The sequence below is a fragment of the Lactuca virosa genome, chromosome 1 (assembly GCF_052849685.1).
Source record: "Lactuca virosa cultivar CGN04683 chromosome 1, Lactuca_virosa_CGN04683_v6, whole genome shotgun sequence".
In the NCBI taxonomy this organism is placed as follows: domain Eukaryota; kingdom Viridiplantae; phylum Streptophyta; class Magnoliopsida; order Asterales; family Asteraceae; genus Lactuca; species Lactuca virosa.
The window spans coordinates 88,830,996-88,903,084 of NC_136426.1; the positions used below are offsets into that span (position 1 = coordinate 88,830,996).

Genomic DNA, 72,089 nt, shown 5'->3' on the forward strand with positions numbered 1-72,089 from the left:
AAAACTATTTTAAGCGTATGGCTTTAAGTTATTTACGTTTTATTGTGGTTAATTCCTTTGGATTGATGTTTTGATTTGTTTTTTATCTAGCTATTTACGTTTTATTTTATCTATAATCTTGAATTTTTACTTGGTTCATGTTGGCCATTTTGATTATGTTAGTTCTCTTATAGTTATTTGATTAATGGTAGTAACAAACAAAGAGTTGGTTCTATGTTGGACTTAATCCCATTTTAAACTTGATAGCATATGTTACCAAACTTTCAAGTTTATGAGAAGATCTTGTAAAGAACTTTATGCTACTTTTCTATTGAGAAATTTAATATCTCTTACATTTTTATCCTACACATCTTCCTACCAAATTAAATAGTGATATGTGTAACATTTAATCATTATTTAATGAAATTTAATGACATTTTAATATACTAATATGACACATGTAATCATTTAATTGAGTAGAAGATTTTTAGGAACAAAAGTTGGAGGATATTTAATTTCTCTAAAAGTTTGTTTAGGTTAACTTAGTAAAGTTAGGTTTAGTTAAAGAGATTATTTAAATTAAATAAATTGACAAGTAACTCTACAACGTATTAGTGTTGCTTAGTAATAACTTACATCATTAAATGATTCATAACATTAATTCATAATTAACCTACATTATATATGGATACACATTAAATCATAATCGTTTCCAATTTGATTTTTAAAACCTATTTTTTATTGCATGTTTTATTTTGGGTTAATGTCATAAAAACCTTCAAGTTTTCAGGATTTTGTCGGTTTTGCCCAAAGTTGAATTTTATGTCCGTTTTTACCCTTACATTTTTCAAAAAAATGTTCGATTTTACCCTTTTATCGGTGATAACAGGTTACCATTATATTAAATTCGCAAAAAAACCATTAAGTTTATAGTTTTTTTACGTTTTTACCCTTAAGTTTATAATTTTTTTATACTTTTACCCTATGTATTTTTTTTTCATATTATACGTATTCATGCAGAAAAATCATATTTATATACGATAAAAAAATTAATTAAATATTATATTTATATTTTTTTAATGTTATTTCTTTATGTGTCTGTATATATATATATATATATATATATATATATATATATATATATATATATAGGTATTTTTTCTGGATGAACCATTTAAAATGTAAAAAAAACAAATTAATATGTTTTTATAACTAAAAATACGTATTTTTATGTATTTAAAAATATACATATAAATAAAATAACTTGTTCAATCATAAACGTGTGTGTGTATATATGTATATTTCTAAAAATACATATATATATATATATATATATATATATATATATATATATATATATTATTTATTTATATATAAATACAATATTTAATTAAACATTGTTTCGTATATAAATACGATTTGCATGAATACATATATTATGAAAAAAAATACTTAGGGTAAAAGTGTAAAAAAATTATAAACTTAAGGGTTTTTTTGCAAATTTAATATAATTGTAACCTGGAAAACCTGTTATCACCGGTAAAATGGTAAAATCGAACATTTTGTGGTAAATGTGAGGGTAAAAACGGACATAAAGTTCAATTTTGGGCAAAACCGACAAAACCTTGAAATTTTGATGGTTTTTATGACATTAACCTTTTTATTTTTAGTGTTTTGAATACATCCCCTTCTTTATTTATTATTGTTTGTTTATCACTATAAAAAAATATTATATCTTTCACATAAAGAGATATTAAATAGTTGATAAGTATTCCTATGCATTCCATCTTTCTCGTTATATTCTCTTTTGATATACAGTAGTTGTGACACCAATGTATTACATGAGTTAATTTGAAAAAAAAAGTTAAATATAAAGGTCAAGATATTTAATAACTTTGAATTTATATAATGATTTATTATAATGGAAATGTTTTTTATCTTTTAAATTTAAACAAATAATTTAAACAAAGAAAAGAAACTGATGAGCTTTAATTTTGGGAATTTGAAATTAAAAGGTAAGTTTATTAATGAAATTAATAACCATTTATTACTACATTTATTGCAATTATTATATTAAAATATTGGAATTTAATAAAATAGAAAAACTCATAAAATGACGTTTGGGAAAAAAAATTCAAAATAACCACAAAATGACATTTGATAAATTGAATAAAAGTGTGACAAATGACAAAAAAAACTTTAATTTATTAGAAAGGATGACTTAGTAAAGTTAGGTTTAGTTAAAGAGATCATTTAAATTAAATAAATTGACAAGTAACTCTACAATGTATTAGTGTTGCTTAGTAATAACTTACATCATTAAATGATTCATAACATGAATTCATAATTAACCTACATTATATATGGATACACATTAAATCATAATCGTTTCCAAATTGATTTTTGAAACCTATTTTTTATTGCATGTTTTATTTTTAGTTTTTTGAATACATCTCCTTTCTTTATTTATTATTGTTTGTTTATCATTATAACAAAAATTATATCTTTTACTTAAAGAGGTATTAAATAGTTGATAAGTATTCCTATATATGTGGGGAAAAAAATCAAAATAACCACAAAATAACATTTGATAAATTGAATGAGAGTGTGACAAGTAGCAAAAAAAACCTTCATTTATTAGAGAGGATGAAAGTATTTTTAGTTTCTTAGTTTCTCATGATACCCTTCTTCATTTGTTGGTTTGAATACCTAACAAATCATATATTGCATTTCTATAGTCGATGTTACCCTTTGGGCAGGGCCGGCCCAATACATGGGCGAGTTGGGCTGTAGCCCAGGGCAGCAAAGAAAAAGGGGCATAAATTTGATCCGATAATTAATATTGTATATACAATTTGGCCCAAAGTTTAGTCCTAGTTCAATTCAAAGGCGTTTGGGGGCGTCATCTTGAGCGTGCAAGCATCTTCTTGAGAAGCCAATTGTCATCTAGAAAAAAGCATTGTCCAGATCGAGGAGCAGAATCTTTAATCGACTCAAGAACTGATCCTTCTCGTTAAACCTAGTAGCTACTACATATAATTTCTTTATTTCTCATTCGATTTCTTTATTTTGATTCTTTACTTTCTCATTGTTTACTTCACATAACCACAATCCTGGTAATATGATTTATGAAGCATAGAGTCACCGAAAATACGAAGAACTATGAGGTTTTTGATTTCTAAACTGGGTTGAGTTCGATTTCTGAATTCTCATATCTCTTGTTCTGTTTTCTTTTCTAATGCCAACTCCTGAAACCTACTACACCCAATTTCTCTACTTCTCCTTCTAATTTTTGACTAAATGTCTCTACTACTCATTCTAATTTCTGACTGGTTTCTAATTTTGATTATTTTTTTTCTAATTTCTGAAGCACAGACCACAAAAATATGAAAAAGCTTGAGGTTTTCGATTCTAAATTGGGGTTGGGTGAGTTGGATTTCCGAATTCTGGTATATCATATTCAGTTATTTTTCTCATTCCAATATATGATATGTTTTAAATGGTTTTGGTTGGTTGTTTGAGGAGTTAGACTGTTTGCTGGTTGTTGGAGGATGATTACAGTAGAAAGAGTGAAAATCGATTACATTTTTGTTGCTTTAGGTTTGATTTTGACTTTTTGTGGTAGCTTCAGATTAAATTTCTAGTCTTCTAGAGTTTATTTCTAAACTTTTGTTTTCTAATCAGATGTGAAACAAAAGGCATATAATTTTCTATTGAACTTATGTTTAGGACTTTCTATAGGAAACAAAAGATCTAATTGTATAAATTGATTTCATTGTTCCTAGTAGAAATTAGTTTTAAAAGTAGATGCCTATTTCTGATTCTATTATGAGGTTATAATAGAAAAGAAGTTGTTCAAATAGAAGCTCTTAAAATTGTATCTACAAAGTACCATGATATAAGAAAGATCGAATGGATCAACAATTTTTAGCATCCAAATTTTATAAAATATTGATTATTATAAAATAAAAGATGTTTTTGCTTCAAAAAATGCATGAAGATATCGTTTTAGGTGATTTTTGTTGGTTTTTTCTGTATTATTTGTTTGATTATAAAATTTACTGCATTTAAGATTTAATAATTTTTTATATAAACGTTTTCTTTATCGTACGACATATACAAAAGGGCATAAAATTTTAACTAAAGTAATCATCATTTAGAACATCTATTATACATTTTATAAGAAGTAAAAAATAAGATCAATATTTAATAAAATTCAATATTGGTATATTTTTTTAAACTATAATAAGACTTTGTAATTTTTAAATTTGTGGAAAGTGATATATTCTTTTTTATATTTATAATAAATCAAGTTAATAAATTATATAATAAGAGTATAAAAAAATATTTGAAAAGGTATAAAAATAAATTTTTGATATAAGTATTTGAAAAACTGAAAAGGTGTTAAAGGATATCAAACTACCGATTATCTCTACAAGACCCGATAGTGACTTATGAATCGTTAATAACGAATGAGTTATGTCCACCAATGATTTTATATACAAGACAAGTATATTCCCAATACTAATAAGCTACAAGAAATATGAGACAATTTTTCTCTTGGACTCAACTAATGAACTTTTCTTTTGTCAACTTGATGAAATGCAACTTGAAGCTTCTTTTTCAGTTTAGAAACTCTGGTTTTGAACGCATCTTTCCACTTCAACTCCAAAAGGACATATGCATATGTTAAGCTGAATACCACTAGCACGGAAACTAGTTCAAGATGAGCCTTTATCGTCACGAAAAGTTGTGAAACATATGAAGAGTAGTCGTATGCATCGCTCACAAGAATTGAGAATAATGTGATGAAGAAAGTACACAAGATAGCTATCAGGATTATGAAGATAATAATTATAAGAACAAATGAAATGAATGAGCCATGAAGAAGAGCAACAAGGAATAAGTCCAGATTTGGAACCATTTTAATCTTAAGGGTCTAGGAAGTTTGGTGGGTGGATTGTAATTAAGAAGAATCACAAAGGAGGATGTTTGTAAACTTTATTATATGCTTTATGGATAAAGAACGGGGAACATGGAAGTAGAAGAGGGAAAAGAATAAAGTAATCCTCACTTATTCCACAATGCAAATCACACATATGGTATCATGTGTGTATATATACATACATACATATTTACATATGTACATATGTACGAATTCATGCATGCATGCATGTACACGTAGCCACGAGCACAAGAACAAATATTAAACAAATTTTCGTATGGAAAACCCTTACAATTCTAAAAGTAAAGAAACTGCCCAACACAAAAACTTTACTATCAACAATTCAATAATAGACTCTAACAAATACCCAATTATGGGATATCCTTTTCCCTTAAACAACAAACAAAACCATAAACTTTAGAGAATTAACAAGTTGGAATTAAAAAAATCATCAGAAACATATGTTACAATTTCTTGGGGAATAATTTTTTTATTTGATTTTGGTGTTAGATTAGTTTTAGATATAGCTGGTAACTGTAAAAAGAGAAATTTACAAATATAGCATGTTACCTTAATTATTTTACACTAAATAACCAAAAATTAACTTTTAGCAAAAATAGCTACCGAAACCGCAAATGCGGCTAACTCGCCTTCGGTTTCGTTACTCATTTGCGTTTTCGTCCTAATCTATAAAAAAATATTTTTTCCCACGAAATCGCAGATAACTTATGTCATTTTAGTTTTCCTCTCGTCTCGTCTTCGATTTCGTAAGTTCTTTGTTTCTGGGATGCCGAAGAACGAAACCGCAGATGGGCATATCCCATATGCGATTGCTTCACCTTGACTTCAGTTTCGTAATTTTTTTTTTACTGCGGTTTCTGACATATTTGACTACGATTTCGTACATATTCTTACTTATACATATATAAAGAGAATATTTTTTTTAGAAAATAAATTATAGTGTTATTTTTTTCTGTCATCTATCAAAGTATGAGTTTCATTGAATATTTCGTTTTGGTTATCATTGACGTGAGATGACAATTAGTTGGTTCCCAACTATCGTATGTATGGCCATCGGGTTATATTCCAAGAATATTCAATTACGGTGCGACATTTTATGAGACCACCAAATTTGGTGATTTTATGTATTTGATGAAGACTCGTTTGGAAGATAAATTAAAGGTTAGTCTTTTTTACCAACATATTGAGAAGCAATATTATTGTGCTACAATTGATGATGTTTATATTAGATAGTTGATCAAGGTAATCAATGCGGTTGGAGGTAAAACTATGTATGTGTATGTGGTGGTTGATGAATGTAATGGTGCTAACAAAGTCGGCGATAGAGGAAAAACATCTAGAGCAAACGTATCCAGCGAAAAAGGGAGCAATAACCAAATGGGTACTTTTTGTTGGGTTTTATTAGCATCAATACACTTAATAATGGTAGTAGAAACAAACAAAAATTTACCTCAGTGTTCATGCACCCTAAGATCTCGATTTTACTTGTTATAGCAATGAACTTTAAAACAAACTGAAAGGAAGATTACAAACCTCTTGTTTTTTCTTCTATTGAGACCTTGTGAATGCAAAACTTCCAGTGGATGATAGACCTAAAGTAGAACCCTCTAATGTAGTCAGACCCAAACACCAAAAGCTAATAAGGAAAAAAAAACCCTTGGAAGGTTTAATCAAAAATCACTAACCCTAGGAGAGAGGTTAAGATTTTCGACTTCTAGGACGAAAATATAAGAGGGAATCAGCAGCTAGGGTTTGACCCCTACCAGTCTATAAATCCTTAAAAAATTCAAACTCTTCAGGATAATCCTTATTTGATTCAAAACTTGTTTTTATCCCTATCCAGGGCTTCTCAAAACCATCTATATCAAGTCCCAAGGAGATTCTTGAATATTCAATTTAATCTCTTGAAATTAATTAATATTCAAGCTTTTTAATTAATTACCAAAATAATTTCCAAATAATTTATTAATTACTTAATAAATTAATAAGTTGTTTTTCTCCATTTCCTTATTGCTATTTAGGTTATGTGGCAACCCAAAAGTATCATGCTATTATTAGAAATATTATCAAAACAGTTAATGACCTTATACACTATTTCCAAAAGTCTTCCACTTGGACAAGTCGTTAACATTTAGGATCAAATATTTCACGAACAATTAGTAGAGAGTAATCATCTAATGACACCGTCAAACTCTTATCAGGATCAAAATTTAGCCCTTAGACAAGTGATCAACTATTCATTTGTTCTAGATATATCTATGAACATGATACATGAACACCGATTAACGATTTCTAAAAATTACATCTAACTTCTAAATCGAACACATCATTTTGGTCAGGGCTCAGTCCTTGACTTTAGATGTCAGCAACAAATCATCGAGGGGACCATAGATTCCACTTCTCAATTACGAGAAGGAACAAATAAACTTTGACTACATAGTTTTTGTCTATTCGTCTAATCATACATGAACATACCCTTTATGACTACAAGTTACGAATGGCGTTGGAGCAGCCCAATGCACAACAGATTTTGAAAACAAAACCCGATATGCATATTGGTTTGAAGAATAAAAGATATTGTCATCTTAGAATTTACTTGCGACTAGATCCACGAAGTAATCTCTAAGTTAGTCAAACAAACGTATGGACACAAACGGATAAACGAACGAGTTTTCTTGTTCATGTTCATTCGTTTAAAAAATTACCTTGTTCATGTTCGTGAACATGCTAAAAGAACATAAACAAACGAGCATAAATGAACAAAGATATACAAAAACAATTAAACATATATGAACATAATCGATAATATAATATAGTAATGTAATAAATAACAATTAAACATATATGACCATAAATAAACTTAAATGAACGAACGTAAACGAACTACCTAAATGAACGTTCATGAACACAAATGAACGAACGAGACCATTGTTCATATTCGTCCGTTTAACTAAATGAATGAGAATTTGTGTTCATGGCCGTTCATTTATTGAATAAATGAACATAAACGAACTTCCCGTCGAATGGTGATTACCTATCAATGAGGGGGTGAGGGAAAAATGACATGACAACAAAAACTAAGGGATGGTGAGAGGGTATACACACCAACCTTATGCTTGTGTTTGATACACTACAACTTGTGAGATCCTAAAATGGGGCCTATGAGTTTTTCCTTTTTATAAGAAATTAAAATTTTTGGAAATAAATTAAATTAAAAATAAATAAAAATTTACATAATAATGAATTGATTAATAAATAGTTATTGTAACGACGTAAATTTTAAAACAATTTTCCATTTTCAAACATAATAAAACTCATATAATATTCTCAAAATCTCATGAATCAGTGTCATCACAATAAAACATATCCCAGAATCTCAAATACATAATCCTCTGTCAGTGTGTACAAATCATGCCGGCGCCTTCCCGCGATCCTCGCTAGTACCTGAAACACATATCACATAACACGGTAAGCATAAATGCTTAGTGAGTTCCCCGAAATACCACATACAGCACATACACCACTCGAGGCTATAACTCGGTATGACCCTCTGGTCAATGTGTCTCAGCGGGACCCTCCAGTCCCGTAGCTCGTTGGACCTTCCAGTCTAGTCTAGCTCGTTGGACCCTCTGGTCCGGTCTAAATCGTAGGACCCTCCGGTCCGGTCTATATAACACATAACATACATATATCACAATGCACATAAACTCAAACATACACATAACACATAAGACCCTCCGGTCTGCATATATAGTTACCACTCTAGGTAATGTATAGTGAGAAGACTCACCTCGGGTAATCTCGGAAAGTCTCGAACTCGAAATACTGATCTAGCCTCCGCCTAATCACATAACGTAAATTACCTCTAATTAACAACGATTCTCAAGGGCTAGACTAATCCCTTCCTATAATCTCCCAGAAGGGGAAAAGACCATTTTACCCCTCCAATGGTCTAAATGTCTAATTGTTGACCAAACCCTAAAAGTCAACGAAAGTCAACAGAGGGCAGTACGCGGGGCGTACCAACTCTGTACGCGGGGCGTACCCCGGCTATCCAGAATCGAGGGTCTCAACCCTTACGCTGCGCGTTCTGAGATTTTTGCCTAGCGTAAGTCTCAGTTTCATGCTCTTAATGTTTTTGGTCTGAATCGCTTAAGACACATGCTCATATTCTAGATCTAGTCCTTCTAATGCCTCTTAACCCATAAAGTCGAAACCTTTAAGCCTTTTCATGGCTGTAAAGGCCACCAATCACTCCAAACTCTTATCTTCTTTCCTCATTAAGCCCTAATCTTATGCATGACTCAATATTAACGATCAAGATTGGATTTTTATGGATCTACAACACTTTTTATACTGGAATGGGGCAGATCAAGGATTATGGAGACCATTTACTCATAAAGTCTCCATCTTTGGGACAAAAACCCTAAAAATGGTCCATAAAGCACAAATCCAAAAAGGTTAAGAAAACTTTGAGCTTTTTACCTCCAAATGATGCTCCTGTTGGGTTTTGAGCATTCTAACACTCCTATGGTGTACATGCAACCCTATAAACCTTGGATCTATGTTTTCTCTATTATACATGCAAATATTAACTATTCCAAGGTTTCATCCTAACTAGCATATTATGAAGCACCTATACTACAAAGTTCTAGTTAGATGACATACCTTTTGATGTAGCTTGATGTCTTCAAGCTTTAAGAGCTTAGCCCCAATAGTGTGGAAGCCTCAAATGGAATCACAAATCACCAAAACACCTTGGAAGAACTTGAGAGAATATGTATGCACACTAAAATCGGCCCACTCTTATTTTCACACACTTGTGCCAATTTTGTGAGCCAAGGACCCCTTTATATATTATGGAGGATTAGGGTTACATCCATGTAAACCCTAATACCCATGACGTGTCATTTACATAGGATCCATGGGTTAAAAGCTCCATGGACCATCCATGAAAGCTTAGCCCAACCTAAATGAACTTGGCCCATTCCATATATATAAGAGTCCATATTTAATTAGTTCTTTTTGATCACTTAATTAATTCTAAATTAATTCTTGATCAATACTAATTAAATAATATGATTCCATATTAATATATTAGAAATTATAATATATTAATATAAATCATAAATATACTATTCTCAAAAGACTATCCATATAAATTGTGTCGGTGAAGTGCAACCCAAATGGACCATGCCGGGTCGGGTCAAGTACATACCAAATATAGTTATGGACTTAGACATTAATCCAACAGTCTCCCACTTGGATAAGTCTAAAACTATTATTGAGTATGACTTCAAAACCTAACTGGCAATCGTAGCTCTTAAAGCCGCTGTCGAACTCTGAACTTGTCAATGACTTGTCCATTAGATAAGGGATCATATATTCCTCCATTCTAGATATCATATGGACTGAGACATGGATTATAATCATTCTATCTGTCCATTTGTTGTTTCCCGATTTCCGATTTATGACGACCGACTAATTGAACAAATCAAATTAGTCCAGGCCCGGCCGAGCACTTACATTTGTCATCACCAAATCATCGAGGGGCCCACATATATCTCTTTTATCCCGAAGGTAAAAGGAATGGATAAACTTCGACTCATATGGCTTGTTCTACTACTTGTTGAATCATACACAAAGGCACGTTTTATAACATCGAGTTACCAATGCGTTTTCGTGCAATCAATGTATAACCAACTCATAGTAACAACTCATATCTCTAGGTTTGAAGAATATAAGATATTATCGTCTCATAATCACTCGTGATAAAATCCATGATGTGATTCCAATGAGTGTGGGTTGAATCCAATACTCAGAACTTATGAGCACTCATGAGTGTTGTAGCACCACCTTGTCCCACATCTTAGACCTCTACAAGCCCAACCCATGACAGTCTTGATTCATATCTACTTCCAACATATGACCGACTGTGGATGGTTTGAATAACTTAATCATTCGGGAAGAATGACCTTGTTATTCTGGAAGTCAAAACATGCAAAGTGAAACACAATAATAATCGAATCCAATATGGTCTCAGAACTTATGAATATAAATAAAACACTTTTTATTTATCACCATATGATTACACATTATTCATTGTATACTGTTTCAAGCTATCAACTTTATACTTGAATTAAAACAATAGTTGTCCCATGCTCCAAGCATGTACACTATGTTTTCTAAACCCTAGTCATGCCATACACCAAGTATGCATACTATGTTTGTCTATGATCTTTACTTTGTGAAATAGATCAACTGAACATAACTTCAATGATTCTCTTTTCACAGTCCCAAATCCTTACTGCAAATGCAAGAATTCCAAATTCATGCCTTTTACTGAAATCTGTTAGATTCTAAACTTATATGCATTGATCATCTTGTAATGATTATGCACAAAGTCACAAGGTATTGACAACAAACATTACAGAGCATTCCAAGGAGATCAACTCCTTGGAAACATCCTTTTTGCATTAAGTTTCCTAATCTTACACAGATTGAATAATTTCTAACTTTGAAACATTTCCATATTCCATTTTGACTATCACTTCTGAAAAAGAGTTGTCTCCTTACAGATTATGTCAATATGGTCCTTCCAGAATTAACACTATACTTCCAACTGTCCTTGAGAAACCAACCTTTGGTAAACCTTAGATTGTCCTCGACAATTACTTAATCCTTTTAGTCATATCCAGTTCTAGACCTTTTCCCTTCTTAATGCCCCAGACATTTGGAAAATTTTAGAAAGGATGAATATAGCACATGTAATCGATCCTATATCCGAAGCATATGGGACACGATTCATGATGTCTCACATAAAGACTAAACCAGTCTTTTGCTATAATATTTCCATTTCAGTTTGCCAAGTTCTCATAATTCAGATTATGAAAAGGGATGCCGTAATCATAATCGAATTTTAGAACGCAAATAATGGACCCATATATAGAATTTCCTTATGTTGAGCCATTCCAACATGAAATTCATATATATATCCTTGACTAAATACGATTTAAAACCTCAATCTAAGCTTTTAGATTTGAGATGAAGTATAATTTCCTCTCCCTTAATTATAGCAAAACAACTTTTTCCCAATTGAAACCTTTTGTTTTCTATAATTAACATTGCTAACTTGCAACCTTTATCATAATTATCATGCTTCCACTAACACGATGATTATTAGCATAACACTTATGCTCCCACTAGCTTTGACATGTACTCAGAAATCAGCTGAACTTCTAGAAAAACAATACTTTATTGACTTTCTTACCAAAGTTCAGATTTCTGATACTAGATTGCTTTGATAAAACTTTATCAAAATCATACACCTTGCCTTAGATAGCACACTTGTGTGTCTAAACAATTTTAAGAACTATGAAAAGGGATGCCGTAATCATAGTCTCAATTGTTTAGACCTTTGCCACTTCTCACAAGTCCATGTTAGTGTGTCGGTTAACCACACATGCTCCACTAACGACTTTGAGAATGCAAATATCACAATTGCTATCTAGCTAAAATCTACTTAGTGAAAGTGTTTCCTCACCATCATTTTCATGAATCGGAGAGAAACCTTATGACACTTAGATTTAATGGTGTATGTGTTCTTATCCATGTGAATTGTCAAAACCATAGTCACAAGACAAGGATAATGACAAATTCAAACTCATATGGACTGAACTTATGCAATCTTAACTTCTTGCCACCTGGCAGTACAGGGCCTGCCATTGCTTCCAAGTTGCTGTGCAACCAATTGAGAACTCTAAGAACTCATATGCAAAGCCAACTTTAATTGGAATGGACACAGAAATAGTCAACACGATAGGTTATAAACCTCAAGTCGTGTGCTAGTGAAGAACTTTAGGTTTTACTCTGGATTAGTTCTTGAGACTTTCAAGACCTTTTAAGACTCCCACTGTCCTCTTGACATATAAGACTCTCTTGTCAAATATTCAAGAGATAGTGTGGATTCTAATCAAGACAAGTACTTCACACAATTGGCCTTAGTTGGTCTTTGTTTTATCCAAAACATCACAACTTACCAATTTCAAATGTACAAGAGTAGAAACCTTTTACTCTTACATTTGACAAGTGTTTTTAAACCTTCTTTAAGACATGTCACTCAAGTTACAATCTTGGAGTATGACTCTAAGAATTGTTTTGGAATGAAATATGAATCATCTTCTTGATTTAACCACTTCAACAATTCATAACTCCTCTTCTTAGCTACCAGAATGCACTTAGAGGATGAATTGTGATAACGTCTCTTAATCATTAAGATGATTATATAACATGATACTAAAGTACTCTCCCATCTTTTCAGATTTGAGAAACTTTTATCCTTCTGCCTAATTTGATTCTTCTCATTCGTTCCGCCATACACTGAAATTTTTTCCAATGCTTCAGAATTATACTTAAGCCTGTAAGTATAACCATATTTACTAAACTTTAGTAAATCATGACGAATAGTCTTATCGATCTTTTGTGGTGGACTTCATCAGTGCACAAGAATGTGTACTCGATCCCTTAATCCGTTACTTGACACACACATCCATGTGAACAAGTAGTTAGTCTTAATTTTTCCAATGCTTGAAGGTTCTCATTCATCATGCTCTACAAATTGCATGATTCCAAGTTTTGGTCCAATTGAAACTTGGGTGATGAGAATCTTTCCTTATTTGGTAAATTTAGACACTAGCACAAATGAAAGAATCAAATCCATTTTCCAATATTGCTGTCAGTGGAATCATATAAGCAACAATTTTCCACAAATGCCATTGTAAGGATACTTCAAATAAATAAAATTAAACAATTTTCTTTTATTTTAAAACTTTGCGGAAAAACTTATCCTTACAATCCACATGGAAAATTGTTGTTATCTATTCCTTAGCAATATATCATAACTTCTTAAGCAACTGCTCAAAATTCTGATGCGATCGAAATCCACCTTCGCGATCAGAATCAGCATATACTTCCTTTAAGATTTCTCTCTATTCTTTGATTGTTAAAACATCAACATGTGACCCAGTCACATCATGTAATGAGGATCTCAGAATAGAACTTAACAGAGTTAGATAATGGGCTTTACCTGATGTAGAGTCAAACTTATTGACTTTAACATCCTTAGGTAAATTTGGCAGCTTTGCAATCAACGTCCCTTCCTTTGGCAAAATAAACATATGGACCCTTTGGTAATGAGACTATCTCAGACTTAGCCTTTCTCTTTACCATTTGGTCAACCGGGTTGACTATGGCCAATCCCTTTCCATTGGGAAGAGAATGCTTTTTCTGGATTTCCAGTGTCACCATTGTCACTGTCCATAAAGTTTTTAGGAAGTTGATCTTCTATTCAAATTTGCTTTACTATCGTTCCAAATCATTGCTGATTCAGCAGCACCAAGCAAATAGATATGATCATTAAGGTTCATGTCATAGTCTGTTTCATAGTAGTCCCAAAGGAACTCACTATGTGACTTAGAAAGTGATTGAACATCCAACTTTCTCAAGACTTTGACACCCAACTCTCCCGGATTGTCAATATGTGACTTCATCTCTAAGATGTGATCACACATAGACCTTGCTTGCCATTAGGGCTTGAGTGACCTTGAACTTGTGGGTTAGGGAGAATAATTGGAGGAGGTGGAGGAAGAGAAGTATGACTTCCATGAGCCAAACTCGGGAAGTCATATTCATTAGGAAAGCTTGGTTTGGGAAGATCATTGTTGTCTAAACCAGACATCAACAATGGGATAAATTCACGTAAAGTTGATTTAAGTCCTTAATATAACACCCAATATGATATATTAAGGCTAGGACCCAACAAACTATTTTATAACTTGGAAGAGGGATGCCGTAATCCAAGCTATAAAATATTTGAAGGTAGGTGAATGACGATTCACCAATTTCCACCAAGATAAACGAAATGTATTATTAGGTTTTAATTGGTTTTGAAACTCCTAGATTCTTTTGAGATTCATTGAACTTTTCAATGGCATGTTTCAGTCTCGAGTGTGCCCTTCAGGTTTTGTGACTGGGATGCCGAGGATCACAAAACAAGGTGTGAAGTAACCATGCAAATATACTTGGTACCCTTAATATTTACCCCTCAATCGATGTGCCGGTTAACCACACACGCTCCAACGATACTATGATAAACATTAAGTTACCCTTTGCCTACCTTGTTAAGTCCAGGTTAGTGTGTCGGTTAACCACACACGCTCCACTAACAGCTTAAACAAAGTGCAAAGTGTAATTTCATGGATTAGCACCTTATTCACATTTTCCTAAGTAACTAAGATTGGGAATTTATAAGTGTTTAGTTACTTAGTATTTATCATTATACTTATAATGAAGGGAGAATTATAGTCCTTGTCCTACCTGTTCGGCTAACGACCCTCCACCAGTCAAGGAAGCGGTGAGTGAGAGTGGACACCCATTAAACTGCCATTTTATAGGCAGTAACCTTATACCCCCTTATAGACCGGCTTCGTGAATGAGACCTACTAATGGTAAGACGACTTGCTCTTATACATATAATATATTAAACTTTTAATATTATAATAGTATAAGGGTGTATTTTAGACATTTAAAATACTTGGTGGTTTAATCTATTAATTAAACTAGACTTTTAATTTAATTAAACTCAAACCATATATTTATGGATTAATAATACTCTTTTAATTAAACACTTTAATTAACTATTAATAAAGTCCATAAGAGTTAATTTGAACTATTCAACAAAACATCATAATTCCAATTATTAAACTCAAAATTAAAACCATTTAATTAATTGTTTAAGTTATGAACCCAAGAGTTTTAGAATTCAATTCTTTTTTTCATAAAAAACTTTTCTCAAATTCCAAAACTTGAGGGCAAGTTTTGTAATTCTTGAAAACCTTTGGATTCCATAACTTATGGAATTAATGGTGTTTTATGATGAAACTTTCCATGTTCCATAACTTAAGAACAAGTTATGGAATTCTTTAAAACATTAACACCAAATTTTGTAACTCCATAAAAACTTTGAATCAAAAAAAAATTTAAAAAAAACTTTCATATCCATAACTTATGGAAGTTTCAAAAACCCTTAAGATCACAACTTTAAAAAAACTTTTGAGCTCCAAAATTTTATGACAAAATATGTAACTCCTTAAAACATTTAGATCAAACTTTTAAAACTAATAAAATAATCATATCATTTTATCTTTTACTAAATTTGACCTAATTCAACTCATATAACAAATGATTCAAATTTTACAAATAATTCGTTTTTCACAAAACAAATAATTATCTTAAAATTTGACAAACGTCATGTTTTTTTTTCCTTTTTTTTTCAACTTGAAAATAAAACATTTGCATGAATATAACAGAAAACAACCCATGGCTCTGATACCACTGTTGGGTTTTGAGCATTCTAACACTCCTATGGTGTACATGCAACCCTATAAACCTTGGATCTATGTTTTCTCTATTATACATGCAAATATTAGCTATTCCAAGGTTTCATCCTAACTAGCATATTATGAAGCACCTATACTACAAAGTTCTAGTTAGATGACATACATTTTGATGTAGCTTGATGTCTTCAAGCTTTAAGAGCTTAACCCCAATAGTGTGGAAGCCTCAAATGGAATCACAAATCACCAAAACACCTTGGAAGAACTTGAGAGAATATGTATGCACACTAAAATCGGTCCACTCTTATTTTCACACACTTGTGCCAATTTTGTGAGCCAAGGACCCCTTTATATATTATGGAGGATTAGGGTTACATCCATGTAAACCCTAATACCCATGACCTTTCATTTACATAGGATCCATGGGTTAAAAGCTCCATGGACCATCCATGAAAGCTTAGCCCAACCTAAATGAACTTGGCCCATTCCATATATATAAGAGTCCATATTTAATTAGTTCTTTTTGATCACTTAATTAATTGTAAATTAATTCTTGATCAATACTAATTAAATAATATGATTCCATATTAATATATTAGAACTTATAATATATTAATATAAATCATAAATATACTATTCTCAAAAGACTATCCATATAAATTGTGCCAGTGAAGTGCAACCCAAATGGACCATGCCGGGTCGGGTCAAGTACATACCAAATATAGTTATGGACTTAGACATTAATCCAACAACTCCAACCTCTGTAAAGCTCAAATCCAAGGCTTGCACTTCAACTCTAGCTTCTACAATGGCCCTTCTTCTCTTCAAAATCTCACAAGAACACTTTATCAAGGTCAAATACACACACACAAGTTAGGACGAAGGTTAAGCTCTTTTAGGGTTTCACTCTCTGGAAATGGTGGTTGGGATGGAGGCCATAGCATTCCTTTTATAGTGTCCAAGTCTCATTTAGGGTTTTAAGTATGGGCCCATTACGCCCAGCGTAACTAAGGTATGCGGGTAGAGTCCGCATAAAAATCACGCCCATGGGTACGCGCAGCGTACTCCTCTGTACGCCCAGCGTACCCACTTGCCACCAATTCCTATTTTGGGCTAATTTCGACAACTTGGAAAAGAAGAAGGGTTAAAGAGATATACCTGAATTTCAGGGTGTTACAGTTATTAAGACAAATTTATGAAGTTTTAATTATATAAGTGTTGAGACTTTAAATAAAATAAATGTTTGGATCTAATGAGTAGAAGATGTAAGTAGAAGGATTAGTTTTGCCAACTTATAAACTTAGTGACCTAGTGTTGACTCGTCAAGGTCCATATGACTAAAAGGAGATGGTTTGATGGTCAATGTATGGAGAACAAAAGTCCCTTAATTATAGTTAAATGGTGTAAAAATGAGAGATATTGCTAAGGAGGGGCCATTGTTGGCAACTTTCATAAATAAGAAGCTAGTTAAGGGTTGTTTCCCTCTCATTTGAAGGAGATCACAATTTTGAGAGGGATGGAGAGAACATATGGCTATTTTGATGATTGAATGAAGATCTATAATTAATTTGAAACCATCAAAGGATTTGGAAGCTAGGGTTTAAATCTAACACTTGAAGGTATCATCTCGTACTCTCATCACCTCTAGATTCAAAACTAGGGGTTAGGTTGAACCTAAAATCCAAAATTGGTGATTAATTTGATGTTAGATGCTTAATTCATGGATTAATTTGTTGTTAGAACTCTCATCCTTTTATTTGATGTTATATGTGTTGGATATAGTGTCTAAGTCCATAACTATATTTGGTATGTACTTGACCCGACCCGGCATGGTCCATTTGGGTTGCACTTCACCCGAACAATTTATGGATAATCGTTTGAGAATAGTATAAGTTATGATTTATTAATATATTATAAGTCCTAATATATTATATAAAATCATATTATTTAATTAGTATTGATCTATAATTAATTTAGAGATCAAAAGTATGACTAATTAAATATGGGCTCTTGTATTTATATAGTGTAGGCTAATGCTTATTTGGAATGGGCTAGGCTTGCATGGAAAGTCCATGGATACTCCATGGAGCTTTAACCCATGGATCTCATGGAAATGAAAAGACATGGGTATTAGGGTTTACATGAATGTAACCCTAATCCACCACACTATATAAAGGAGGCTTTGGTTCTTGAAATCATACGAGTTGTGGTGAGTAAAGTAAGAGGGCCGATTTCAAGAAGGTGATTACTATTCTCTCAAAGTTCCAAGTTTGTGGTGATTTGTGATTTCCATTTGAGGCATTCACACTATTGGTGCTAGGCTCTAAAACTCCAAGCAATCAACTACAACTACAAGGTAAGTAATTCTACTAGCTTTATTAGATTCAAGTTCCCCATGCCATGCTAGATAGGATAAGAACCTTGGAAAAATAATTATTTGCATGTATCATAGTCAAACATAGATCCAAGGTTTTTAGGGTTGCATGTACACCATAAGAGTGTTAGAATGCTCAAAAACTCATCAGTGGTATCAGAGCCTGGTTTGTTTATTTGATACTTGATGCAAAAAAAAAAACTTGAAAATCGAAGTTTTGTTCAAAAGCTCGTATCAAAATTTCAAGTTTTGTATATGTACTTACGATTCTTGAAATTTTTGATATGAACATTCATAAACATATGAGTTTAGAAGATCATAGAAATTATATGCTAATAATTGATTAGATTAATTCTTGATCTTTATGTGTTTTAATGGAGTCCATAACTAGTTCTTAAGTTATGGATAACCAAAAGTCACATTTATAGATAACCATTAAAAGAACACATAGGTTACAAAAAAATGAAGAGTCTTCATTTTTAATAACCATTAACTCATAAGTTATGAGAAATGAAAAGTTTTGAAAGTTTACAAAACTTGCCCTCAAGTTTTGGAACATGTAAAGTCATATTAAAAACTTTAGTTCCAACCCCTAGAATTTTAAAAGTTAAAATTCAACCCTTATACTTTATAATATTATAAGTTTAATAATATTTATATATGTATAAGATCAATTCGTCTTACCGCTAGTACGCCTCATTCACGAAGTCGGTCTATAAGGGGGGTATAAGGTTGTTGCCTATAAAATGGCAACTTAATGGGTGTTCACTCTCACCCACCGCTTCCTTGATCGGTGGAGGATCGTTAGCCGAACGGGTAGGAAAAGGACTTATAAATTCTCATTAAAAGTATAATGATAATACTAAAGTAACTAAACTTTATTGAATTCCCAATCTTAGTTATTTTAGGAAAATGTGAATAAGGTGCTAATCCATGAAATTACACTTTACACTTTGTTTAAGTCGTTAGTGGAGCGTGTGTGGTTAACCGGCACACTAACTTGAACTTAACAAGGTAGGTAAAGGGTGACTTAATGTTTATCATAGTATCGATGGAGCGTGTGTGGTTAACCGGCACATCGATTGAGGGGTAATACATTAAGGGTACCAAGTAATTTGCATGGTTACTTCACACCTTGTTTTGTGATCCTCGGCATCCCAGTCACAAAACTTGAAGGGCACACTCGAGATTGAAACATGCCATTGAAGAAAGTTCAATGAATCTCAAAGAATCTAGGAGTTTCTAAACCAATTAAAACCTAATTAAATATTTCGTTTTTCATGGTGGAAATTGGTGAATCTCATTCACCTACCTTCAAATATCTTATGGCTTAGATTACGGCATCCCTCTTCTAAGTTATAAAATATTGTGTTGGGTCCTAGCCTTAATATTACATTTGGGTGTTTTGTTAAGGACTATCTCTATATCTAATCTAATCTATTCCCTCTTCTTTTCAGATGTCTTCCAATAACAATGCTTCTGGCTCAAACCCTACTAGCTCCTTCTCTCTCATGAATCTTTGTGGGAGAGTCATCTTTAATGGGTCCAACTTTACAGATTGGATCAGAAACATCAGGATGGTCACTCGGTATGAGAACAAAGAATATGTTCTCGACAAGGAGCTGAAGGTACCCGAGCCAACTGCTACTCCTGAAGAGCTTGCTGAATATGAGGTACGTGAAAGAGATGCTACAAAGGTGGCATGCATCATGATGGCCACCATGACAGCCGAGCTCCAAAAGTCCTATGAGGACTATTATCCTTTTGAGATGCACCAGGACTTGATGGACCGCTACCATCAAAGTGCTCGTCAAGAGCGATATGAAATAATCTCCTCCATGATAACAACCCGAATGAAGGATGGTGAACCCATCACGGGCCACATGCAGAAAATGCAAAGGTATGTGGACCGTTTACTGAAGCTGAATGTGAACTTCCCTGAGGAGTTAGCAATAGACATCATTTTGCACTCCTTGCCATCGTGTTATGATCAATTCCGCATGACATATCACATGAACAAGGAAGAAGTCACCCTCAGCAAACTTCAAGGACTCTTGAAGACCGCCGAAAGTGGTCTAAAGGGTAAGTCGATTGTTACTACTCCTACTCCTACTCCAACTGCGGCCAATGTCTTGGCAATCGGGCATGGCAAAGGGAAGAAGAGAAAGAACCCTTCTAAGGGTACCAAGGGTAAGACCCTTGAAGGCTCCTCTTCAAGCAAAACCAAGAAAGGTTTTGTCACTCCTTCTGCTAACCCTAATGAGGCTGAATGCTTCTATTGCCATGAAAAGTCGCACTGGAAGCGAAACTGCCCAAAGTACCAGCAAGATTTGAAGGATGGGAAAGTAAAACCCAACCATGCAGGTATATACATTATATTGTCTAATAACTCACCTCATTCTAAGTCTTGGGTCCTTGATACAGGTTGTGGTATTCACATATGTTGTGATTTGCAGGGACTAAAAAGAAGTGAGAATGTGGAGCAGGGAAAGATAAACTTGATCATGGGAAACAGGAAAGCTTCACCTGTCACCAAGATAGGAGTTTATTCCTTAGTGCTAAATAGTGGGTTTACATTAGATTTGAATAAATGTTATTATTCGCCAGAAATGGCAAGAAATGTTATTTCCTTTCATGCATTGTATAAACAAGGTTTTACCTTTTATTTTGATAATAATAATGGTAGTATTGATGCTTTCTTTAATAATGTTCTTTATTTTAAAGCATTACCTTGTGATGGCGTGTATGAAACTGTATCTGTCGTAGATAATCTAGGAAATAATGTATTGTGTATTAACTCTTCCACTAGCTTAGATAAAGCATCCTTATGGCATTGTCGTCTTGGACATGTAAGCAAGAAACGCATAGGCCAACTCCAAAAGGATGGAGTTTTGGAGTCATTTGACCTAAAGTCAGATGATAGTTGTGAATCTTGTTTGCTTGGTAAAATGACAAAGTCACCTTTTACTGGCACTTGTGCTAGGGGTGAAGGTTTGTTGGACCTCATACACACGGATGTGTGTGGACCCTTCAGAACCGCCACAAGAGATGCTAATCGGTTCTATGTGACTTTTACTGATGATTTTAGTAGATATGGATATGTCTACCTAATCAAGCATAAGTCAGAAACCTTTGAGAAATTCAAAGAGTTTAAGCAAGAAGTGGAGAATCAGTTGGGCAGGAACATTAAGATGCTTCAATCTGATCGTGGTGGTAAGTATCTTAGTACTGAGTTCCTTGACTATCTTAAGGAATGTGGGATTGTCTCACAATTGACACCTCCTAGGACACCACAGTTGAATGGTGTAGCTGAGAGGCGCAATCGGACCTTGTTGGACATGGTTCGTTCCATGATGAGTCGAGCTTCGCTACTAATCTCATTTTGGGGGTATGCCTTAGAGACTGCCGCCCATATCCTTAATTTAGTCCCTACAAAGAAGGTTGCCAAAACACCTCACGAGGTATGGACTGGAAAAGTTCCCAATCTTGACCACATCAAGATTTGGGGTTGCGAGGCTTTCGTGAGACGGGAGACTCACGATAAGCTCGAACCCCGAAGCGAAAGGTGTATTTTCATCGGCTACCCACAGAAATCCTTTGGTTACATCTTCTACAGACCCAGTGATAATGTGGTCTTTGTAGCAAGAAGATGATTCTTTCGAGAGAGAGAATTCATGAGCCAAGGAGACAGTGGGAGGCAAATTGACCTTGAGGAAATTCAAGAGTCAAGTGGTGAAGGAACCTCAAACCCTAGCCCTCAACCTGAGGAGGAAACTCCTGTTGAGCCGACTGAAGAATCTATACCTCTAAGGCGTTCCACCAGAGTTAGGAATGCACCTGAGCATTATTATGGTTTTCATATTACTGCAGAAGGTGAGACACTTATCAGTGATAACACACTAGTAAATCTGGATGAGCCTAACAGCTACACGGAAGCCATGGCAGGCCCTGAGGCTGCTAAATGGAAAGAGGCTATGGATAGCGAGATACAGTCCATGTATGACAATCAAGTTTGGAACTTGGTTGACAATGTAGCTGATCGTAAGATAGTTGGGTGCAAATGGATCTTCAAGAAGAAGACCGACATGGATGGTAATGTACACACTTATAAGGCACGACTGGTTGCAAAGGGTTATTCTCAAACTCCGGGAGTTGATTATGATGAGAACTTTTCACCAGTGGCCAAGATTAAGTCTATTAGGGTTCTGTTAGCCATTGCTGCATTTCATGATTATGAAATATGGCAAATGGATGTCAAAACCGCTTTCCTTAATGGAAAGTTGGCTTAAGATGTTTACATGGTTCAGCCAGAGGGTTTTGTCAGTACAGAGTACCCCAGTAGAGTGTGTAAGCTCGAGAAATCCATTTATGGATTAAAACAGGCACCTCGCAGATGGAATCTTTGATTTGATGAGAAAATCAAAGAATTTGGCTTTTCAAGGAGTGAAGATGAATCTTGTGTCTATATCAAGGCTAGTGGGAGTATAGTCAGCTTTTTGGTACTGTATGTGGATGACATACTACTCATAGCAAATGACATCCCAACCCTGCAGGAAGTAAAGTCCTGGCTTGGGAAGTGTTTCTCTATGAAGGACCTTGGAGAAGCTGCCTATATCCTAGGGATAAGGATTTTGAGAAACAGGAGTAAAAGACTAATTGGACTTAGTCAAAGCACCTATGTGGACAAAGTGTTGAAAAGGTTCAACATGCATAACTCCAAGAAAGGAGAGTTACCCATCCAGAGTAACGCTAGATTGAGTAAGACACAAAGCCCTAGTATTGAGGCTGAGATAGCAGAAATGAGTCGAATACCTTATGCTTCAGCTGTAGGATCGATCATGTATGCTATGACGTGTACTCGACCTGATGTAGCCTTTGTTTTGAGCATGGTTAGCATGTATCAGGGGAACCCTGTCAAGGCATACTGGACTGCGGTAAAGAATATCCTCAAGTACCTACGGAGGACTAAGGACTGGGTCCTTACCCTCGGTGGCAGTGAGGACTTGAGAGTTGTAGGGTACAGTGATGCTAGCTTTCAGACTGACAGGGATAATTTCCGCTCTCAGTCGGGCTGGGTCTTTACTCTAAACGGAGGGGCAATTACTTGGAAAAGTTCCAAGCAGGAGACAGTGGCTGATTCCACTTGTGAATCAGAGTATATAGCAGCAAGCGAGGCAGCAAAGGAGGCTATATGGCTAAAGAACTTCATCGGAGACCTTGGAGTTGTACCAGCTATAAAGGAGCCAATGGAGATTTTCTGTGACAGCAATAGTGCGGTTGCCTTAGCCAAGGAACCAAGAGATCATGGGAGATCCAGACACATTGACAGAAAATATCACTTCATTAGACATCGAATAGAAGAAGGAATCCTCGTGGCAAAGAGGGTATCATCAGATGAGAACCCAGCAGATCCCCTCACGAAGGGACTGACTCGGGCTAAGCATCTCCAGCATGCTCGGAGCATAGGGCTGAAGGATGATATTAGTTTTAGTAGTTAGATAATCTTGAAATTTGTAAAATGTAATTGACATTTGATGATAAATAAAAGCTGTTATTTATGAGTAAAGTGTTTCTATCTCTTGTCAATCGTTTACTATTATTTCTTTTTGCATGTTTTGACTTCCAGAATAATTATGTTATGGTTTATATCATATTATTCAAACTCTCCACAGTCGGTCATATGTTGGAAGTAGATATGAATCAAGACTGTCATGGGTTGGCTTGTAGAGGTCTAAGATGTTAGACAAAGCGGGGCTACAGCACTCATGAGTGCTCATAAGTTCTGAGTATTGGATTCAACCCACGCTCACTTGTATCACTTCATGGAATTTATCTCGAGTGATCGTGAGACGGTAATATCATATAAGTCTTCAAACCTAGATATATGATTTGTTGCCTATGAGTTGGTTATGCATTGATTGCACGAAAACGCATTGGTAACTCGATGTTATAAACCGTGCTTTTGTGTGTAATTCAACAAGTAGTAGAGCAAACATATGAGTCGAAGTTTATCTGTTCCTTCTAGGATTAGAAGCGATATATGGGCCCCTTGATGATTTTGTTTTGACCTATGTACCGGGCCCGGTCAGAACTAAATTGATGTGTTCAGTTAAGTTCTATTTCAAACAAATCGGAAATCGGGAAACAAATGCTGGACAATAAGCAAGACCATGTTCCATGTATTTGTCCGGCTGATATCTAGAACAGAGGATTATATGATCACTTATCTAAAATGGCGCTTCATAGTTCAACAAAGTTTAAAGAGCTACGATTGCTGATCGGTTCCTGAAGTCATACTTGCAACTATAGTTATTAGACTTATCCAAGTGGGAGACTGTTGGATATAGTGTCTAAGTCCATAACTATATTTGGTATGTACTTGACCCGACCCGGCATGGTCCATTTGGGTTGCACTTCACCCGAACAATTTATGGATAATCGTTTGAGAATAGTATAAGTTATGATTTATTAATATATTATAAGTCCTAATATATTAATATAAAATCATATTATTTAATTAGTATTTATCTATAATTAATCTATAATTAATTTAGAGATCAAAAGTATGACTAATTAAATATGGGCTCTTGTATTTATATAGTGTAGGCTAATGCTTATTTGGAATGGGCTAGGCTTTCATGGAAAGTCCATGGATACTCCATGGAGCTTTAACCCATGGATCTCATGGAAATGAAAAGACATGGGTATTAGGGTTTACATGAATGTAACCCTAATCCACCACACTATATAAAGGAGGCTTTGGTTCTTGAAATCATACGAGTTGTGGTGAGTAAAGTAAGAGGGCCGATTTCAAGAAGGTGATTACTATTCTCTCAAAGTTCCAAGTTTGTGGTGATTTGTGATTTCCATTTGAGGCATTCACACTATTGGTGCTAGGCTCTAAAACTCCAAGCAATCAACTACAACTACAAGGTAAGTAATTCTACTAGCTTTATTAGATTCAAGTTCCCCATGCCATGCTAGATAGGATAAGAACCTTGGAAAAATAATTATTTGCATGTATCATAGTCAAACATAGATCCAAGGTTTCTAGGGTTGCATGTACACCATAAGAGTGTTAGAATGCTCAAAAACCCATCAATATGCTTGATTCATGGATTGATTTGTTGTTAGAACTCCCATCATTCATTGAATTAAATTCCATTTAATGAAGCTTTGGTTGAGATATAGAGCTCTAAACTCCATTAATAGAAGAAAAACTCCATGAACCATGAATTATGAGGTTTTAGATTATCAACCTTGTGATTTTAATTATTCGAATCAATCCTAACTGATTTAGAGTATTACTAGTGCTTTTGTAGTCATGGAGTGAATCAACTGATACAATCTCTAATAGATCTAGATTGTGAGATGATTTCCATGGATGAATTCCCAATTCCATTCCATGGATTCTAATGAATTAAGTTCCATGAGTTACTTGAATGTTTTGTATATGGTTTTTGATGGAATTATAGATAGATAACGAGTTTAGATGAGTCATTATTGGTGATTTGATCATTAAGAACTAATAAGACCTTAGTTGGTATTATGTTTTTCATATAAGCATCCCTAATGCTTTTGTGGCCTCTAAAGTTATTAATAATTAAGCCATTAAGATGGTGAGACTTTATTGAGAATATATAAAGTTAAGGACCTTTATTTGGTCCATTATGATGTTTAGGTGAAGTTTGATGAACATTTGAAGTCACTAGTGCAAAGTACAAATCTTATAAGAGAAAAACTGCATTTTTGGAACCTACACTAGTGTGACATCCTCTAATTTTCACAACCAATTGAAAATTTTCTTTACACTTTTAAAATCATTTATTTATATTTGCAGAAAATCCCAGTACAAAAGATCATTTTGATTACAAATGTTTGTTTCCAAAATGTTAAAACCCTAAGGATGTCATAATCAATACAGATACATAAGTTACGGCGTAAAGACTTGATGATCCTGAATACTATTGCATGCTGTCTCTTAATCACTCAACATCCTAATCAAGTTCCAATGGCTTAAGTCTTAATACATGTGATGCATTTGAACAGAGTGGGTCAGGTTGAGGAAACTTGGTGAGATACATAGGGATTTAAATCCCAGGATATTGATATGATACTATTCCTTAAATATGAGGCCTACAAACCAACCGTTACCATACAATAACAATTCCTACCGCTCCTCACAGATCCTAGACTGTCTATTTCTACCAATCCTCACATATCCTAAACCATGATTTATCAGGGAGAAGTAATCTCGCCTGATGAATTGTTAAGATTGACTACACAGCAAGGGGATTCCTTTGTCGGTATAAGTCATAAAGACATATGGGCCGTCAGAGTATTTGATGAATATGGTTTTCCAATTCATCTACGTCTGTGAGTAATGACCTCACACTAGCAATGTAATTCACAAGACCATCTAGAATGATCAAGTGCTGTCACCTACTCTGTGGGGTGACCAGACATACCGCTAACAGTTTCTTGATCAGGACCCACCATTTTTGGTCATCCCGTACAGAGCTACCGTACATCGACACTTGATAGTGTCATGGAACAGAACTTTACTTCCCGTTCCTAGGTTACACACATTCTCCTAGTGAGACAACCAAATATCAAACATAATTGAGCTAGGTATCTTCCATGAGTCTAAGTTTATCCTTATACTAGATTACAGTGTAACGACGTAAATTTTCAAACAAATTTTTCATTTTAAATCGCATATTTTTCATAACATGTTGTATAAAAATATCGTTTATTCAATTTACAAAACACAACTCCATTAATAGTCCAAGATCCTCAAAACATAACTCTTTCTCTGGTGTGTATAATTAAGCCGGTGCCGTCCCGCGATCCTGAGAAACCTGAAACACATAACACGGTAATCACAAATCTTAGTGAGTTCCCCAAAATACCACATACAACAATTCGCCACTCGAGGCTATACTCTGTATGACCCTCTGGTCACTGTGTCTCAGCGGGACTCTCCAGTCCTGTAGCTCGTTGGACCCTCTGGTCCGGTCTAGCTCGTTGGACCTCTGGTCCGGTCTGGTGGAGCCTTCTGGCCTCATATATCGTTAGACCTTCCGGTTCGGTCTAAATAACTCATAGCATAATATCACATAGACAGGATGCATAACTCAAGTAAGCACATAAGATCTTTCGGTCACACATAAATACCACTCTAGGTAACGTATAGTGAGAAGACTCACCTCGGGTAAACTCGGATGATCTCGAACTCGAAACACTGATCTAGCCTCCGCCTAATCACATACAGAAATTACCTCTAATTAACAATGGCTCTCAAAGGCTAGATTATTCCCTTCCTATGCTCTCTCATATGGGTAAAAGACCATTCTACCCTTCCTGACCTCTTTCACTAATCTTGACCAAACCCTAAGGTCAACAAAAGTCAACTCCAGATTTGACCAGACTCGTCGAGTCCAGTCAATTCATGGCAACCCCAGCAAGCTCCAACTCGACGAGCTAACCGCTAACTCGCCGGGTCACCACCTGACTCAGTTCATCGGGACAAAACCCTGGCTACTCGCCGAGTCATCGGCTCAACATGGCGAGTCTATTCAGACTCTTTTGTATTCAGACCATTTTAGTGCAAGATACTTTCCCAAACTTCATATCTATGCTCACAAGGCTCATTAATCACGTAAAGGTTCGATCTTTATGTCAATGCCTCACATCTAGCTCTATTTGATAAAATGACCTCCATAATGGTGACTTAGGCTCAATAATCTTATGTGGCTGCATAAAGCTGGGTTCTTAGGACTCTCTGGACCTCTCAAGGTCCAGATCTGATGTCTAAGCCTCAAAGGGACTTTACATAATCCATAACTCAACTTAAAAGAGGGTAAAGAAACCCTAAATTCATGAGATCTACTATTCATATGAAAACATGTATGGATTCATACCTTAAACAACAGCCTTGAATGAAATAACAGAAGATCTGAGCCCCTCAAGTCAGCTTAGCTTGAACGCTCTCCTTCTTCCTTGCAAGAATGCACCAAGATGAAGAAAATTAGCTCCCTCTTTCTCTCTATGCTCTCTGGATCGATTAGGGTCTCTCAAGGGAAAGTGTGGCCGCAAATGAAGGCCATAAGGGCCTTTAAATAGGTCACAAACCCGGACAATTAGGGTTTCTCTGCCCAGCACCTACTCGACGAGTCCCTCCTCTGACTCGTCGAGTCCACTTATTAACTCCACGCGAGCAACTCGACTCAACTCGGCGAGCTGGTCCCTCAACTCGTTGAGTCTCTCCTTCAATCTCAAGATTAACATCCATAATAATGTCCCTGAAAATCCGGATGTTACAATTATCCCCCACTTGAATTAGATTTCGCCCTCGAAATCGCTCCTCAACAACAAATATATCTAATCCACTAATCGAACGGTACCATCAAAAGGATCTCATACCATACAGCTATCTTCGTCTCTGGACACCTGAATCCAAACAGGAACTCCTCCCTGGAAAAGGACATACCCATCTGTCACTACGCTACCCCTTCTGACTCTCAAAAATCTAGAAACTCTAGTAGCCTTCCACACAGCCAGACCGCCCTCTCAAGATATCACCAAGTTATTCGCTCCTCGAATAACAAACCTCGATAACTCACTTCCCCTCTGATTCTCTAGTGGGGACCGATAAACACAAGTCCATGCCTAAAATTGGCTACCGATCACTCGTCCCAGACATGATAAATAATCCAGATCATATACCAAGGAATGAAAGGATCACGTCACACCAGGGACCCATCCACTGTACTGCAATCACAACCCTTCTGAACAACGAACCCTCAACACCCTGTCCTCAGGCACAAAAAATGATCATGCTTGTTCAGAAGCGTCCTCCGATATCTGAAAAACATAAACCTCAGCTCCCTTCTCAATATCCCTTTCAATACTGAGCACCAGGTCATCTCCTGACCCAGCAGTTGAACCTCCAAAGGTTACCCATTGCATGTACCAAAACGTCTCACTGACTTCCTTCTCAATACAACTATCTCGGCCCAGTGTGACACACAAGTCACGAAGTTCGCTTTACCTCAAGCGAATATGGAATTCGTCTCACCCTCGACCTCTGTCGCCTACTACTCATTAGTCCCATGCGTTTCGCGGTTTTCTCATACCAACGAATTGACCCACTCAGGTCTAAGACACCAGATGAAAACAATACCCCCTTCAAAATGAAATTCATCTCTGAATCTGGAATCTCATTCTGCCTGCTCAATACACCACTAGAATCGAACTCAACTCGAAAGTCTGGTCCGACACAGAATTGGAACCACTCGTCCCAACAAAACACTCAACTCGCGACCCATGACCCGCAACCCACGTGTACGTCACTTCTTCGATTCCTTCCGATTTCGGTCTCCACAACCTAACTCAGAATATACTGATTCCCGGCCATTATGGAGACCTTCGTCTCTCTCCTGGTCTAACTACCGGGTCCCCCAAGACTCAATCCAATAAGGATATTCAAGCCTAGGAACATTCCTGTGTCATGCTCTGACTAACGAATAAAACGGCTCCCTGCAGCACCACGACACTCTCTCACTGGCTAGCGAGTACTACGGCTCCCCGTAGTATCACAACTCCCTTTCACTGACTAGTGAGTATTACGGCTCCCCGCAGTATCACAACACCCTCTCTCTGACTAGTGAGTACTACGGCTCCCCGTAGTATCACAACACCCTTTCTCCGACTAGTGAGTACTACGGCTCCCCGTAATATCATAACACTCTCTCGCTGACTGGCGAATACTGCGGCTTCCCGCAGTATCACCACACTCTCTCGCACTAACTCATGGATGTTACAGCTCCCTGTATCAATGCTACTTTTAATACTATTATATGATGTTATCTATTTAATCCTAACATAAAATAGAACCATATTTGGTTCGCACATAACACAGTATATATCCTAACATATAATTCAGACAATAAGCACATAATTCACATACGACTTCCAGCAGATATTTAATATTTTAATTTAATACTCGTATTAAATCATCTTTATGAAAGGGACTATGTACTCACTTGACAAAGTTTCTGGTGATTGGTGAATTAGGTAGAGCTTCGCCTTACACTTTTTTTCCTACAAACCTAAATGTACATAACGCTAAGTCTTAGTCTAATTTCATACTTCATGGAACTAGTATCTTAAGGGTTTGGGTTTCTCAACAACCCTAAAGTCTATTTCAAGATCTAAATACAGAATAACTACGTAGGATCATATCGAAGGTAGGGTCTGTTTGGTATACAGAGTATATTGTTTGTAAAGTCTCACACACACTTTAGTTCCAACCCTTAGAGTTTTAAAAGTTAATATTCAACCCTTATACTTTATAGTATTATAAGTTAATAATATATATATATATATATATATATATATATATATATATATATATATATATATATATATATATATATATATATGTATGTATAAGAGCAAGTCAGTCTTACCATTAGTAGGCCTCATTCACGAAGTCGGTCTATAAGGGGGATATAAGGTTGTTGCCTATAAAATGACAGCTTAATGGGTGTACACTCTCACCCACCGCTTCCTTGACTGGTGGAGGGTCGTTAGCCGAACGGGTACGACAAGGATTATAATTCTCATTAAAAGTATAATGATGAATATAAAGTAACTAAACCTTTTATAAATCCCAATCTTAGTTACTTTAGGAAAAATGTGAAAATTGTGCTAACCCATGAAATTCACACTTTGTACCTTACCAAGTCGTTGGTGGAGCGTGTGTGGTTAACCGGCACACTAACTTGAACTAGTAAGGATGGCAAAGGGTGACTTAATGTTTATCATAGATCGGTGGAACGCGTGTGGTTAACCGGCACATCGATTAGGTGATAATATTAAGGGTACCAAGTGAATTTGCATGGTTATTCACACCTTGTTTTGTGATCCTCGGCATCCCAGTCACAAAACCTGAAGGGCACAATCGAGATTGAAACATGCAATTGAAAAGTTAAATGAATCTCAAAAGATCTAGGAGTTTCAAATCCAATTAAAACCTAATTTTATTTCGTTTTTCATGGTGGAAATTGGTGAATCGTCATTCACCTACCTTCAAATATTCTATAGCTTGGATTACGGCATCCCTCTTCCAAGTTATAAAATATTGTGTTGGGTCCTAGCCTTAATATTTCATATTAGGTGTTATATTAAGGACTTAAAATCAACTAACTTGAATATCTTCCATTGCAGATGTCTGGGTTAGACAACTGTGATCTTCCCAAATCTCATGGAAATCATATTTCTCTACCTCCATCTCCTCCATTCATTCTCCCTAACCCACAAGCCCGAAGACTTGAAAGGTTTAAGGTCACTCAAGCTCTACTAGAAATGAAACATAAAGATGGAAGACCTGTGTACACTCATGTCTTAAGAATGAAGTCATACATTGACAGGTTGAGAATGTTGGGTGCTCTTATTTCAAGGAAGTTTGCCGTTGACTGGGTTCTTCAGTCACTTCCTGAGTCGTATAGTGAGTTTAATAAAGACTACTATATGACAGATCACGACATGACCCTAATAGATCTTTCTTATTTACTTGTTGCTGCTGAATCAGCAATGATTTGGCACAAAAGTCAAGCAAATATGGGTGGAAGGTCTATTTCTCAAACTTCCATGGACATTGACAATGGTAACATTGGAAGTCCAGAAAAGCTTTCTCTTCCCAATGGAAAGGGATCGGCCTTGGTCAACCCGGTTGACCAAAAGGTAAAGGGAAAATCTAAGTCTGTGATAGTCCCATGTACCATACCCAAAGAGTCCATATGTTTTCATTGTCAAGAGAAGGGGCATTGGTTGCGAAACTGCCATAACTACCTGAAAGATCTAAGAGAGAAGAAAAAAAATCAAGAAGATTTGACTCTACTTCAGGTAAGTCCACTATCTACCTCTATTAAGTTCCTTATTGATGATTCTTAATACAAAATGTGACTCGGTTACATTTTGTTTTGTGTTTGGCAGGATCAAGCAAAGGGAAGGAAACTTAAAGGAAAGGTATGCTGAATCTGATCGCGAAGATGGATTTCAATCGCATGGTTTGAAGATCGGATTCTTGAGCTAGTACTTAGAGAGTTATGATAGATTGTTAGGAAATATGTAATAGCATAGTTTCCATTTAAAATTACATTGTAAGGAAAGTTTTTTTCCGCATTTATTAAAGAAATAAAATTTTTGTTTTACTTTATTTTATATCTCCTTGCAATGGCATTTATGGAAAATTGATGTTTGTATGGTTCTAACAATAATGGAAATGTGAATTTGATTCTTTCATTTGTGGTAGTGTCTAAATTTACCAAATAAGGAAAGATTCTCATCACCCAAGGTTTCAGTTGGATAGAAACTTGGAAATCATGCAAATTGTATAGTATGATGAATGAGAATTTTCATCTTTGGATAATTAAGATTAATTCCGTGTTCACATGTACATGTGAGTCAAGTGATGGACTAAGGGATCGAGTACACATTCTGGTGCACTGATCAAGTCCACCACAAAAGATCAATGAGACTATTCATCATAATTTACTAAAGCCTAGTAAATATGGTTATACTTACAAGTTTAAGTATAATTCTGAAACACTGGAAAAGTTTCGATGTATGGCAGAACGAATGAGAAGAATCAAATTAGGCAGAAAGATAAAAGTTTCTCAAATCTGAAAAGATGGGAGAGTACTTTAGTATCATGTTTTATGATCATCTTAATGATTGTGAGACCATATCACAATTCATCCTCAGGGGGCATTTTAGTGCATTCTTATGGCTAAGAAGAGGAGTCATGAATTATTGAAATGGTTAAATCAAGAAGGTGATACATACTTCGTTCCAAAACAAGTCTTAGATTCATACTCCAAGATTGTAATTTGAGTGACACATCTTAAAGAAGGTTTATAACACTTGTCAAATGTAAGAGTAAAATGTTTTCTACTCTTTTACATTTGAAATTGGTAAGTTGTGATGTTTTGGATAAAACAAAGACCAACTGAGACCAATTGTGTGAAGTGTTTATCTTGATAAGAATCCGCAATGACTCTTGAATATTTGTTTGGTTGTCAAGGAATGGTTCAAAACTTATATGTCAAGAGGACAGTGGGAGTCTTAAAGGTCTTGAAAGTTTCAAGAGCTAATCAAGGATAAAATCTATAGTTTATCGCTAGCACACGACTTGAGGTTTGTAACCTATCGTGTTGACATAATTCTTGTTTCTGTGCCTATTCAGGTAAAGTTGACTATGTATGTGAGTTCTGTGAATTCTCAATTGTGTGCATAACAACTTGGAAGTAATGGTGGGCCCATGTGCTACCAAGAGGCAAGAAATCAAGATTGAACAAGTTCAATTCATATGAGTTTGAGTTTGTCACTAACCTTGCCTTGTGATTATGGTTTTGACGAATTCACATGGATAGGAACACATACACCATAAAATCTAAGTGTCATAAGGTTTCTTTCCGATTCATGAAAATGATGGTGAGGAAACGCTTTCACTAAGTAGATTTTAAGTAGATAGCAATTATGATATTTGCATTCTCAAAGTCGTTAGTGGAGCGTGTGTGGTTAACCGGCACACTAACATGGACTTGTGAGAAATGGCAAAAAGGTCTAAACATTATGATTATGACATCCCTCTTCATAATTGTTTAGACACACATGTGAGCTATCTAAGGAAAGGTGTATGAGTCTAAGAAGCTTAGATAAAGTTTTGTCGAAGCATCTCGCATCAAGAAATCTGAACTTTGGTGATGAAAGTCAATAGAGTATTGATTTCTAGAAGTCAATTTCTGAGTATATGTCAAAGCTAGTGGGAGCATAATTGTTATGCTAAATAATTATTATGCTAGTGGGAGCATAATCAATTATGATAAGTATTGTTAATTATAGAAAACAAAGTTTTGCTTGGAAAAGGTTGTTTTGCTATAATTAAGGGAGAGGAGAGTATACTTCATTTCAATCTTTGTGGTTTAGATTGAGATTTCAATCATCTTTAGTCAAGGATATATATATATATATATATATATATATATATATATATATATGAATTTTATGTTGGAATGGTTCAACATGAGGGAACTCTATATATATTGCGTTCTCAAATTTCGATTATGATTAGGACATCCCTCTTCATAGTCGATTTTTGAAAAACCTGGCAAATAAAAAAAATATATTGTAGCAAAAGACTGATCTAGTATCATGTCTTTATGTGAGACATCATGGATCGTGTCCCATATGCTTCGGGTATAGGATCGATCACATGTGCTACAATATCTATTCGTTCTAAATTTTCAAAAATGCCTAGAGCATTAAGAGGAAAAAAGGAAGAGAACCGGATATGACTGAAATAATTAAGCAATTGTCGAGAACAATCTGAGGTTTACCTAAGATTGGTTTCTCATGGACAGTTGGAAGTATGATGCTAAATTTTGGAGAAGGCCATATTGACATATTCTGAAAAGAGGTAGCTCTTGTTCAGAAGTGATAGTCAAAATGGGAATATGGAAATGTTTTCCATATTGGGAGTTGGATTTTAAGAATCTATGAGAAAGTTAGAAACTTTTGTGCAAGAAGGATATTCAAAGGAATGTACTTTAAATGTGAGACTTCGGTTCCATGGAATTGATCTCCACTGGAATACTTTGTAATGTCTGTTGCCAGGTCTTTGTGACGTCTGTGCATAGTCATTGCAAGAGGATCAATGCATATGAGTTTAAAACCTAACATATTACAGTAAATGACAAGAATTTGATATTCTTACATTTACGGTAAGGATTTGGGATTGTAAAATGAGCATCATTGGAATAATGTTCAATTGATCTACTTCACAAAGTAAGGATCATAGACAAACATAGTTTGCATACTTGGAGTATGGCATGACTATTGTTTAGAAAAAAACATAGTGTACATGCTTGGATCATGGGACAACTATTGTTTTAATTCAAGTGTTAAGTTGATAAATCGAAACAAAATAATGTGTAATCATTATGGCGATGAATAAAAGGTGTTTTGTTCATATTCATAAGTGCTGAGACCATATTGGATTCAATTATTCTTGTGTTTCACTTTGCATGTTTTGACTTCCATAATAACTAGGTTATTCTTTCCGAATGACTAAGTTATTAAAACTTCCACAGTTGGTCATACGTCGGAAGTAGGTATGAATTAAGACTGTCATGAATTGGGCTTGTAGATGACTAAAAGTGTTTAGCCATAGCAATGGTTGCTACAACATTCATTAGTGCTCATAAGTTCTGAGTATTGGAATAAACCCACACTCACTTGCATCACTTCATGGAATTTATCTCGAGTGATCGTGAGACGGTAATATCATATAAGTCTTCAAACCTAGAGATATGACTTGTTGCCTCTGAGTTGGTTATACATTGATTGTACGTAAACGCATTGGTAACTCAATGTTATAAAACGTGCCTTTGTGTATGATTCAACAAGTAGTAGAACAAGCATATGAGTCGAAGTTTATCTGTTCCTTCTTGGATTAGAAGCGATATCTGGGCCCCTCGATGATTTTGTGTTGACCCATGTACCGGGCCTGGTCAGAACTAAGTTGATCTGTTCACTTAAGTTCTATGTCAAACAAATCGGAAATCGAGAAACAAACTGCTGGACAATAAGTAAGACATTGTTCCATGTATTTGTCCGGCTGATATCTAGAACAGAGGATTATATGATCACTTATCTAAAATGGCGCTTCATAGTTCAACAGAGTTTTGAGAGCTACGATTGTCGGTTGGTTCCTGAAGTCATATCTGTAAATATAGTTATTAGAGTTATCCAAGTGGGAGACTGTTGGATAAGGTGTCTAAGTCCATAACAATATTTGAGATGCACTTAACCCGACCCGGCATGGTCCATTTGGGTTGCACTTCACCCGAACGATTTGGATAACCTTTTGAGAATAACATGTTTATGATTTGTTAATATATTATAAGTTATAATATATTAATATGAAATCATATTATTTAATTAGTATTGATTATAAATTAATTTAGAATTAATTTGGTGATCAAAAAGGTGACTAATTAAATATGGGCTCTTGTATTTTATGTAGTGTGGGCTAATGCTTATTTGGTATGGGCTTGGCATGCATGGGAGTCCATGGATAGTCCATGGAGCTTTTAACTCATGGATCCTTGGGAAGGAAGAGTCATGGGTATTAGGGTTTACATGGTTGTAACCCTAATCCTCCACACTATATAAAGGAGTCCTTGGCGCTTGATTTGACACTAGTTGTGTGTGTACTAGAGTGGTGGCCAATTCAAGAGTGTGCATTATTCTCTCAAGAGTTTTCTAAAGTTTGTGGTGATTTATGATTTCCATTTGAGGCATCCACACTATTGGTGCTAGGCTCTGAAACTCCAAGGAATCAACCACTACTAAAAGGTATGTCATTCTACTAGTACTTTTATGATTCATGTTCCCCATGCCATGCTAGTTAGGATGTAAACCTTGGAAATTCTTATTTGCATGTATTTTAGAGAAAACATAGATCCAAGGTTTATAGGGTTGCATGTACACCATAGGAGTGTTAGAATGCTCAAAACCCAACAACAGCTCCCTGTAGTCTTACCGTGCTTTCTCTTACCACCCCACGATCTCATCCTCAAGTCGACGCCACCCTGCGTTCACTCACTCATGCTCCGCGGCCCAGCATAGATAGGTACACACACCCATCCAGGCTAAGCATCACTACTTTGAACGACCACCTCCATGACAAAACCTCTTTTTCTCGTTGCAATTCACATTCTCAGATAATCCCGTTTGATGTCAATTAGCTGAAGGCCCCCACAGGAACCATAGACACTTGATACACCACTCGTCATCTCATAACTCAAGACTCGAAATAATCCGAAATTTAGGACATCATACCCGGATGCCTCGGCACACCATCACAGAATCTCATGATGTCTTGCCCCCACCACTGATCTCCTACTTACGACATCATACTCAGTTACCGCAATGCACTCTGTCAGAATCTCACCACTGATCTTCCTCTCACACATCTTATAACTTCGAAAATCCCAACCCTCAACTTGAACACAGAGAAATCGCCGATGACTCAGAACACGTTTTCGACAATCTGAAACTCCCTCCTCTGTTGCTCAAACCTCTGCAAGAATATTCATACCGACTCTGAAGCTGGTTGCCTGATCATCTCTTACCCTTTCCAAAGAGCATAGAATAATCCATTCATCGAAAATTTCCCAACTGCCGAAGTATCCCTACGAACCAACCACCTCGAAAAATTCTTATCTACCACAAGGCCTCTGACCAACGGCCACCTGCCGTGCAGACACTCATCCTTTCTTGAACGCGTACAACATGCATTAACTCCCTCTGCAACTCACCTTGACCACCAATAACCATGGTCTCATGAATCCATAGTGCATGTCTCTATCCAGCTCCCTAACCGCTCTTGAACAAATCTCTGATCCTCTCGATAGAATACCCGGTTCTCCCCCACTCAGGGTTCGAACCATCACCAATTGGCGCACCAATAATCTATTCCACAGACTGTTTCCACCAGGAACATCACACTTACTCTTGGAAGGTACTACGCAATGCTCGATGGTCTCCCCGATAGAGACCCCGCAACTCCAAATACCCTGAATCTCAGATGAAATCCTTAGAAACTTCTCATCATGATTGCCTCTAATCATACAGAATCTCATACCATCCCATTACCGGACATCTCAACTGTCCAGTAGTAACTCTGACTATTAATCTGAAAATAATGAACTATCATACTCCTCATCCTCGACTCCTCAACCAACGTTCCATCACGTGGGTTGTAATAAGAGCGGAGACCTCATTACCACACTCGATACTCATCATAGACAAAAAGAGCCACCGCCTCAATATCCTCTTCTTGATTGTCCGACGCTGCAGCTAATACATGTCCTACTATACTCAAATAGGGTGTATCCTTTTCCTTGACCATCTCAGTCCCCACTGACAACCTGCACATGCCATATCATTACCTCGCGGCAGACATACTGCCCAAATACTCTGGTGGAAGATCGCCATCAATGCTACCCCACAGGTTTTACCCCCAAGCTCAGAAATCAAAAGTCTCAATATCTCTTCTGCTTCTCACAGGATACGGAAATAGCACAACTCTGGTCACAGAAAGTGACATCTCCTCTATCGGCCGATTGCTCAATTCAGACTGTACTCCTCCATAGATCACCATCTTCTACTCATCCCTGAGTCTTGCGACTCCAAATGGCATCTCACCAAAAATTCATCGGAAACTAACTTGATTTCCCTCTCCAGGTATGCTCCATCGAAACTTATTCAACATGGCCCTCTGGCCCCATACTCTTTCGCATCTAATCTCAGTCTGACCTACCACACCGGAATAATTGGTAACCCATAAGCACTAACCATCACGAGTCTTGGTACTCAAACCATGTCATCACCTCTCGATCATGGTACTTGAACCATGACATCACCTTTCGATCTGCTACAAATCATGGTACTCGAACCATGACATCACCTCTCGATCTGCTACAAAGCATGATGCCCGAACCATGACATCACCTCTCAAACTGCTACTTAGATCCTCCGGAATACTCCCTGCATCGAGTATGGGTCCTCTGCTTTCAGTAGTACGGGCCCATACTACCTGCCACATCTACCCATACTTTCTACACGGACCATCCCAGAGCTCCTAAGTAGCTGCTCAACCTTCTCAATAGCCAATCTCGTCGCGCGTGCTCGCTCCCCAGCTAAATGCTCTACTCTGTCAGCGCACTCATCTGACCATGGTCACTCCCTAGGCTCTTCCTAGGTTCTCACTCTTTTCCGCCATCAGCTGCTGAAGAACTCCTTATGATGCCAACCATCTACCTCCTGAATATCGTCACATTCACTTGGTAGCCGACTCCCATCATCGAGAGTTCCACAAAGCACGAAACAAGCAGCATTCGGACATCGAATAATCTCTCCCAGCACGTAAAACCACTCTAGGTTACAACTCTATTTGCTCTACTCGCCTCAACAGGTGTCACCGAATCAAGCAACTCTCCCCACACATGCATCTAACTACTCTCTCAGCAGGCTCCTCCAATGCTCATCTAGGTATCTCTCCTAGATTGCTCCTCTACTCGAAACTCTATCTCTGAAATATTCCTGCTGGATACCCTTACTCAACACATACTCGAAAGCACATCACATATAACAACAATTCCTAGGCTAAGGCATCACAAATCAAGCCACTCTTGTCCTAAAATATGAAATACCTAGCCTATCCTCTAGCATGCAGAATATCACAAAATATATCATAACACACAAATAGGGTATTTTGGGAAATCACCGTTCGGGCTCTGGCTGATTGTACACACTGCTCCTCCTCGTTTTCCCTCAGAAACTCTTGCTCGTTTTAGAAAAATTCATTTCTTTGAAATTTTTTCTCAAATCCTCAGTTTGAGTCCAGATTTACCCGAAGGTGCATCCGAATCCCTCAAACCAAGGCTCTGATACCAACTTGTAACGACGTAAATTTTCAAACAAATTTTTCATTTTAAATCGCATACTTTTCATAACATATATGTATAAAAATCTCGCTTATTCAATTTACAGAACACAACTCCATTAATAATCCAGGATCCTCAAAACATAACTCTTTCTCTGGTGTGTACAATCAAGCCGGTGCCGTCCCGCGATCCTGAGAAACCTGAAACACATAACACATAACACGGTAAGCACAACGCTTAGTGAGTTCCCCAAAATACCACATACAACAATTCGCCACTCGAGACTATACTCTGTACGACCCTCTGGTCACTGTGTCTCAGCGGGACTCTCCAGTCCCGTAGCTCGTTGGACCCTCTGGTCCGGTCTAGCTCGTTGGACCCTCTGGTCCGGTCTGGTGGAGCCTTTCGGCCTCATATATCGTTGGACCTTCCAGTCCGGTCTAAATAACTCATAGCATAATATCACATAGACAGGATGCATAACTCAAGTAAGCACATAAGACCTTCCGGTCACACATAAATACCACTCTAGGTAACGTATAGTGAGAAGACTCACCTCGGGTAAACTCGGATGATCTCGAACTCGAAACACTGATCTAGCCTCCGCCTAATCACATACAGAAATTACCTCTAATAAACAATGGCTCTCAAAGGCTAGAATATTCCCTTCCTATGCTCTCTCATATGGGTAAAAGACCATTCTACCCTTCCTAACCTCTTTCACTCATCTTGACCAAACCCTAAGGTCAACAAAAGTCAACTCCATCTTTGACCAGACTCGTCGAGTGCACTCGGGAGACTCGTCGAGTCCAGTCAATTCATGGCAACCCCAGCAAGCTCCAACTCGACGAGCTAACCTCTAACTCATCGGGTCACCACCTGACTCAGTTCATCGGAACAAAACCCTGGCTACTCGCCGAGTCAGCGGCTCAACTCGGCGAGTCTATTCATATTCTTTTGCATTCAGACCATTTTAGTGCAAGACACTTTCCCAAACTTCAGATCTATGCTCACAAGGCTCATTAATCACGTAAAGGTTCGATCTTTATGTCAATGCCTCACATCTAGCTCTATTTGATAAAATGACCTCCATAATGGTGACTTAGGCTCAATAATCTTATGTGGCTGCATAAAGCTGGGTTATTGGGACTCTCTGGACCTCTCAAGGTCCAGATCTGATGTCTAAGCCTCAAAGGGACTTTACATAATCCATAACTCAACTTAAAAGAGGGTAAAGAAACCCTAAATTCATGAGATCTACTATTCATACGAAAACAGGTATGGATTCATACCTTAAACAGCACCCTTAAATGAAATAGCAGAAGATCTGAGCCCCTCAAGTCAGCTTAGCTTGAACCCTCTCCTTCTTCCTTGCAAGAATGCACCAAGATGAAAATTAGCTCCCTCTTTCTCTCTATGCTCTCTGGATCAATTTGGGTCTCTCAAGAGAAAGTGTGGCCGCAAATGAAGGCCATAAGGGCCTTTAAATAGGTCACAAACCCGGACAATTAGGGTTTCTCTGCCCAGCACCTACTCGACGAGTCCCTCCTCTGACTCGTCGAGTCCACTTATTAACTCCACGCGAGCAACTCGACTCGACTCGGCGAGCTGGTCCCTCAACTCATTGAGTCTCTCCTTCAATCTCAAGATTAACATCCACAATAATGTCCCTGAAAATCTGGATGTTACAATTCTCCCCCACTTGAATTAGATTTCGCCCTCGAAATCGCTCCTCAACAACAAATAGATCTAATCCACTAATCGAACGGTACCATCAAAAGGATCTCATACCACACAGCTATCTTCCTCTCTAGACACCTGAATCCAAACAGGAACTCCTCCCTGGAAAAGGACAGACCCATCTGCCACTATGCTACCCCTTCTGACTCTCAAAAATCTGGAAACTCTAGTAGCCTTCCACATAGCCAGACCGCCCTCTCAAGATATCACCAAGTTATTCGCTCTTCGAATAACAAACCCCGATAACTCACTGCCCCTCTGATTCTCTAGTGGGGACCGATAAACACAAGTCCATGCCCAAAACTGGCTACCGATCACTCGTCCCAGACATGATAAACAATCCAGATCATATACCAAGGAATGAAAGGACCACGTCACACCAGGGACCCATCCACTGTACTGCAATCACAACCCTTCTGAACAACGAACCCTCAACACCCTGTCCTCAGGCACGAAAAATGATCATACTTGTTCAGATTCGTCCTCCGATATCTGACAAACATAAACCTCAGCTCCCTTCTCAATATCCCTTTCAAGACTGAGCACCAGGTCATCTCCCGACCCAGCAGTTGAACCTCCAAAGGTTACCCATTGCATGTACCAAAATGTCTCACTGACTTCCTTCTCAATACAACTATCTCGGCCCAGTGTGACACACAAGTCATGAAGTTCGCTTTACCTCAAGCGAATACGGAATTCGTCTCACCCTCGACCTCTGTCGCCTACTACTCATTAGTCCCATGCGTTTCGTGGTTTTCTCATACCAACGAATTGACCCACTCACGTCTAAGACACCAGATGAAAACAATACCCCCTTGAAAATGAAATTCATCTCTGAATCTGGAATCTCATTCTGCTTGCTCAATACACCACTAGAATCGAACTCAACTCGAGAGTCTGGTCCGACACAGAATTGGAACCACTCATCCCAACAAAACACTCAACTCGCGACCCATGACCCGCAACCCACGTGTACGTCACTTCTCTGATTCCTTCCGATTTCAGTCTCCACAACCTAACTCAGAATATACTGATTCCTGACCATTGTGGAGACCTCCGTCTCTCTCCTGGTCTGACTAACGGGTCCCCCAAGACTCAATCCAATAAGGCTACTCAAGCCTAGGAACATTCCTGTGTCATGCTCTGACTAACGAATAAAACGGCTCCCTGCAGCACCACGACACTCTCTCACTGGCTAGCGAGTACTACAGCTCCCCGCAGTATCACAACTCCCTTTCACTGACTAGTGAGTACAACGGCTCCCCGCAGTATCACAACACCCTCTCTCTGACTAGTGAGTACTACGGCTCCCCGTAGTATCACAACACCCTTTCTCTGACTAGTGAGTACTACGGCTCCCCGTAATATCACAACACTCTCTCGCTGACTGGCGAATACTGCGGCTTCCCGCAGTATCACCACACTCTCTCGCACTAACTCATGGATGTTACAGCTCCCTGTATCAATGCTACTTTTAATACTATTATATGATGTTATCTATTTAATCCTAACATAAAATAGAACCATATTTGGTTCGCACATAACACAGTATATATCCTAACATATAATTCAGACAATAAGCACATAATTCACATACGACTTCCAGCAGATATTTAATATTTTAATTTAATACTCGTATTAAATCATGTTTATGAAAGGGACTATGTACTCACTTGACAAAGTTTCTGGTGATTGGTGAATTAGGCAGAGCTTCGCCTTACACTTTTTTTCCTACAAACCTAAATGTACATAACGCTAAGTCTTAGTCTAATTTCATACTTCATGGAACTAGTATCTTAAGGGTTTGGGTTTCTCAACAACTCTAAAGTCTATTTCAAGATCTAAATACAAAATAACTAAGTAGGATCATATCGGAGGTAGGGTCTGTTTGGTATACAGAGTATACTGTTTGGAAATCCCACTTTAAACACCTCACTAAATCTAGCCTAGACATCACTCCCGTAAGTAGATGAATCAGTATAAACACATGGAATTACTGTTAATTTTTTTTATAGGTTCATAATAACGACTTATGACCATAAATATAAGTTACACTAAAAAGATAGAGTGTAGCTTAAATTACAGATGATTTCTTGGACAAAAGTCCGGATATTGCACTATCATAGCTTCTACTTGCTAGCTATTACTACTTAAGGGATCGAAGGGATTCGCCAAAGGCTAAAACTAAGGGAAACGGGCTAAAATCGAAAGCAACTCAAGAGGAATGAATAGAAGAGGTGTGAGGAATGAAATGAGGGCATTGCAGCCTATTTATGGCCATTTTTGGGGTGTACGGCGTGCAAAAGGGGTGTACGTCACGCATTTTAAGGCTACGTCTCCCATCCACTTTATGCCAGGTGTCGGCTTCTCCGTAGTCTGCGTTTCACCTTCTAGAAGTGCGTGTCGCGCACCCGACACGCACCTGGCGCGGGGAGCTAATCGCAGTTTTTGTAAATTCCATAACTTCTTCATACAGACTCCGTTTTTTATTTTCCTTTTTTTCACGTGTAGCTCTCGACGAGTACTACAACTTTCCTGTAGGCTCCATCAGCTAATTCTGACTTTACTTTTATCCCTTATTTTTATATGATTTAATGATTTTGCAAAAATCATAACTCTCTCGTACGGACTCCGATTTTGATGTCCAATTTACCAAAATTTCTATCTTAAAGAGTACTACGACTTTCATTTTGGAGACTTTATCTAAAATTCCACCATTCTCTTCGTACCTTTTAATGTCACACATTCCTTGTGCGCGGCTGACTCTTATATCTTTATAAAAATCATATCTAATTCATACGGAGTCTGATTTCTACGAAATTTATATTTTCGGGATCGGAACGACATGTACTTTCTATATATATATATATATATATATATATATATATGTTTTGACGCACTTATTTTTACGATTTAAGGACGATTCGGTTGATTTTTCCTATCTTTATTACTACGAAACTTATATTATATAGTCTACAGTGCGCACGATTATAGATTAATTTTAATAATTAATACTTGTTATGTGTAGCCCGAATTTGGGGTTGTTACAACTAGTGACACAACCATGTCAAATTTGTAGTGTAATTCGACATGGTCGTGTCAAATGTTCTGTGATGAAAACTTAAAATTTTTATTTAACTAGTATTCGACCTTCGATTGCCCCCAAATTTTATATATAAGCTTTTAGGATCGAAATAAATTATTGGAAGGTGTTAAATGTCTCAAGAACCCTCTAGGGATATTTTAGTCATTTTATAATAATTTGTTATTAATGACAAGAGGTAGTGATTACAAGGTGTGCAAAACTTAAGAACAAAATGATAGCTTGGATTTCATTAAAAGGTGAGTGGTATCAAATACAAGTTCTATAAGAAAAAAGTTTATGATGTTTTTATAAAGAATTTGAATAAAGAAGTTTTTTCCTAAGTTAGTTGCTATGTGTGTATTTGAATGCTTAACTACTTGTGCATATCATGAAATGAATTTTATAAAAAATAGTTTGATTATAAGAAAAGAGTTAAGATGTTTTGAAAAAAGTTTTGGCATGGATTTTTGTGCATTCATGTATGATTAGGAAAATGACATGTGTGTCCATCCAAAGTCCATGACAAAAGATGACATAAGATGATCAAAGATGTAGTGTGGTATTCTAGACATGCCCCCTTGTGCTAGAGGCTAGCTACCTTTAGTATGGGACCGGTGAAATGATAACTCACACATAACCATAAGAAGACTAAGATGGAAGATGAGAAGTCGTGACAGATGGTGCTTTGTGCTAACTATGTTATAGACTTTATTGCTATCAACAAGAAGACAATGAGCGGGACAAAGAGTTGAACGAGAATAGGTGTAGTTGTAACACCTCAAATTTCAAACCAAAATTTTCATTTTTAAATTACCACAATATTGTTCATAAACCAAGTCGTCAAAAACATAAGTGTCAAATACAAATCATCATCACAAAATATCAGAGTATCACAGACTGCCCCAGTAACAAATCTCCCAGCGAGTATGTACAATCAGACTTTCGCCTTCCCGCGATCCTCAAAAGTACCTGAAACACATATATCAACAATTGTAAGCACAAAGCTTAGTGAGTTCTCCAAGATACCACATACAACATAACATAAATAAACCACTATAGGTTATCAGAAACCCTGGGGACTATCAGCAATCCCAATAGGCAACGACACACCCTATGGGTTATCAGCAACCCTGGAGACTATCTGAAGTCTCAGTCACACATAAACAACATAATACAAAATAACAGTTAGACCTAGTTAGTCATCACAAATAAAATTATTCTACCACACACGTAAGAATAAGTGAGGAGACTCACCTGATACTGATGACAAATGAATCTCACACCCGAACTACCAGAACTAGACTCCGCCTAATAACACAATAATTAACCTTAATTAATAATCAAGGTTCACAATTCAACTCGTGAGTCCAAATCGCACAACTAAGCCTCTTAAGTGCAAAAAGACCATTTTGCCCCTCCCATTGTCCAAAACCCTAACTTTTGACCAAATGTCAAAAGTCAGCAAAAGTCAACTGCCTAGCACGTACGTTGGGCGTACTCCTTCTTACGCGGGGCGTACAACTCAAATCAGCGACCAATCGGGAACGGGCCTGGCTACACGGGGCGTAGCCAGGAGTACGCCTGGCGTACTCTGCCTGATCCGTACTTAACCACTTTTATATCTTAATCCGTTAAGACACATATCCCAACCTCATATCTGACCATAATGAAATGTCTTAACCCATAAAGTCACCGACTTTAAGCCTTTGCGTGGCTAGAAAGGGCCCAATACACAAAACTCTAACTTTCAGCACACTCTAAGTCACTTAACTCATGCATGGGCCAAGGGAAATGATCTAACAACCATTTTTATGAATCTACAAGACCTATAACACATGAAAGGACAGGTACGATGCTATGGACTACCTCATACTCACAAAGGTCCAAGCTTTGGGACAAAAAGCTCATAAAACCCATCTAAATAGATCTAAGAAGAACATAAGCAAGGTATGGACTTTATACCTTCAAAAGATGCATAAGGTGAAGTAGTTTATGGATCCACAAGCTTGCAAGCAACACCACCTTCTTCACTAGTCTTATTCTTCAACAAAAAGGCCACTACTAAAATCACCACCAAGCTTCAAGATCTTCACTCACAAGGAAATACACTCGAGATTAGGGTTTGGAAGGAGTGGAGGCTGATTGTGGGAGGTCCAAGGGTGAGTTAATGTCTTTAAATAGGGGTGAAACCCTAAAATTTATTGTTTAGAGGCTGGGCTAGTACGCCCGGCGTACTAGCATGGCTTCCGTGATCCGGCTTCTTACGAGTACGTTGCGTGTACCCTCACGTATGCTCATCGTACGGGCTGAAATGTGGAACTTAAACCACAAGGGACCAAATATGCAAACTTTGATTAGGTCAAGGGCTAAAATGAAAGTACCTTATAATTGGATGTTACGGTAGTTTCATATTGCATTGTATTATTTCCATTATGATGAATTTTAAATAATTATAAATGTTTTACACTTTGAAGAAGATAAGATGAATGAGTTTCAAAGATCTTAAAAGATGTTGCTTAAGTGTTTTAAAAATGAATCATGAATTTGAAAAGATTTTGGGGAAATCACCATGGGTCAAGGATTGAGTTAATCCCTTACTATAAATATGGTAAAGTCCTGATATTACTCACTAGGCATTTTCAATGAATAACCAACTATTTTTAACATGTATTTAAGTTCTAATAAGGACCGAAGGTTGGTGGAGATGAGACATTTTGAAGGCCATTATATTGTAGTGGTAGTTTGCTTATGCAATGACATTTAAATTGTTAACCCTTATTTATAACTGTTTGCAATTCTTAACCTGTTTTGAAATGTTCTTAAAAACTTTTGAGACTGAATTCTGCAAACGATGATTTTTACTTAAAATGTATTTTTTTTAATAAATTTAAACATATAAAAATTAAAAGAATGATGTTTCACAACTAGCTTATTTTTCGTTTTTTTCCATTTAAATTGTCATGTTTTACAAAGTAGCTTATAAGCTAGCTCATAAATATTTTTATAAAAAAACTATTTAAAATAGTTTTTCAATCTATTTATTAAAATATTCCAAATATACTTTTAATTATGTTTGGCACGCCACAATTAGATTATTTTTCGAACTTTTTTAAATTATTATGTTTGACAACCAAAGCATAGCTTATAAGCTAACTCATAACTAGCTTTATAAATATTACTTAGACTAGATTTTTAGCCTTTCATAAGACTTTTTAAATATTCCAAATACACATTTAATTAATTATAAAAAAAACTCATTATTTTAAATGTTCTTTTATATCAGTTATATCTTCCAAGTAACTTATCAATTAATTTTTATCAAATATTATTTAAGCTAATTATATATATATATATATATATATATATATATATATATATATATATATTAAATCCAAAGAAGCTTAGAAATAGTATTCTTTTAGGCTTTAGGATTTTGCCACAAAAGTTTGCTGAACTTGACACTTTTAGTCCCTAAAGTCAAAATTTTTACATTTTTGCCTTTTGATTAAGTTTTTATGCCTTAAGGTTTTTGCCACAAATCTTTAATGACTTTGACACTTTTAGTCCTTATATTCAAAGGTATTACATTTTGGTGTTTTTGCCACAATTCTTTAATGAATTTGACACTTTTTGTCCTTGTAGTCAAAAGTTTTACATTTTGACATAAAAAACACAAAAAAACCTCCTTTAAAATTTTGCCAACATATTTTCCTAACGTTAACAACTTTAATATTATTGTCACAACATTTTGGATTTTCTCCACCAGTGTCCCTTTTTTTCGTTGTATACTTTTGACATCTAATTTTAGGAGTTGTCGACTTTCTTCCCTATTTATGGTGATTTACAATTTCAGCACATATCTTTTAAAGTTTGCCGATTTTTTCCATATTACCCCAAAAGCGGCATAGCCGCGGGTTCTTTACTAGTTTATATATTATCAACTATAGTTTAATTTATAAATTATTTAATCTAAATGCCAATATACATTTCTATCTCTTTAACTATTCCTTTTAACCATAAGTTATAATTATCTCCTTATTTATGATACCTTAAACCATGTATGGTGGATGATCTATCATGAAAAGTGGTCGTTTATAAATTATCACTTTGTTGAAAAGATATGGAAATCAAGAGGTTGTACGTTTGTATGATTATTTCTATGTGATTCCAAAAATCTTTTTCGTATAGTTTAGAAGGAAGTTCAAAACGCTAATGTCATAATTCACTGCCACTGCAAAATGGTGATGGACACATGTGCTTCCTGCCAGCTTCCCGCAATCACCATGCACCATCCCTTTCAATTCGTCCTCTCTAGTAACACTTACACCTACTCCACTCCTTCACACACAAACACTCACTGATCACTCTACATTCTACAGCTACACCATCACCACCACCACCACCACCACCAACCAACACCACAGCTGTCATCGATCCAGCCATGAAAACTCACCAACCTAAACTTAAACCACCACCTCGACCACTCTTCTCCTGTGGCTTCTTTCGCTACTGCACTCAATCTGTAATCAGCCCCACCAATCCCACCGCACCGGTTCTCCCTCTTTCAGAACCTACACCGCCGCCGCCACCACCACCACCGCAAACCCACTCCGAGTCTTCTTCTTCGTCTAATACTTCACAAAGCTTTACTCAATGGAGATTCTCGCACACACCCATCTCAACAACCAATTTCCTAACAGATACGTCTCCTGAAACAACTCAAGTACACCACCAATCACCGCCACCCCCACCGCCGCCTCCTCCTGTTGTTATCTCCGATCTTCAGGAGCTTTTCCATGTAGCTGAGCTTCAACTCAGCACGGGTCTTGACTCCGACAGAGTCAAAGCTATTTACATGCTTCAGCATTCTTTGGTTACCCCACGCGCTGCCTCGGAAGGCGGAGAGTTGGTGTCGTGTCCACCGGCGGTAATGAGAGGAGTGTTGTGTTGTTTGAAGGATAAACAATTGGCGAAACCGGCGACGAGGGTGTTGTTAGCGCTTTGTTTAGGAGAGTGTAATAGGCATGTGGCGGTGGAGGAAGGGGCGGTGGGGAAAGTTGTGGAGGCGTTGGTGGATTTGGATGGTGGTGCGGTGGCAGAGAGGGCATTAGCAGCGTTGGAACTTCTTTGTACGGTGGCAGAGGGGGCGGCGGAGCTGAGAGCACATGCACTGGTAGGGCCGATGATGGTGGAGGTGATGAGGAGGATGGAAACCACCAGGGGTAGAGAGAATGCTATCGGGATATTGGCGGTGATATTCGGTGGCACCGGTAGTGGAGATGCTATGGGGTTTGCACCGCAGGAGGAGGTGGCGCGTGTGGTGATGCTGGCGATGCAAGGAGCTTGTAGTGCAAGAGGGAGACGAAAAGGGGCCCATCTATTGAAGATACTTCAAGAAAATGAACGGTTAGATTTGAGTCAAGAAGTGGGATGAGTGGTCCTGATTACATCTGGAATAATGAAACAAAATTAATGGTCAAAGTGAGATTTCGAGTCATGTAATTTGTTAGACCAATTATGGGAGACGACATTGTTCTTATTGTACTTTTCTTCTTTTCGAAATAAACAAATATATTAAATAATTTCAAAGTACTTGAAAGTTGAAGCCATTATTGATCTTCACTCCAAGTAGTGAATACAACCAAAATCTCTATAATGTGCACTCATACATATCTACAGGGGCAATAATCAGAAGCTACTAGAAAAACAACTATATGATAACTTAAACACTTACTAAAAAAACAGTGACCAGGTATGTACGAAAAAAAATTACATGGGCTTATGATGTGACATGTTTAGTGACACAATTTGTTAAATAGTAAAAAGATAGAGTTTTGTTTCACGTTATAAAAATGTGAAATATTAAAAGTATAATGTCCTTGTCCAATAATCAAGATGTGTAAAAGGTTGTTTCATCCTCTGATTAAATATTAAAATCATATTGTTTGATTATATATGTGTTGATTGTGTTGACCGATAAAAATGATTATTTTGCCATTTTGTTCTATTTTATGCTGATTAAAATTTATCTATATGATAAAATATTAGAATAAAATTGATGAATAGTTATACAAAATCCAAGAATTATACCATTGTAACTCTAATCCAAAATGTGTAGTTAACATTAGAATCTAAACAAGTCAATATGGAGGTAACAAAACAGAAAAAACAAAAATTGTGCATGGATACTCATTGACATTGACATTCCTCTCTTTTCATATGTTTTGGCTACCATTTGTATCAACGATTATATGTTTCCTCAATATGTAATTGGAAGAGATCGAGTAAAAGTTTCAAGTGGTATTTCATTCGTGGGATTGGAAGTTGATGGCAGATTGGAATTGATATCCCCTTTACCATTCTCATTCCCCTTTACCATTATCTCTACAAAATAATATCTTTACACACTTTCTTCAATATATTATATGTAGAGAAAGAACACCATAAATGAAAGCTTTACATGCCTTTACAACAATAAACTTTATAATTACTCATTTCTATCAATTTTCCTTCCAATTTGTTCATGTTTACTACCTTATTTTAATTTAACTTTAGATAAACCGTATTCAATTCTCCATAGACAGAGAAACATTGTATTTGATTCAAAGTTGTACATTAACAGATGATTTGATAAGAATCTAACGGTGAATTTAACTCAATATAATGGCAGGAACTTAGTATCAACACAATATACTTGATCGTTGTTGTAAGCTCTCCGTACAGTAATACTTATATAACAATAAGAGCATACAAATTATAATGGGTAGCTGTGTCACTTGAAACTATCAACAATACTTTATTAATTGAAGTTTTATCAAGTCTATCTGACGATACAATCGGCTTCTCAACTACTTCTTCTTTAGGTGGGAAAGACGGGGCCTCATCTAATGTTTGTGGTTTGTAATCTTTAAACTTTTCAATGTCACATTTATCCACAAGTATTTTGGCAATCACCTGTAGCACAAAAGGTTTCTAATCCCTTAAATATCCTGCTTACCAAGTAAATATAGATCAAAGAGATGAAGATAAACTACTAGGAGCAAAGATAATTACCTTTTCTCGGTTGCTTTAGCCTTGCATTTTCCCTAAAGAATTGATATCAAAAGCCTTGTGCTTTACCTCAATTTTATGAAATCGATTTCATGAATCAATCCATAGAATCGAATAGAGAGGAAGAGGACCGGTAGTGATGGAAGGAAAAGCGACTGATTGAAGACGATGGAGAACCTGGGCAAGTTCATTAAGTTTTTTAGTCAACATTTTTTAGCAAACCGAATCCGAGCTATGTGGACCTGTTTGGACTGAGTAAGAAGCAACAATGTATGGTATCAAACATATTTATTGGACCAAGTCAGATAAAAGATCTAACTGGACTTGTAAGAGCAAAATCAAACAGGACCTAACTGTTCTATCGTTGTAAAATTTGTTTTCATGATATAGTAGTATTAATATTGATGTTCGTTATGATGATTATAACATCAATGTCTTCTCTGACTTGTAATAACATTAAATGGTTGTTTAATATGTTTTTTTATTGGATCTGACAAGAGGTTGGGTTTGATTATGTTAGATTTTAGTTGTAATGTCCCAACAATATTAATGTAAAATTTTCATTTTTTTAATTCAACCATAAACACCATTTAATCGTTTCAATCATTCAAAAGTATATCAGAGTAAAAATAGTTATCAGGGTACAATTCCAAAATTATAAAGTGCGGAAACATGGGTGGATGCGTTGCGATCAAGTCGGGCCCTTCCCTCTCGAACCGGAAGTACCTGAAAACATTTTAAATATAACCGTAAGCACGAAGCTTAGTGAGTTCCCTCAAAATACCACATACCATACATATCAAACATACACTAGGTCATGCCTAATAGCCATCGGGCCCCGGTCGGAACAGATCTGCATGTATCATGTGATGGGCCCCGCTCGACATACATACAATACATACACATATGCAAGGTCATACAGACAACTAGCATACATATAACCATAATCCATGGGTCGACATTGGTGCTTTCGACCCGCTAAGCACTGGGAGGAAACTCACTTTAATCCGCTGATAACCAAATAACTGTCCGGGTCGCTAAACCCTAATTAAAAATAAATACAACCCTAATTAAAAATCAAGATAATACCCCACAAACGAGTCAAATATTCCAAAAATGGGCAAAAGACCATTTTGCCCCAAATAAGTCCCAAGCCAATCCACAGTTGACCTAAAGTCAACAAGTCAACGAAAGTCAAACAACTGAGTACGCCCAACGTACTCAATCTATGCCCAACGTACGCCACCTTTGGCTAGTACGCGCTGCATACGAGCTGGTTACGCCCAACGTACTCCACAGCAGCCCAATCTCACCATTAAGTGCTTAAATGGTTAAGTCACTAAGTCCACTTCTCAGATCTAATCCTAAATAATGTCTTGACACGTAAAGTTGGCAACTTTAATCCATTGCATGTCTTAATGGGACCCAATACTTGTTTTTATCCATCTAAATCCATAATATGAACACCAACTCTTGCATGGTTCATCAAAATCCTTCAAGGTGACATTTTTATGACTTAATGACCTCAACAAAGACCAAATATGAGGCTTAAAGGTTCTGGAGTAACTTATACTCACAAGAACTACAACCATGGGACCAAAACATGACAAATCATAACCCAAACTAGATCTTCAAGAGAAAGACATCAAGATCAAAACTTTATACCTCTAGAAAATAGATCAATGTGAACAAAGTCTGGATCTACAAGCTCCAAGGCAACCAACACCTCTCCAAAGAGCTCCTTCTTCTCCAAGATGCACCAAGAATACTTCAAAGCAACCAAAAAACTCAAGGATTTCACAAATGGAGGCTAGGGTTTCGTATTTAGGGTTAAAGAGGATGGAGGTTGAAGATAAAAAGGGTTCCCAAGAAGTTAAGGTGTTTAAATATGGTCCAAGACCCAAAACTAGGGTTTTGGTATGTTTGGCGTACGCCCAACATACAGATTGTACGCCCAACGTAAGTGGGTGGTCCATCACGATTATCTGTGCCTCGTACGCTCAACTTACTCCCTGTACGCCCAACGTACTCGACTTAACCCAAAATCCTTGTAACTTCAAACAGTCATAACTTCTTCGTTCCAACTCTGATTTTGATGTTCTTTATATCCACGAAAAGGTGATGAGAAGCTCTACAATCCTATCAACTCTCCTTTGCCTTAACACTTTCGGAACTTAAATCCTAAATTCATAAAAGAAATCTAAAACATCACTTTTCCCGTAGTTGTATTTGACTCGGTGAAACTTTGACTCAATCAACAACTATTAAACAACTATAAATAACTTTTCAAAATCCAAAATTTTAAGTTTATGTAGTGAATGCCATTACAAGTTTGTCCATAGGGACCTCGTGGCATACAACCGAAACGACCACCCACTCCCGTTCCTTGGTTGTTGGTGTATTGTGTCACACCCCGATCCTTGTCGGAATCGATCAAGGCGTGATATATTGTTCAAAGTCTCATGACAACTATGTTATAATATGATTAGATTCAATTAAGTACTAAGTATGCAAACAAGATCCACAACATATAAATACAAATCCAAATACGAACAATATTTATTACATCAAATTTAAATAGTCTTGTGGATTTCTAAGGCACAACCTATTTTTCATCAACTTCATTCTTCAAATCTGCATCATGGGTAAAAACAGGTCAACTACGAGAGTTGGTGAGTAATCTAATTTTAGTAGAGAAAATTGTGAAGTTGAAACATTTATAATTTGAAATTTGTTTTCTTTTGAAGTCGGCAAACAATTGTATTTGAGATAACGGTTTATAAATCAAAAATTGATTAACAAATGATAACAACAACAATAAGTCCTCACCCTATATATACATATGTATATATATATATATATATATATATATATATATATATATATATATATATATAAATATATATAGGATGGAGCATCTAATCATCATACACACTCAACCACGTGCGATCAATCACCTTAGCGTCCCAAGGCGGGGTGGTCAACCCAATAGCGCTATTATTGTCCATAACGTACCTCAAGAATACGGGCATAGTCATGGAGATTAGACTAAAAATGGTAATGCACTACAAGTACATGTAGCGTAAACAAACAATAGTTATACAATTAATGACTCACGTATAAATGTCCCAACAATGTCTCAATTGTGATAAAACAATAAAATGAAGTTGGAACATATTAGAACCACATGATACACCCCAAAAGTATTGAAAATTATAAAATATGGGGTAGATTACTCACATTAGTCCCAAAACGAAATGCGTGTGTCGTACGATAGACGGTTCGGGTCAAAATGACGTAGAACCTAATATAATTAATAGTTTTGGTTTAGGAACTGCTAAACGAGAATAGAGTACTAATACAAATAATTAGACACATATTCTTATATTAGATGAATTAACAATAATTCATTTTGATTATAATATTAAGGTATTCATTTGTTAAATGAATTTTAAATTGAATTAATTACTTTGCATAATTAATTTATATTTTCAATTTAGGCCAGATTTTAATAATTTCTTATTAAAATAATAATTTGCCCAATTATAATTATTTACAGATTTTAACAATTATTTATATGAAATAATCATTAAAATGCATTTTTACATGCTTAAATACTTAGGAAAATGGTTTTAAATAGTACACAGTATTGAAAAATTATGAAATTATTAGGAAATCATTATTTCATACAATATTAATTACTGTAAAATTTTTATATTTTTATGAACTGTTTTAGTATTTATTTAATACTTTAATGATTAAACAACAACAAAATTCGGGAAAAATAATAAATGATTCCCAAAAATTCTGTAAACTTAACCATAGTTTTATAACATGATATAGAGCCCAGTGTATAAGTTTCGGATATTTGTGACTATGAGAAGTATTTTTTATATATTTCATTATTAATTAATCAATAAAATCATAAATAATAGTAAACAGTAATATAAATGCATGAAACTTCATAAATTATGTTTAATCAATATATTGGTCATCCCAGAATTTTCTCAGAATTTATTGAATGCAAAAAGTATTTTATGTGAATTATTGCCCTACTTTATTGCAATAATTATAGTAATTCAATAAAAATAAGTTATTTTCTGAAAATTTCCAGAACTTCTTATTTTATTGATGGAATTCTGAGAAAAATCAGGTTTATGCATAAAATGAGTTTTAGATATTTTGGTGGATTTAATTTGTTTCTTGTATGAATTTGAAACTTTTAACAACATACTTTGATGAATGCTTCAAGAGGGATGAAGATTTGAGTATAATAGATTGTTCTTGGCTGGAATATGAGTATTTCTTGGATGAATTTCGAGATTGAGAGTGAGAGAAAGAATAGAGAATGTTTAAGTGGTGAAGAGAATAATGTGTTGGGAGAAAAAGGAAAGGAAAGTGGATGGGAGGTGTGAGTGGGAGACCATGGGAATAATCTTTTTGCTTTTGGTGGTCTTCATAATTTCCCACTAACACAAGCATCTTTTACATAATTAATATAAGAGTTTTATAAAATTTAATGTAAAGTTTATAAAAATAGAGTTTTATAAAATTTAATGTATTGTTTATAAAAATGGAGTTTTATAAAAGATGAGTTATTATTTGATTATAACAATCTACTTTGATTTGAAGTTTAATTATAGCATTCAAGTTTGATTCTTTTAAATTTAATTAGAGCATTATACTTTGATTTGATTTTAATATGGTATCATAATTTAATTTGATTATAGTTATAACGTTGTACTATACTATGTTGCTATTAACATCAATTTATATCGTAGTGTATGAGTTTTGATCCTATTAGCGTCAAGTAATCTTGAGTAGGGTTTGAATGAGATTGAGAGAGGTTTCGTTTGTGATCTTTTTGAGTGTCCGGCTTCGCAACGCAAGGTCCATAGACCCCGTTAAGCCATGATTTAGTGTCCTACACAATCTCGATGATTGTGCAATAGTGTTTTATCGCTTTGGTTCGTTGTTTAGCACTGTTAAGGCTAAGGAATATCAAACACATGAACTTTCCAAATGATGTTTTCTCATTAAAATAGCGAATTGTACAGTGATTACATAACGTAAACCCTAACATACAAGGGTTAATGGAGTTGACCGGTTTAACTTGTTGACTTTGTTTGACTTTGACTTGACCGAAATTTGATGGTTGTCACATCATCCCCCCGTTAGAGGGAATTTCGTCCCGAAATTTGCATTTTGACTGGGACTTCAAGAGTTTGGAAAAAGATGTGGAAAATGTTTCGTAGTACAAGAAATTGATTATGGTGAGGAACAACCCTCCTGATGTCACATGACGACCTTGGAAATTTCTTATTGTAACTTGAACTGAGTCAATTTAAAAGGAGTTTATTGTTTTGGGATGATAGAGTATTCTATGTGTGCTTTTATACTCCCTGTTTTATCCTTGGTATTACCACTATGAATATTTTATAACGTAGTTAGCGAGTTCCATCATTACGAATGTTTCAACAAATTTTGACGAAATTTGCATTATAAGTCCTACAAGTTCTTTTATAGTCGATTGACGTAAACTAGTCGTATATCATTAAGATTGCAAGGGCATTTTGGATGGGTGACCCCGCCTTAAGCCCACAACTAAACAAGGAACAGGGAATGAGGCGGAATAACACATTCTAAGTCCATAGAATCTTAATGATATATGACCATAATGTTTACACTAGCCCTCATAGATTCCAGGGGAGTAGTATTATTGGGCTAGAAGTAGGAATTGTAGTTCAAAATAAAATAGTTATAAGCCTGCTATCTTCAAACTTGGGCTTTGGCCCCTCCCGATTCCTAATCAGAATAGTCCAATACTCCCAATTCTCCAAGCGACCAAGCGGTATCAAGAAATCAAAATCGATTCATCCCCATTTTCCCAATTCGCTGCCTATCTCGCCTGCTATTCGTTTGTCGCTGTCTCGCCAAGTCAGTCGCCTGGTCTCACTCTCGCCAATCGTCATCGCCAAGTGCCCAAGTCCCCATTCACACTTCACAGAAATCAGGTATGTAATCCCGAGACCCAAATCCTGTTCAGATGTTCTTTCTTTTCTGATTGTAAGATTGTTGATTGTTGGTGTTGGCGTATTGCACTGCTGCTGCTGTTTTCTGTCAATATGTTGCCTATTTATGCGTTACTACTGTCTTACTGAGTTTCCTTTTAATTTGGCTGTCATTTGCGATTTGGCGATTTGCCAATTTGATTTATAAGTTATGAACTTATAGATTTGGTTATGCTTAACAGCTTGTCAGCTTCAAACAAAACTGAAAAGTGACAACAAAGATTGATTTGGTTATTGTTAAATGAGTTATTGGTTATTGTTCTAATTTTGAATTTGATTTTGTTTTGATTGGATCAATTGTTCCTTCATTTTGATTTTTCTAGATATAATCATGGGAAAGATGAAAACATTGAAAGAGAAATTGTTGTCTGCTTACTAATATATCATTCATAATCTGTTTTTAAAGACATTAAAGGCTGTCGGGCTGAGTTGTAATTCTTTTTCTAGGTGTTTTTGGTGTTTATTTGTTGAAAACAATCTGTTTTTTTTAATGTTAATTTCAGTTTATAATATTTTCTCCCCCCCCCCCAAGTTAATTGTTCAAGCTCCGCCACTGATAGATTTACTAGTAAAAACCCTGAGTTTTTTTTTACATAGATGATAAGACTTATTTGGGTTTTGTCGTGTTCTCAAGATTCATGGTTTATATACTTGAATCGATGCTAGTTTTAGTAATAAAAAGAAATTTAGAATTTAAACGTCGAGGTTAGAAGCTTGTACTGATATTTAAGGGGTTAAAAAATAAAGTTTTATTAGTTACCTATAGCGACACACAAGTCATAATTTGCATGTGTGAAGACTTGGAGTACTTTCTAATTGGTTCGTGTGTGAAGACTTGGAGTACTTTCTAACTGGTTCATGTGTGAAGACTTGGAGTACTTTCTAATGAAAAGTGTGCTACTGGGGAAATTTGAAACTGGTACGTAGCTTCAAAGTCAAGAATATGCAGTAGGCATGTGATGTATTAAATGCATGAGGCACATAAGTCATAATTTGCAGCAACATATACGTATATGTGTGCGAATTGAAGAAGAAGGTTACAGCTCAAAGACCATATATATTCATTTCCTCTTTATTTGTTATTAATTACTTCTCCCACTTCACTTATATAAATCATCACATTCTTACCGCAACTTTTAACTTCTACCTCACAAATGGATCCACCTGCAGATCATCAAAACCCCATATATGACCTCGATTGGTTTCCGTACTTTGATCATCAAGATCTATTCAGGTATATATAAACGTCACTCATTACCCCATCTTTCGCACAAAAAAGTGATTTTGTCTATATTGATCAAAACATGGTTTGGATTTGTAGTGATCAAAAAAAGTCTTCCATCGTGTTGGATTTGATTATCTTGAGTTTTTGGATTTTTGCAGTGGTGACAGGCTCGACCATCATGATTACGAGTTGTCGGAAAAATTGCATGAAGTGCTCGATTAGAACGTTTCCACAGTACTTAACAAAGATCAAAACATCATTTCTAGAAATGAGTTTCACGATTTGGATCCCCTTGAAGATATAAGCTTATGGGATTGTTGGGAGGATGGTAATTTACCATTGGTTAGTTTCAGTGAAGACTGTAAATCCGGTGGTGAGGCTACAGGTAGTTCTAGTGCTGCCACCACTGATCACGGTGGCCGAAAGGTGGCAAAGAGATTGAGACCATTGGAGTTTGAAGAGATAGCGAAGTACTTTGAGAGGCCGATAATCATGGCGGCAAAGGAACTAGGGATAGGGTTAACATTGTTGAAGAAAAGATGCAGAGAGCTAAACATAAACAGATGGCCTCATAGAAAACTTACGAGCCTACAATCCCTCATTCAAAATGCCAAGGTAAATTACGATAATAACCTTCTATACATTACTCATGCATGCATGCCTGCACTTGGTAACCAAAGTAGTTTTGGTATTTTCTAAAATTTTAATTATTAGTTTCTTTATAACATAAACAATGGCCCTAGGCATATTCCACATCAATTCAATTGATTTACTATGATTTCCTGATTTATATTTATATAAACTTAACTCATTGTAAATTTTGTGAACTCACACGAAAAATATATTGCATCTACCTTTTTTTTTTTAAAAAAAACTAGGAGTTGGGATTAAAGGAGGAGATAGAGACGTTAGAAGGGCACAAGAAGATGATGGAGAAATTGCCAGGTATGGAATTGACAAAAAGAACAAAGAAGCTTAGGCAAGCTTGCTTCAAAGCTATTTATAAGAAGAGAGGACTTAACAATCCTTAGTCCTTACCTTTTCTTTTAGCCATTTTGTTATAATTAGTGGATTTTAATCTACATTGTATGTGTTTTTCTCTTGATAGATTGATACCCTTTTTAGTTTCATTGTGTTTGTCTATTGATTTTTAATGCAGAAAATTTTGTATAATTTGGGTATTATAGTTTGTATTATGTATTTAGCTATATTCTAGATTGCCGACACGACTACGCTGACGATTCTATACCAGAGGTCTATATAAATAGACTTATGAATTTAGTAGGAATAACTTGATTATAATCTTGTGATTTGTTCCATGTCTGATCCACTCCTAAGATTCACTCGACATGCCCCCAGTTATGTGTAATTAAAATTTTATTATACTGTTGATCCTAATGAGTCTACCCTAAGTCCACAACCAAACAAGGAACATGTCAACTATGAGAAACACGCATATGGACTTGTGAGTTATTTGTAAATTGATTATGGAAATAAAGTTTTTTTTTTAGACATTGTTGGGTAAAATAATTGTAAAACACTTGTTGGGCCATTGTTAGGAGTGTTGGGCACCTTTTGGGCTTTCCAAGGTTACTAAATGTGAAACATGTAGCACTTGTGTGGGCCCCCACAAAACTAAGTTTTCACATTTTATTCCCACTTCTAGGCCCATTAGGGAACTTAATAGTCCAATGAGTTGGCCATTTTGGAGTGTATCCTTTCGGATACGTTTGATAAGGTCGGGTATTTTGATGGCTCAAAAGTAATGTGAATGACGCGCTTTGGCCTATAGGTTTGGGAACTCTCGCCTTTGGTCCCCAGATAAGCAAACTGGTCCCTCGGTTGATTGGGATGTATACGAATGCTTACCTAGTCAGGACTTTTGGGCTACCGGCACCTCCCCCTTCCAGTTACTACGCGCCAATAACTATGATCCTACCCGACTAGAGTGGATGACTTTGAATTTCCTATGAGCTCTAAGGAATATATATGTATATACATTTTTTTTAAACCACTTGAATATGTGTGTGGTTTTTAGAGAAATAGGAGAATATTCACCAGTGTATGCACACATATAAGTGTCAGGAGTAATACATATGCACTTAAGGGAGCAATTAACACACAAAGGTATTCCAAGGATTTTCTAAGTGTAAATTGCATGCAGTTGTGTGTGCATTTTATAAACTAGCATACGAGAGGACCCTAGAGGCTATAGACTAGGTCAAGGCAATTAACCTAATTCCCTATAGTCAAGGGCTCTGATACCAATCTGTCACACCCCGATCCTTGTCGGAATCGATCAAGGCGTGATATATTGTTCAAAGTCTCATGACAACTATGTTATAATATGATTAGATTCAATTAAGTACTAAGTATGCAAACAAGATCCACAACATATAAATACAAATCCAAATACGAACAATATTTATTACATCAAATTTAAATAGTCTTGTGGATTTCTAAGGCACAACCTATTTTTCATCAACTTCATTCTTCAAATTTGCATCATGGGTAAAAACAGGTCAACTACGAGAGTTGGTGAGTAATCTAATTTTAGTAGAGAAAATTGTGAAGTTGAAACATTTATAATTTGAAATTTGTTTTCTTTTGAAGTCGGCAAACAATTGTATTTGAGATAACGGTTTATAAATCAAAAATTGATTAACAAATGATAACAACAACAATAAGTCCTCACCCTATATATACATATGTATATATATATATATATATATATATATATAAATATATATAGGATGGAGCATCTAATCATCATACACACTCAACCACGTGCGATCAATCACCTTAGCGTCCCAAGGCGGGGTGGTCAACCCAATAGCGCTATTATTGTCCATAACGTACCTCAAGAATACGGGCATAGTCATGGAGATTAGACTAAAAATGGTAATGCACTACAAGTACATGTAGCGTAAACAAACAATAGTTATACAATTAATGACTCACGTATAAATGTCCCAACAATGTCTCAATTGTGATAAAACAATAAAATGAAGTTGGAACATATTAGAACCACATGATACACCCCAAAAGTATTGAAAATTATAAAATATGGGGTAGATTACTCACATTAGTCCCAAAACGAAATGCGTGTGTCGTACGATAGACGGTTCGGGTCAAAATGGCGTAGAACCTAATATAATTAATAGTTTTGGTTTAGGAACTGCTAAACGAGAATAGAGTACTAATACAAATAATTAGACACATATTCTTATATTAGATGAATTAACAATAATTCATTTTGATTATAATATTAAGGTATTCATTTGTTAAATGAATTTTAAATTGAATTAATTACTTTGCATAATTAATTTATATTTTCAATTTAGGCCAGATTTTAATAATTTCTTATTAAAATAATAATTTGCCCAATTATAATTATTTACAGATTTTAACAATTATTTATATGAAATAATCATTAAAATGCATTTTTACATGCTTAAATACTTAGGAAAATGGTTTTAAATAGTACACAGTATTGAAAAATTATGAAATTATTAGGAAATCATTATTTCATACAATATTAATTACTGTAAAATTTTTATATTTTTATGAACTGTTTTAGTATTTATTTAATACTTTAATGATTAAACAACAACAAAATTCGGGAAAAATAATAAATGATTCCCAAAAATTCTGTAAACTTAACCATAGTTTTATAACATGATATAGAGCCCAGTGTATAAGTTTCGGATATTTGTGACTATGAGAAGTATTTTTTATATATTTCATTATTAATTAATCAATAAAATCATAAATAATAGTAAACAGTAATATAAATGCATGAAACTTCATAAATTATGTTTAATCAATATATTGGTCATCCCAGAATTTTCTCAGAATTTATTGAATGCAAAAAGTATTTTATGTGAATTATTGCCCTACTTTATTGCAATAATTATAGTAATTCAATAAAAATAAGTTATTTTCTGAAAATTTCCAGAACTTCTTATTTTATTGATGGAATTCTGAGAAAAATCAGGTTTATGCATAAAATGAGTTTTAGATATTTTGGTGGATTTAATTTGTTTCTTGTATGAATTTGAAACTTTTAACAACATACTTTGATGAATGCTTCAAGAGGGATGAAGATTTGAGTATAATAGATTGTTCTTGGCTGGAATATGAGTATTTCTTGGATGAATTTCGAGATTGAGAGTGAGAGAAAGAATAGAGAATGTTTAAGTGGTGAAGAGAATAATGTGTTGGGAGAAAAAGGAAAGGAAAGTGGATGGGAGGTGTGAGTGGGAGACCATGGGAATAATCTTTTTGCTTTTGGTGGTCTTCATAATTTCCCACTAACACAAGCATCTTTTACATAATTAATATAAGAGTTTTATAAAATTTAATGTAAAGTTTATAAAAATAGAGTTTTATAAAATTTAATGTATTGTTTATAAAAATGGAGTTTTATAAAAGATGAGTTATTATTTGATTATAACAATCTACTTTGATTTGAAGTTTAATTATAGCATTCAAGTTTGATTCTTTTAAATTTAATTAGAGCATTATACTTTGATTTGATTTTAATATGGTATCATAATTTAATTTGATTATAGTTATAACGTTGTACTATACTATGTTGCTATTAACATCAATTTATATCGTAGTGTATGAGTTTTGATCCTATTAGCGTCAAGTAATCTTGAGTAGGGTTTGAATGAGATTGAGAGAGGTTTCGTTTGTGATCTTTTTGAGTGTCCGGCTTCGCAACGCAAGGTCCATAGACCCCGTTAAGCCATGATTTAGTGTCCTACACAATCTCGATGATTGTGCAATAGTGTTTTATCGCTTTGGTTCGTTGTTTAGCACTGTTAAGGCTAAGGAATATCAAACACATGAACTTTCCAAATGATGTTTTCTCATTAAAATAGCGAATTGTACAGTGATTACATAACGTAAACCCTAACATACAAGGGTTAATGGAGTTGACCGGTTTAACTTGTTGACTTTGTTTGACTTTGACTTGACCGAAATTTGATGGTTGTCACATCATCCCCCCGTTAGAGGGAATTTCGTCCCGAAATTTGCATTTTGACTGGGACTTCAAGAGTTTGGAAAAAGATGTGGAAAATGTTTCGTAGTACAAGAAATTGATTATGGTGAGGAACAACCCTCCTGATGTCACATGACGACCTTGGAAATTTCTTATTGTAACTTGAACTGAGTCAATTTAAAAGGAGTTTATTGTTTTGGGATGATAGAGTATTCTATGTGTGCTTTTATACTCCCTGTTTTATCCTTGGTATTACCACTATGAATATTTTATAACGTAGTTAGCGAGTTCCATCATTACGAATGTTTCAACAAATTTTGACGAAATTTGCATTATAAGTCCTACAAGTTCTTTTATAGTCGATTGACGTAAACTAGTCGTATATCATTAAGATTGCAAGGGCATTTTGGATGGGTGACCCCGCCTTAAGCCCACAACTAAACAAGGAACAGGGAATGAGGCGGAATCACACATTCTAAGTCCATAGAGTCTTAATGATATATGACCATAATGTTTACACTAGCCCTCATAGATTCCAGGGGAGTAGTATTATTGGGCTAGAAGTAGGAATTGTAGTTCAAAATAAAATAGTTATAAGCCTGCTATCTTCAAACTTGGGCTTTGGCCCCTCCCGATTCCTAATCAGAATAGTCCAATACTCCCAATTCTCCAAGCGACCAAGCGGTATCAAGAAATCAAAATCGATTCATCCCCATTTTCCCAATTCGCTGCCTATCTCGCCTGCTATTCGTTTGTCGCTGTCTCGCCAAGTCAGCCGCCTGGTCTCACTCTCGCCAATCGCCATCGCCAAGTGCCCAAGTCCTCATTCACACTTCACAGAAATCAGGTATGTAATCCCGAGACCCAAATCCTGTTCAGATGTTCTTTCTTTTCTGATTGTAAGATTGTTGATTGTTGGTGTTGGCGTATTGCACTGCTGTTGCTGTTTTCTGTCAGTATGTTGCCTATTTATGCGTTACTACTGTCTTACTGAGTTTCCTTTTAATTTGGCTGTCATTTGCGATTTGGCGATTTGCCAATTTGATTTATAAGTTATGAACTTATAGATTTGGTTATTGATTTGGTTATGCTTAACAGCTTGTCAGCTTCAAACAAAACTGAAAAGTGACAACAAAGATTGATTTGGTTATTGTTAAATGAGTTATTGGTTATTGTTCTAATTTTGAATTTGATGTTTTGATTGGATCAATTGTTCCTTCATTTTGATTTTTCTAGATATAATCATGGGAAAGATGAAAACATTGAAAGAGAAATTGTTGTCTGCTTACTAATATATCATTCATAATCTGTTTTTAAAGACATTAAAGGCTGTCAGGCTGAGTTGTAATTCTTTTTCTAGATGTTTTTGGTGTTTATTTGTTGAAAACAATCTGTTTTTTTTAATGTTAATTTCAGTTTATAATATTTTCTCCCCCCCCCCCCCAAGTTAATTGTTCAAGCTCCGCCACTGATAGATTTACTAGTAAAAACCCTGAGTTTTTTTTTACATAGATGATAAGACTTATTTGGGTTTTGCCGTGTTCTCAAGATTCATGGTTTATATACTTGAATCGATGCTAGTTTTAGTAATAAAAAGAAATTTAGAATTTAAATGTCGAGGTTAGAAGCTTGTACTGATATTTAAGGGGTTAAAAAATAAAGTTTTATTAGTTACCTATAGCGACACACAAGTCATAATTTGCATGTGTGAAGACTTGGAGTACTTTCTAATTGGTTCGTGTGTGAAGACTTGGAGTACTTTCTAACTGGTTCATGTGTGAAGACTTGGAGTACTTTCTAATGAAAAGTGTGCTACTGGGGAAATTTGAAACTGGTACGTAGCTTCAAAGTCAAGAATATGCAGTAGGCATGTGATGTATTAAATGCATGAGGCACATAAGTCATAATTTGCAGCAACATATACGTATATGTGTGTGAATTGAAGAAGAAGGTTACAGCTCAAAGACCATATATATTCATTTCCTCTTTATTTGTTATTAATTACTTCTCCCACTTCACTTATATAAATCATCACATTCTTACCGCAACTTTTAACTTCTACCTTACAAATGGATCCACCTGCAGATCATCAAAACCCCCATATATGACCTCGATTGGTTTCCGTACTTTGATCATCAAGATCTATTCAGGTATATATAAACGTCACTCATTACCCCATCTTTCGCACAAAAAAGTGATTTTGTCTATATTGATCAAAACATGGTTTGGATTTGTAGTGATCAAAAAGAGTCTTCCATCGTGTTGGATTTGATTATCTTGAGTTTTTGGATTTTTGCAGTGGTGACAGGCTCGACCATCATGATTACGAGTTGTCGGGAAAATTGCATGAAGTGCTCGATCAGAACGTTTCCACAGTACTTAACAAAGATCAAAACATCATTTCTAGAAATGAGTTTCACGATTTGGATCCCCTTGAAGATATAAGCTTATGGGATTGTTGGGAGGATAGTAACTTACCATTGGTTAGTTTCAGTGAAGACTGTAAATCCGGTGGTGAGGCTACAGGTAGTTCTAGTGCTGCCACCACTGATCACGGTTGCCGAAAGGTGGCAAAGAGATTGAGACCATTGGAGTTTGAAGAGATAGCGAAGTACTTTGAGATGCCGATAATCATGGCGGCAAAGGAACTAGGGATAGGGTTAACATTGTTGAAGAAAAGATGCAGAGAGCTAAACATAAACAGATTGCCTCATAGAAAACTTACGAGCCTACAATCCCTCATTCAAAATGCCAAGGTAAATTACGATAATAACCTTCTATACATAACTCATGCATGCATGCCTGCACTTGGTAACCAAAGTAGTTTTGGTATTTTCTAAAATTTTAATTATTAGTTTCTTTATAACATAAACAATGGCCCTAGGCATATTCCACATCAATTCAATTGATTTACTATGATTTCCTGATTTATATTTATATAAACTTAACTCATTGTAAATTTTGTGAACTCACACGAAAAATATATTGCATCTACCTTTTTTTTAAAAAAAAAACTAGGAGTTGGGATTAAAGGAGGAGATAGAGACGTTAGAAGGGCACAAGAAGATGATGGAGAAATTGCCAGGTATGGAATTGACAAAAAGAACAAAGAAGCTTAGGCAAGCTTGCTTCAAAGCTATTTATAAGAAGAGAGGACTTAACAATCCTTAGTCCTTACCTTTTCTTTTAGCCATTTTGTTATAATTAGTGGATTTTAATCTACATTGTATGTGTTTTTCTCTTGATAGATTGATACCCTTTTTAGTTTCACACCCCGATCCTTGTCGGAATCGATCAAGGCGTGATATATTGTTCAAAGTCTCATGACAACTATGTTATAATATGATTAGATTCAATTAAGTACTAAGTATGCAAACAAGATCCACAACATATAAATACAAATCCAAATACGAACAACATTTATTACATCAAATTTAAATAGTCTTGTGGATTTCTAAGGCACAACCTATTTTTCATCAACTTCATTCTTCAAATCTGCATCATGGGTAAAAACAGGTCAACTACGAGAGTTGGTGAGTAATCTAATTTGAGTAGAGAAAATTGTGAAGTTGAAACATTTATAATTTGAAATTTGTTTTCTTTTGAAGTCGGCAAACAATTGTATTTGAGATAACGGTTTATAAATCAAAAATTGATTAACAAATGATAACAACAACAATAAGTCCTCACCCTATATATACATATTTATATATATATATATATATATATATATATATATATAGGATGGAGCATCTAATCATCATACACACTCAACCACGTGCGATCAATCACCTTAGCGTCCCAAGGCGGGGTGGTCAACCCAATAGCGCTATTATTGTCCATAACGTACCTCAAGAATACGGGCATAGTCATGGAGATTAGACTAAAAATGGTAATGCACTACAAGTACATGTAGCGTAAACAAACAATAGTTATACAATTAATGACTCACGTATAAATGTCCCAACAATGTCTCAATTGTGATAAAACAATAAAATGAAGTTGGAACATATTAGAACCACATGATACACCCCAAAAGTATTGAAAATTATAAAATATGGGGTAGATTACTCACATTAGTCCCAAAACGAAATGCGTGTGTCGTACGATAGACGGTTCGGGTCAAAATGACGTAGAACCTAATATAATTAATAGTTTTGGTTTAGGAACTGCTAAACGAGAATAGAGTACTAATACAAATAATTAGACACATATTCTTATATTAGATGAATTAACAATAATTCATTTTGATTATAATATTAAGGTATTCATTTGTTAAATGAATTTTAAATTGAATTAATTACTTTGCATAATTAATTTATATTTTCAATTTAGGCCAGATTTTAATAATTTCTTATTAAAATAATAATTTGCCCAATTATAATTATTTACAGATTTTAACAATTATTTATATGAAATAATCATTAAAATGCATTTTTACATGCTTAAATACTTAGGAAAATGGTTTTAAATAGTACACAGTATTGAAAAATTATGAAATTATTAGGAAATCATTATTTCATACAATATTAATTACTGTAAAATTTTTATATTTTTATGAACTGTTTTAGTATTTATTTAATACTTTAATGATTAAACAACAACAAAATTCGGGAAAAATAATAAATGATTCCCAAAAATTCTGTAAACTTAACCATAGTTTTATAACATGATATAGAGCCCAGTGTATAAGTTTCGGATATTTGTGACTATGAGAAGTATTTTTTATATATTTCATTATTAATTAATCAATAAAATCATAAATAATAGTAAACAGTAATATAAATGCATGAAACTTCATAAATTATGTTTAATCAATATATTGGTCATCCCAGAATTTTCTCAGAATTTATTGAATGCAAAAAGTATTTTATGTGAATTATTGCCCTACTTTATTGCAATAATTATAGTAATTCAATAAAAATAAGTTATTTTCTGAAAATTTCCAGAACTTCTTATTTTATTGATGGAATTCTGAGAAAAATCAGGTTTATGCATAAAATGAGTTTTAGATATTTTGGTGGATTTAATTTGTTTCTTGTATGAATTTGAAACTTTTAACAACATACTTTGATGAATGCTTCAAGAGGGATGAAGATTTGAGTATAATAGATTGTTCTTGGCTGGAATATGAGTATTTCTTGGATGAATTTCGAGATTGAGAGTGAGAGAAAGAATAGAGAATGTTTAAGTGGTGAAGAGAATAATGTGTTGGGAGAAAAAGGAAAGGAAAGTGGATGGGAGGTGTGAGTGGGAGACCATGGGAATAATCTTTTTGCTTTTGGTGGTCTTCATAATTTCCCACTAACACAAGCATCTTTTACATAATTAATATAAGAGTTTTATAAAATTTAATGTAAAGTTTATAAAAATAGAGTTTTATAAAATTTAATGTATTGTTTATAAAAATGGAGTTTTATAAAAGATGAGTTATTATTTGATTATAACAATCTACTTTGATTTGAAGTTTAATTATAGCATTCAAGTTTGATTCTTTTAAATTTAATTAGAGCATTATACTTTGATTTGATTTTAATATGGTATCATAATTTAATTTGATTATAGTTATAACGTTGTACTATACTATGTTGCTATTAACATCAATTTATATCGTAGTGTATGAGTTTTGATCCTATTAGCGTCAAGTAATCTTGAGTAGGGTTTGAATGAGATTGAGAGAGGTTTCGTTTGTGATCTTTTTGAGTGTCCGGCTTCGCAACGCAAGGTCCATAGACCCCGTTAAGCCATGATTTAGTGTCCTACACAATCTCGATGATTGTGCAATAGTGTTTTATCGCTTTGGTTCGTTGTTTAGCACTGTTAAGGCTAAGGAATATCAAACACATGAACTTTCCAAATGATGTTTTCTCATTAAAATAGCGAATTGTACAGTGATTACATAACGTAAACCCTAACATACAAGGGTTAATGGAGTTGACCGGTTTAACTTGTTGACTTTGTTTGACTTTGACTTGACCGAAATTTGATGGTTGTCACATATTGGCTCTTTGGTACCAGGTCGACGCGCTGGCCGAATTCTGCTTCAAAAATGTACATGTCTAATGTTGTCTTTATCAAAAAGATGCTGAGAACACATCATTGCTAAAAAATATCAAGGTTGTAAAAATCGTTCGATGGTAGCTCGACGGTTGACTGGTGTTAAGGGATTAATCGGTTTTGGCGGGGATTAATCGGGGACCATAGATTATTAATAAAATAATTAAAATTAATTAAATATTAATATATCTTAAGAAAAAAAGTACTTTAAAATTAGAAAATAAGAAAAATTGTAATTTGGAAATTTTGAAATACGAAAATATGAACATTTTGGTATAATATTCGAAATTTTGAAAATTTGAAAATTTTGGAGTAAAAAAAAGTTGGTTTTTTGAGTTTTTTTTAATTTTTTTAAAATTTTTTGACATTTTTTGACATTTTTCGACATTTTTGACTTTTCTTGACTTTTGTTGACCGATTAATCCCGCCAAACCCGATTAATCCTAAATTTCCGATTAATGTCCTAATCCTCGACGGTTGGAGAACGTCAAGCGATTAATCCACGATTAATCGCCGATTAATCCCGATTTCTGCAACCATGCTAAAAATATTACAACCAACATCAATATAAGTACTAAAATGATTCTAACAAAATTTCACAATAATGAAATAGTCCTGAAATTTCACAGTTTTTTAATTATCTTTATTACAACTTTTTTTTTATTTAAATGCAAGTTTTTCTAAGCTGTAAGAAAATTATTAAAAAAAATTAAGAGAAAATATAAAAATTGTAAACAGAGCTGTAATTTCTTTAGACAAAGTTACATGTTTTGGTTTCTAATGTTTCTGGCTCATTACACTTTTGGTCCAACTATGGCAAACGTTGCAAGGTTAGTCCAACTATGACAAACGTTGCAAGTTGAAAAAAGTATAGGAAGTTGTAAAACAAGTTTAAAAACATAGTAAAAAAGTTGTAGAAAAAGTAAAAAGGTTTACAAAAGTCGTTAAAAATAGTTTTAAAGTATTATAAAAAATGTTAAAAAAAATTGTACAAAAATTCTTAAATAAATGAAAAAAAAAAGATTTTGGGATGTATTTCTAAAAAACGAAAGTTTGAACCATAGTAACATTTAAACTTTGGACCAAATTCATGATAATAAAAAATATAAAATTGAAATATGGCCTATTATAGCATATGAAAAAATAGGTTACATTTTTATCTAATAATTTGAGTTTGTAGTTAACTTAAAAGACATTGGAGAAAAAACAATCTCATCCCAATAAAAAAATGTACATAGACAACAAAGTTCAACCTGATGCTTCTCCTACACGGTCTTTAAGAACACATATTTGTACATACTACATAATTAATGGTTACATATTTTTTTGAATGGCAAATCATATGATTAATATGTTACGGTATGTTAGTGTTAGTAACTCCAAAGTTAGAAACTCCTTTGTCCAGGTTCGAACATGGGCTTCTACTCCAAAAGACAATAACATCTGTCAATTTGACTGCAGTCTCCAAGAAGAAGACTGTTTGTTTTTTAAGATGTAAAATGTCAGCAGTCTGCAGACCACAACAGCAAATATCAATAGAAGAAGAGGTAGATCAAACGTCTGCAGTCTGCAAAAAGAAGACTGTTTGTTTTTTAAGGTCTGTAAACTCCTAAAAGA

General features: G+C 35.3%; 1 protein-coding gene across 1 annotated transcript; it reads left to right on the top strand.

The window, feature by feature from the left end:
* Positions 1-49,216: 49,216 nt before the first annotated feature.
* LOC145150244 (ARM repeat superfamily protein) lies at positions 49,217-50,640 on the top strand. Its single transcript, XM_079075264.1, has one exon. The coding sequence runs from the start codon at positions 49,500-49,502 to the stop codon at positions 50,490-50,492; it is 993 nt and encodes a 330-aa protein (XP_078931390.1). The 5' UTR covers positions 49,217-49,499; the 3' UTR covers positions 50,493-50,640.
* Positions 50,641-72,089: the final 21,449 nt, after the last annotated feature.

Excerpts from the sequence above, each read along its gene's own strand:
- LOC145150244 (XM_079075264.1), top strand. The coding sequence starts at position 49,500 with ATGAAAACTCACCAACCTAAACTTAAACCACCACCTCGACCACTCTTC.